Below are 72089 nucleotides of genomic sequence, written 5' to 3'. Positions count from 1 at the left end.
ATAGATCTAAAGTATGGATACCATCAACTTTGGGTCTAAGAAAAAGATGTCCCCAAAATTACTTTCCAAACTCGTTACGAGCCTTATGAATTCGTGGTAATGGCTTTCAGACTAACGAATGTGCCTGCATCATTTATGGACCTGAAGAACAGAGTCTGTCGGCCCTATCTTGATAACTTCATGATTGTGTTTATTAATGATATACTTGTTTATTCATGAAGTAAAGAACAACACAACCAACATTTGCGGCAGGTTTTGGAAACGCTCATAGCGGAGAAGCTGTACATAAAATTCTCCAAGTGCGAGTTTTGGATTCGCAGAGTGGATTTTCTGGGTCACGTGGTCAGTAAAAAAGGAATACATGTGGACCCATCCAAGATCAAATAAATTGAGGGCTAGGCAACCCCGAGAATCCCGACGGAGATCAAGCAATTCTTAGGTCTCGCAGGTTACTACTGGAGGTTCATACAGAATTTCTCCAAAATTGCCAAGCAATTCACCACTCTAACCCAGAAGGGTGTACCCTTCACCTGGGAGACGAAACAAGAGGCTGCTTTTCAAACCCTGAAACAAGCCCTCTGTAGTGCTTCGGTGTTGTCTCTTCCAGAAGGAACGGAAGATTTTGTGGTATACTGCGACGCTTCTAATCAAGGGTTATTTTGTGTACCTATGCAGAACGGGAAGGTTATAGCCAATGCATCCAAACAACTGAAGACCCATGAAGTGAACTATACCATACACGATATTGAGTTGGGAGTTGTGGTCTTCATTCTAAAGATTTAGAGGCACTACCTCTACGAGATGAAGTGCACCATCTTCACAGACCACAAAAGGCTCCAACATATTATAAACCAAAAAGAGTTTAACATGAGGCAGTGGCAATGGGTCGAGCTGCTAAATGATTATGAAAGTGAAATCCGTTACCATACAGGAAAAGACAACGTAATGGCTGACGCCCTAATCCGGAAGGAATACTCGGGTCGCCGAGTAGGAACACTAACGATGACCATACATTCTCACTTGTCTTCGCAAATCAAGGAGGCTCAGCTGGAAGCCTTAAATCCAGAAAAAAAAAATGCAAATGAAGCATTACATGGGATGGATAAGGACCTAACCATCAAAGAGGATGGAGCCTACAACCTTATGGATCGGATGTGGATGCCAATGTTCGGCGGATTCTTGGACGTGGTTATGAACGAAGCACACAAAACAAGGTACTCCGTCCATCCGGGCTCAGACAAAATGTACTTGGACCTTAGACAACATTATTGGTGGCCGAATATGAAAGATGAAATTGCTACCTATGTGGGCAAGTGCCTAACTTGCACCACAATTAAGGTAGAGTATTAGAAGCCATAAGGTCTACTACAACAAACCCAAATACCCGAGTGGAAATGGGAGAGAATAATAATCGATTTTATCACCAATTTGCCTAAGACGGCTGACAGACTGGATGCCATTTGGGTGATTGTCGATCGGTTGACCAAATCCGTGCATTTCCTACCAATAAAGGAAACATATAGGATGGAAAAAGCTGACTCGGATCTACATAAAGGAGGTTGTGACATTACATGGCATGTCGATATCTATTATCTCTGACAGAAATAGTAGATTCACATCTCGGTTTTGGCAGTCAATCCAGAGATCGTTGAGAACTCAGCTTGAGATGAGCATTGCCTACGATCCCCAAACGAATGGTCAAAGTGAAAGGACCATCCAAACCTCTGAAGATATGCTCAGGGACTGTGTGATAGATTTTGGCAAAGCATGGGATACCCATTGGCCATTGATTGAGTTTTCGTACAACAATCACTATCACACAAGTATCAAGGTCGATCCCTTTGAGGCCCTATATGGACGAAAATGTAGATCACCTCTATGTTCGGCAGGGGTGGGAGGCACTCAATTGGCAAAGGGACTGGTACCCAACAAGACTCAGAGCGATCTAGAAATCATCAGGGAAATCACTAAGAAGATTGTCCAGATTAGTGAACAATTAAAGGCGTCCAGGGATAGACAAAGGAGCTACGTGGATAAAAGAAGAAAACCTTTGGAATTTCACGTTATGAATCGCGTACTGCTAAAGGCTTCTCCTGGAAGGGGATGATACACATCCCATTGGTTGTTAGATCATTGTTGTATATAAACCTGGTGTATTCACTTGGTACTCATGGAGTTAATTGCAATAGTTCCTTTATATTTGATGAAAAGATCCTTTAAGAAAACCCTTATTTCTTATAATAAAAATAGTAACCATAGTTGTTCCTTCTATTGTCACTTAGTTTATACTAGCTATATATAATCTAATATCGAATAGATAGTTAATTGTGTGAATCTTCCCTAATCCCACAACCAAACAAGGAATAGGAAATGAGGCGGAAGACACACATCTAACTATCTATCGGGCATTAATTATATATAACCCTGATGTATAAACTAAGGTATTATAGAATTAATCACCTAAGGTCCTTTAACTTATATTGGTTTAATAAAATAGATTATACCCTTTACTGGTAAGTTTCTAGTTTTGTATACCAAAAGTTCATATTTGAAAAGTATGTTTTGCACCAGAAAACAGTGCATTGAATTAGTGTCTTATAACCTGACCCATACCTGGTACCCCTTATGATGACTTAATGTATACGGAACATATATATATATATATATATATATATATATATATATATATATATATATATATATATATATATATATATATATATATATATAACTAAGATCGAATGGATAATAGGCTGGGTGAATCTGCTCTAAGCCCACAACCAAACGAGGAACATGAAATGAAGTGGAAAGCACACATCCTATTACCTATCGGATCCTATTAATATATATTCCTTGATGTATACATTAAGGAGTCATAAGGTTAGCATTATGGTCCCTTTCTACTGAATGTACTAGACTCGACTGCTCTGTTTGTCGTTTGAAAAGATGTAAGCTTTCCCTAGTTTATAACTATCTTGACTCAAAAATAGTTTGCATTAACTTTCAAGTGGAACTGTCACTTTATGAAAGTAATGGGAAAATGAAAGTACTTAGTTGTCTTTTGAATTGACATCCTGGTGTATTGATTTCCTTAAAACATGTTTGTTTTATTAAGGTTATAATGTGAAGGCTAGTACCCATACTATACGCTCTCCCTGTCAAGAGATTCTGGGAACCAAACATGACTTCAGCAAACCAGTTGCTAGGCCGTGTAATCCACATTAAAGTTATGTGATCATGTATACCTAATTTAACTATCACCTTTTGTTTAGAATAATGAGTTAGAGAGTCATTGGTATAATTAGATCCTGTAGTTTTTCCATGTTATAGCATCTTGTATGAACTGAACCCCTAAACTATACCCCTTATAGTTTACTAGTATTTTACTTGCACTGTTATTGAAAATACTCATTTATCTACTAAGTTATGCTTGTATTTTAAAAACGCAGTTTTGTTAAATTATAAAGTAACATAACTTTAAAATAGTTTTTGAAATATTTTGATCACTTATAAAAGACATAAGCAATCTTTTGAAAGATGTTTATAACAAACATTTAAACAATTATCATTGTGTTCAACTAGTATCCCCCCCCCCCCCTAAAAGCATTTAAAAAAGTTTAAAAGATTCATTACGGGATATGAACTCACCTGATGTGGGTGATTCAAACGAATATGCGCGTAAGGATGAGAAGTTCCACGAATGAAGTCACGAGACACAAACGAGTCCTAAATGACATATAATGGCATATATTGGCATGAATATAGTGTTTAGAAGCAACCACATGCAAGGAAACACCTTTAGGGACTAGGAAACACTTGGACCAAGTGTTAGAATCACATGTGATTCATCTAAGGGGAGTGTACGGCCACAAAGAGGAGTTTACGACCACACAAGGGTGTTTATGGCCCTAGAGTTTACGGTCAGGGAGTTTATAGTCAGGGAGTTTACGGTCAGAGTGTTCACGGCCAAGGTGTTCACGACCAGGGGTTTACGGCCACAAGAGTTTACAGTCGTAAACTCTTGGGAATCATCCACTAATTGTTTGATCTAGGTATTTAGGCTAATGATTCTGCTAGATAGCAAGTGTATGGAAGGAATACTCATAATTTAGAAGCCTTAGAAGGTGTTTTCGGCCACCAAGAACAAGTGTGTGTTCTTGGTGTTATTGGTGAAAGATGAAGATTTGAAGATCTAGACAAAAAGGGGTGTTTTCATGGATGAATCAAAGAATGATACATGCTTAAGAAGGATAACAACAACTAGAGGGAAGAAAACTTACGTTTTTAGAGTATTTGGATGATGAACTTGATGATGCTTGAGAGAATTTGAGGAGATTTTGGCCAAGGAAAGAAAAGAATGAAGAAATGAAGTGACCTCATATATATAGGAGGGGTTTATGGCCATGGTTGAATTTACGGCCGTAAACTCTATGTTTACGGTCTTAAACTCCACATGATGGAGTTTATGACTTGAATGTTGTACAGTGAATCTAGCAGGTACTTCCTAACACTCATTCCTTGAATGTATAAGGCTAGAACACTCGGACAGTCCCTTATCAAGGCTAAAAGGTAGCAGAAATGAGTCTGACTATCGTTTGACTGTACTTATAAAGCAAAAAAAAATTTGGGTTGTCACATTCACGCCCTGACAAAAAAGGTTCAGGGTGCATGATATTGCCATATTTATACACGTTTTTAGGCAATATTTTAAGACATTTTAACTAATATTTTGGTTAATTGCAAAGATATGTAATACTTATTGAACGAAATTATATTTTGCAGCCAATAAAGACACTCTTGAAGAATATAAACCAAAATTGACAATGATTGGAATTTTGGAGGATTGAAGCTTAAAAGAAAAAAATTCCAAAGAAAAGCCAAGATCACGACGTGGCAACTCAAGGCCACGACGTGAAGAGGGAATTCTATAAGATTACTATGCGGGAAGTCAAAATCCTTGCCCGATACAGATTTTTACTATGGTCACAATGTAAGACCCTATTTTCATGTTGTAAGCCATGTCTTTTACAAAAATATATAAACTCCTTTGCATTACCGATTAGAGGAGCTTTTAGGAGGAGAGATGGTGTCAGATATCTAATTTTAGAGGTCAAAGAAGTGCATAAAACATATCTTTGAATGAGAAATTGCTTGAAGATTAAAAAATTGAAGAACAATTCATCACATTGGTTTCATTTACTTTAGTGATGTCGATTTCTTTTGAACTTGTGTTTTTGTTTTCAGTCATGAGTAACTAAGCTCACTTGCTTTCATTTAGTTAGATGAAACCTTGCATCTATGGCTTAGTTTATTAATGGATTTTATAAGTTGGTTTTCTGCTTCTTTTTTATTATCATTATCTAGCATGCTAAAGTATGTGACTTTGTTGCTAAAATTCAAGTTAAGTGTAACTTAGTGACCATTAAATTACATGAACTTGATTACCTAGTTATTTAGTAACCATTAAATTACTAGAGCTAGAAGTGATCACATCTAGATCAAGTAATAAAAGTAAAAAAATTTAGTTGTGCCGGATGTGACATCCCCAAAATCTCGGCCAGAAAAGACCGATTTTCATTTATGCTTTTAAAATAATTTCAGAGTAAATCCTTTTGATTTGAAAGAGTTGCGGAATTTTTTCCCAAAAACAAAGTATGATAAAATAATATTTACCAAAGCATTTAATAAAAGAAATGTATTTTCATTATATAATCAAAACTCGGGATGTCAGGTTTCGATACAGACCATAAAGCATAAACGATAACATTACAAGTCATTCAACAAATATATACATATACAGACTTGTAAACAAAACAACTTGATGGTTTATCCATCTTATGCCCTTGCGCCACTTCCTGTAATACAAATAAAACTAAGTGGGCCGAGCTTGGGAGCATGGTGAGCATATAGGGTTTTCAACCCACAATAAATAATTATATTTAATTTCACCAACCAACAATAACCCAATTACCCATTCCCGTTATTCTCACTTTACGTCCCTAAAACAACTAACACAAGGGACCTAGTCTTAGAATATTTCATCGGGACGACAACACATGCATTCGGGGGTTTCCTGATAATATATGTCAAATAAGGAAACCATGAGGGGGATGGAGTACAGCGAATGAACACCCAAGTTCATTAACACCTACAGGTGGCGAACCTGCTAGCGTTCCACAGGACTGTCTAGAAAAGTATGTGGTCGTCATCTAAACTCCGCTAGATGACTGAATCAAAAACAACATTGAGGCCTCTCATCTGTTTATCACACGTCAACTATCTACCCATGTTCTACCCGACATATTAGTAGATAAAAATATATATTTTTATACATAGTTTAAAACCTATATAGCATTCTCATTCAATACATATTCCAAAACAACAGATGAGACACATACACATAACACGTATTTCATAGAGAATAAATCGTATCTATGAGATAGAAGAAAGTGAATATACATTCACGCATATAACAACAAAATATACACATAACACATATTTCGTATAAAATACTTCATAATTATGCGTTAGAAGAAAGTAACCACACACTCACTTGATCAGAAGATGATCGGACAGTACTACGACTTGTAGAAGTAGTATTCTTCGGCAGATCTGGAAGATCTTCACAAAAATTGAACTCCTCGCGGGCAGAGCTTCAGCTCCGGAATCGCACTTCTCGGGATCTTCGGGGCTTCGGGATTTTCTTCGGGGCTCGGGAATGATACCGAGGCTTCGGGATAACTCTTGCACGAAACGATGCAAAAACGCGAGAAAAATGGAAGAAATGAGCAAAGAAGTCGGTTGCCCTCGACACCCTTTTATAGGGGCTGGAAGTTCGAATTACGCTGGGCGTAACATGAGATTACACTGGGCGTAATGACGATAGGGTCGCTGACTCCCCCCATGGATAATATCGGTTAATATATATTTAAATTAAATATCGAAAATATTTAATAAACTTCAAAAATTCATATCTTCCTCATACGAACTCCGTTTTCGAGGTTCTTTATATCCACGCGTAGGTGAGACTACGATCTACAACTTTCGTTTAGACTCCGTTAGCTAATTTTGAATTTATTTTTAATATTTATTTTTATTAGGCCGGGACAGGAAAACTCCGTTATAAAATCATAACTTCTTCATCCGACGTCCGTTTTCGCCTACCCTTTCATCGTTTCACTACAATTAACGAGATCTTCAATTCTCGTTTAGATTGTTTCGGCTAAAAACCGTTCAGTCTCAAATCGAGTATTCGGGCTGCATACTGCTAAGTCAAAACTTCGAAAAATCATAATTTCCTCATACGAAATCAGATTTGAGCGTTCTTTTTATGCACGTTGTCGGTTTAACGAACTCTATGACTTTCGTTTAGATCACTAAGGCTAAATATCTCTCTAACATAAATTTCACTTTTTACGTCATTCAGCGTTGTCGGTTCTGTCACGAAACTTCGACAGGTCATAACTTCTTCGTTATAACTCGGATTTCGGCATTCTTTATATCTTTAGAATCCTTGTACCGGCCACTACATCTTTATGCAAAGATATTGGGATTATCCCACACTTCAAATTTGACGCTTATTTTATTCTTAATTCATTAAATTATAATAATTAAGAAAATAAACACATAATTCACATAATACTCAAATATTTCATCATTAATACTTCAAAAAGAGTTACAAGGGTTAACCTAGACTATTACATCAATGATAATGCCTAGCTTGAAAATGCAGGCGTGAACATAATTGTGACAATAATTATGTTCGCTTAGACAAATCTTACATAGTCCATCTATAATTAATAACTAATTCTGTCTTTTGCTTGTGTATGACCATATATGGTAGTTCATGAATTGGTGAAAATATTAGTAAATTTGGACTTGAATTGCTAATTACAGAATAATTAGTAAGCAACTTTATTAATCAATAATTATTAACTAACCATAGAGAAGAGGTGGATTCGAACTAGACGAAAGTGTTTTTACTATATTGATCTTAAAACCGTTAGTTAAGTACTTCAGTTTTTCTGAACATGAAAAACAGATAAACCCTTTTTAACTTTTGCTTGTTTTTAGATTAATCTTTTAGTAGTTAGGTTAGTAAATTAAATTTGTTCCTTGAGTTCGATACCCGACTATGTATGCCATATTATTTGTGAGTAGGTCCATTGCCTTAGACGTAATAGTTAGTTAGATAGTTAGTAAAACTAATAGGTGAAATATTACAAAACATCAGCGTACTGACCTTCTAGTCCTCCGGACAAGAACAGGTGAAGAAGCAGCCCTCCACGTCAAAAATCCACCTTGTAGCCACAGTTGGGTCCTTGATCCCATTGAACTCTAGGGGCTTCGTATTGCTCAAGTCTCGGTACTGGAATGACCCTCTCCCTTAAACCCCTACAGTAACAACAGTTGCGGTAGCTGCAGCAGCATCAGCCTCAGTTATAGCGGCGTATCACTCGTCAAAAAGCTCAATCATCGTTGTCTTAATAAACCCAAAAAAAAAAAACCTTTGGGATAGCACCGCAAACAACCGCAGTCACCTCAGTGGAGATCAACTCCCAAATCTCATTATCAGTCAATCCTAGCTTTATTAGGCCGCCCGCTCATGATCCTGAACGCATCCTGTACACCGTACTGAAAATGAACCAAAATGCATCAGAAATGCCACAATTCATACTAGAACAATCACTACGGAAAGACTTAGACCATCGGGGTTTGTGACTTCCTTGCTACGCGTACCGGTCATCTGTTTCCAGTAGTACATGCCATACTACCTTCCACACCTACCCACATTAATATCAATGGGTCGTCACGGACCACCCGATCGCAAGACCCAACATCTAGGATACACATACATCATATAAATTTCCCAAGGAGGGCTCTTAGTGCAACAACAAATGTATGATTAACTAATCCAGACTTGAACTGTGATCTTAATTCCATAAAATCGATTGATAACCAAATCGCACTTGAAAAAGGTAATATTCTTTTCGACGATTCCTATATTTTCTTGCAATATCTATTTCCCAAAAATTAAAAGAGTTCCATGAAGTTATAGATACATACAGATGCATACATATGTGAAAATTCTTACCTGGAGTGTTAAATCCTTAGATCCATCAACATTGAAGATAAAAAAAAAAGTCATCATTCCCTTGAAGTCTATATCCATAGAAATATATCGCCCCCCGATAAATGATACCAACTAATGAAGATAGAAGATCACTGATTACAATTAGTTCCTATATGTGTTCAAACATTATCACAAATGAAAAAATATGTATCATGCCACAAAAACATAAAAAGCTAAGAATTGCACTAGCAACCATAAACACGATTGTAGTTGTAGTTATACAAAAGCATTGTAGCAACCCTATCGGCTTCTTAGATTCCAAACTATACAAAGAAAGTGTAAAATGGTAAATCCCTTTAATAACAACAATGAGACACATAACAACTTAAATTGTTGTCCATTATGTCGATCGAATAGTGGGGATGCATGGTTTCCTAGAATGAAACGTCAGTTAGATGTGGGGATGCAATGTAGTCACTAGTCTGATGTGGGGGTTGTATTTTTAGTGGAATCATTGTCCTCCTAAAGGAGTAGAGGATTGGAGGTTGGAAGGCGAAGTGAGAATTTAATTTTATGCTTTGGTGTCTGATTAGGGCAAAGTACAAAAAAGGAAATTAGAAAACCTGTATCTAGGAGGGGATATGACCATAGCAACGATAGCAACGATAATCAAATAAGAAATAGCCAAATACAAGTTAAAAGGAAATTAGAAAACATGTACCAAATTGCTATCAGGCATCCAGGAGGCTACATAGCAACGATAATCAAATAAGAAATAGCCAAATACAAGTTAAAATAAAATAAAGGAAAAAAATAAGGAAAATTGTTTTCAGCAATCTTTGTTTCATTCTTCAAGTCGAACTCTAGTTTCACAGTTCACATAGGGCATACACTTCACAAATCGCCAATCAGCTCCCGCCTGGTGCCTACTGCCACAATGTCGTTGTTTGTCAAACGTCGACAACCTCCCCTCTGCCACCGCTTGCGGTAGCTCCAGCTCTACCCCTCTGATAGTCCTCTCTCCTTAGCGGCTCAGCCCTTCAATTCACAACAAATTATTTATTTATTTCCTTATTGTTTATACGACCTGACCTGGACCCATAGCTAGTTTTTTATCAGTTTCACTTAAATAGTGAACAACATAGTTTTACGTTCTAAACTCACCACTAATGTATGAGATAAAGGTCGAATTCATGTACATGTCAAAACATATGAGATGGTTCCATGTTCTCACCAAAGAAGGAGCGGGAAGGTAGGTCATTTCGTGCAGCAAAACCATAATTGAAATTGTCTCATCAAACAAGACATGAGGAGAGAGAATGAATTTGCGAGATAATAGGTCTAGACATAGATACCCATGATTACTGGATGGGTAGACAAGGAAAACATATGGACTTGTGCAGGTGAGAGTTTATGTGGAGTGGGGATCCGGATGTATAGGTAGCAAAGACATCCGAAAACACATACGAAGACAGGAGTAAGTGGGGTGACCGGAAGAAAGTGAATAATTAATATGGAAGGCTTTGTCGTAACACACTTCGTCGGTTGCATTGATCTTGTGCAAAGCAAATGAAAGGGCACTTTTCTTAACGTCCCGTTAGGGCCTTAGGGGACATTGTTTGTGAATAGTAATCTTGGTGCTGTCAACCCACATATTTGGAACCATGGGTAAAACTTTTATCACCATACGTGTAGATCACAATTTAATTATTATCATGAAGTGACTAAACTATTATTTATTCCAATAGCTAATAATAATAACAAACCCATACCAGTTATTGCTTGAAATTATACTTTTACTATAAGGTATATTGCAGTTTTTAAAGAAACCAATAAAAATTTTCCAAGTTGAACACAACAGTGTTTGTCTAATTATCTTTTGTAGGATTAGATACTTGTCATTATCAATGATATTACGAAAATTATTAAACCATATCTATCAATACTTGTTTAGAAAGATTGTCTTATAATCCCCATATACAATTAATCCACTATCAAGCTGTGTCTGTCGTGAAATCCCACTTGCAACATAAACGAAAGTCGAAAAGCATCTAAACTCTAAAATGGCTTTCTCGCAATCATTACCAGCTAGCCATGAGAGTGTTCAAGAGCTTGCAAAAGAAGTCACACTCATCGTCCCTCACCAGTATGTACAGGAACATCTAGAACCCACCTTTGTCCCTAACAACTGTTCTTCAACTTTGCCCTCTATCCCAGTCATCGACATGAATGATTTGATCAGGGTAGGATCCGATATGGATCTTAAACTAGAACATCTGCGCTCTGTATGCCACGAATGGGGCATCTTTCAGGTTAAGTATTGCTTAAGTTGTAGCTCAAACTTATGATGGCCATGGCCTTGTATATATTATATATATAGTGTGACTGGAAGTTTGAATTGTTTTGTAGTTGGTGAATCATGGTGTTGACAAATCGTTGGTGGAAAAAATGAAAAACCAGTTGGTGGAATTTTTCAATACTCCAATGGAAGAGAAGCTGAGGTATAAGTTGAAGGGAGGCGAGTATGAAGGGTATGGCCAAACCATACTCCATGCTCAAGGTCAGAAAATGGACTGGGCTGATCGTTTTTATATGATCACCAATCCTCTTCATAGGAGAAAATCCAACTTACTTCCACAGTTCCCTCCATTACTAAGGTCTCTCTCTCTCTCTCTCTCTCTCTCTCTCTCTCTCTCTCTCTCTCTCTCTCTCTCTCTCTCTCTCTCTCTCTCTCTCTCTCTCTCTCTCTCTCTCTCTCTCTCTCTCTCTCTCTCTCTCACACACACACACACACACACACACACACACACACACACACACACACACACACACACACACACACACACACACACACACACACACACACACACACACACATCATAGATCTTAATTAACTCGTACCTTAAATCGTGTATCCAAATATAATCCGTTATATTTTAGCTGTATAACAAATATATGTGTCGGCTGTGGCTCTAGGCAAGAGTAAAACGTTTTTAGTTAACCATCATACCTGATGATCACATGACAGTTGCATGGCCAAAAGTTATACTCATGTAACGCTATTAACATTGTTTCATGGTAAAAACACGTTTCTTTAAGCGTATTGATCACGAAAATATATGCTTTTACAATATCATGATGAAAATTTATGACTTTTCAAGAACTTAATTTCTTTATATCAACAGAGATACACTCGAGGAATATATGCTAGAACTTCAAAAACTTGGTATGACGTTGTTCAGTTTAATCGGACAAGCTGTAGACATTGAAAAGGGAGAAATGTTAGAAATTTTTGAAGATGGAATGCAATCAGTGAGGATGACCTACTATCCACCATGCCCACAACCAGATTTGGTTGTAGGTCTTACCCCTCACTCAGATGCTGCTGGAATTACGATTCTTCTTCAAGTAAACAACGTTGAAGGTTTGCAAGTTAAGAAAGATGGCATATGGATCCCAGTCAATTTCCTTCCAGATGCTTTCGTTGTGAATGTCGGTGATATTCTTGAGGTTAGCTCTTCTTTATATACACTGCAATCAATTCATTTTTTATTTTTCCTTTTTTCATGTCATTTTGCTTTCACGTCAAAACCTAAAATGAAGTCGAGAATGATAAGTTAGAAAGAGAAATAAAGGTGTATTATTTTTTATGTCAATTTTGAAACGTGGGTATGTATGAAATTGACAATCACATTTGTTTAATTAGGAAACATCTTAAATGTCGTCAATTATTGGAGAATCTGTCTAGGGTATGATTGTCGTTTTGTGTTCATATAAAAAGAACTTTATCTATACGCTGATTAGATCATTAATTAACAACTTTTATGGTCTAATTGTCGTATTTGATCATACAAAACCTAAAAAAATCTTAATCTTAGAAACATTTATTTTATATTATTTATAATTCGTGGTAACAGGGTTAGAAAATTAATTAAATCTTTTAAGTAAAAACTTAAAATTATTAATTAATAATTTTAAATAACTTATTAATTAAAAGATATTTTTTAATTATATATAAAATTATAATCGTTGATTCAAATAAATACGTAAAATATATCATCTTATAATTTGTATAAATTTTATTTTATTATAATTTGTATAAATTTTATTTTATTTTTATTCTAATATTATTAATTTAATGTAATTAAAATGTGATTTGAATTTTGAATTTGAAATTTGAAATGAAGAATCAGTAGATTGACAAGTATCATGATATTAATTACAAGTGTCAATAGATTGACAAGTATCATGATATTAATTACAATATCTAATATGGTGACACATGGCAAAAGAACTATTCCTTTATTAGTATAGGGAGATAGGGAGATTATTGATACTTATGTTACAATATTGTATTCATTCGAAATATAGATGCATTGAATGTCGATGTTTTCTGGTTTAAGAAAAGTAGTCAATGCTTGATGGGAATAATATGCAGATATTGAGCAATGGTATATACAACAGTATTGAGCATAGGGCAGTTGTCAATGCCATAAAAGAGAGGATGTCTTTAGCCATGTTCTTTAATCCAAAGTTGGAAGCAGATGTTGGACCCTCAAAGAGCCTCATAAGAAACACAGGAAACCCACCCTTGTATAAAACACTCGTAATGGAACAGTATCTTAAAGACTTTTTCTCGCGTAAGCTCAATGGAAAGACTTTTCTCAAGAAGATGAAGATAAAAGATAGAGATCGAACTTAAATGATCTCAAATCTTTGAATGATCATATATATAATTTGTTGGATACATAAGCTCAAATAGTTTGTAAAATATTAAAAATAATAGTTACAGAAGCCATGTTGTATGTTGTTGTATGTTGTTGTATGTGGTTATATACATCTTGTGGACATGGTCACCAGTTCAGCGAACAACATGATCTTCAAGAGACACTCGTCCCAACATGGAAACATGATCTTCAAGGCCCAGCCAAATTAAGGTAAGTATCACCACGATCTTGGAAAATTAATTTTAACTAATTTCAAAAATGATAGTTTCTTTTTTTATTTTTGAACACGAGTTTCAAACTCTAAACATTAGTAAATTAAAATGGACAAATGGGTATATATTTGTGTTCTTCTACATCATACATTCATTCCTTCGTTTAAGAGATTTAAGATGAATGAGGAGTTGTATGCTAAAGTGAGGTGATTGGAAGAAGTTAACAAAATGTTTTAATGTGTTTTATTTATCTAACATGTGTGAGAGAATGAAAAGAAAGTGGATCATAAGTACAAAGGCTTATAAGTTTTGTAAGTCTTATGGCACAAATGCTCTCTCTTGCACGTGTAGAGGGTAGGTGTCAATGCTAACTGAATTAGGTTAAGTTCAATGCACTTGTGTGCGAGTAACGCCTTATGTGTACGAATGCACCTACTACTGGTTAACCAAAATTTTTACATAACCTTCAACCATAAAATTTTGGTTTTCACTACTTGAAAAACAATAACTTTCACTGCTACAAAAATGCTCATGTTCCTACCCAATTGTAACAATTGGTAAAATTAGGTCGGTGTTTAGTGTTTGGCAGTCAGACTCAGACCATTATGAATCGATAAGTGTAAAAGACCAAAATTGTGTAATTTTATGTTTATAATATATACTGAACACATTATAGCCATAATTACCTTCAAAACGGCTCAAACTACTCGACAAACCGACTATCGTTAAAGATCAAATCAAAAATCACAAAAATTAATTTTATTTGTGAAGTTAAAAATAAATATTTGCATACAGTATGCTCAAGACCAATTTATGTCAAATTGAATAGATTATGCTCTTAAGACTTTGTGGATATAAAAACATCAGAAACGGAGATCGTATGCTGAAGTTACGACTGTTTTAAGAAACCAAATCAATATATATATATATATATATATATATATATATATATATATATATATATTGATTTTCTTAATAAACGAAAACCGAATTAATCCGTTGAAGTACTTGCACACCTCATATGGGAATTCCGAGAACATTTTTGGACTCAGGAATAGGTCTAACATTTGGTTTTATAATCACAATATTTTTAACCCTTAGATTATTTAAAGTCGCAAAAAATGTCAAATCAGATTTAATTAATCGTGAAATTTTAAATGGATTTTCCCGAAGTTCTACATATCAGATTTTGGATTCGTCTGAGTTTTTGAAATACTCATACCCGAGGCTATCATTTGTCAACCTCGGAAAAATTATTAGATATCAGGAATCTGCCACACAAATCGAGGAATCCATTTTGAGGCAAAATTAATTTCACAAGTATGACATCACTTGTCTTGTACCTCTATACGTGCATGCAAGACTCCAATACCAGCCATGAACAGTCTATATGCTTAATTATGTGCACTTCCCCAAATGAATTTCTTTTCCCTCTCAATGAAACATTAGTATGCTAGGATTATTGAGGGGCTTTAGCATTGCTTACACTTCTAGCTAAAATAGTACATGTGTGATTAAAAAAAGGGCATGACATTTCTCAATCACAGTACACTTACGGGAGAGCGTAAATGTCCAACCATGTGTGTTTATCATTCACAGATGAGCAGCCTCAAAAATCAGTCAAACATTCTCCATGTTCTTTTTTTATGCTTCGTGATCTACCAAACAACACCCCACAGGATGTTATCTTTCTTTTTCTGTGAAATCTAATAGGCATCACCCCTTTTCTGTTGATCGAAGCAAGCCAAACATCCCCCCCCCCCCCCCCGGGGTCACTCTTGTCTCCAGCTTCTCGATCCCCTTACATTTTGCTTCCGGATAGAATAACGGACAGCCAAGGGCCGACGAAGCAGCCCTTGCTACCACACAATGTCGGTGACAGCTTTGCTGCCACCCCTATTTTCTACCTCCTTCGATCAGCCAAGCACCCGTGGTGCTCCTCCTTTTCACCAACTTCCCATCCACCCCGAACACCTCCTTCACCGTCGCTAGTCGTTGTTGCTATTGCTCCTTCATTTTCCTATTGTAGGCAACGAGAAAGAAACCCAAGAGGGCTCATAGAAGATAAGATGCTTCCCTTCTGCTTCCTCACCCTTGCATATCCCTTCCAAGGAAGAAAAAGTGATGGATTAGTAACTGCTTGAGCAGCCTTGCTGCTTCATTCATCTCCTTCCTCAAACCAATCAAGCATCGGTAGCATTTGTTTGTTTGTCTACAATCGATTTCGTGTTTCTTATATGGATCTACCAAGGAATCGAGACCCAAGCATATCAGTTGTAAGGAGGTGTTTGGATAGGGAAAAAGATGGTATTTATTTCTTATTATTTATTCCCACCACAATAAGCTAAGTTTAATTGTTTTGATAAAATCCTTAAAAATCAGTTTATTATGTTAAGAATAAGCTAAATAAGCTAGTTTTAATAACCATTTCCCCTCTTGTTTATTGCTTATTGCTTATTCCCACCACAAATAAGCTAATAAGCGAATCCAAACACCCCTAAATGTTGATCGAATCCATTTCCACCATTTTTCTTCCTGCCTTCGTTTATTCCTTCTTTTCTCGATCTGATAAGGAAAGAGCCCCAAATTCTTTTTGTTTGAACCATTCAACATAACCAAACCTTTGTTTGTGTTAAATGATCAAAACAATCCCTCAAATAATTTGGATTATTTAAAACAACCCACTTGTTTAAGTATTTATAAATTAGGCCTCATTTTTTAAGGTTATAACCAAATCAACCCCGTATTATGTTAATAAGACCAAAATAGCCTCCATTTGTCTAGATTAATAAAAAAAATAGTCCCTTTTGGTTAATAAAATTACAAAAAAAATACCAGTGGTTAGTTTTAAACTCAAAAAGTGTAAAGTTGTGGTTTATCACAACAAGCTTCACAAAAACAAACCAAATATGAAATCATGCAACGAGGATAAGTCTTTATGGCCCCATTTTAAGCTTTATTAATCTTTAGGGGGAGATACATACATGTCTTGCATGTTATTATGAAACTTTATTATTATAATGTGCTAAATACTTGATATTACACTTATAACTTGTTATTACCAAATCTTTCATCGATATTACAACAACATACAAATTATTGATGGATTTTATATGTAACAAAAAAAATATTTTTGGCATAAAAATATAAACCCTAAGTTCACATTCACTTTAAAGGATCTATATTCTCACTATGATTTGCAAACAACTATTGAATATCAAAAACCCTAGGACTACATTTTTATTTTTGAAATTACTAAAAGGTTATTAGAAAATACATACCTTTATTAATTTTAGCAAATAAACTAGTAATCCTTCCTTGTTGGTCTTCAGAAAGCAAGCACCAGAAGTCACGAGCCTCTAATGGCTCACACCTAAACCCTAGCGAATTGGAGACTAAAGATAAGAGAGGAGGAGGAAGGGAATTTCGGAATTCTCTTAGGAATTATGATGGCCGGAAATATGAACCCTTCTAAGGGTTTATTTAGGTAACTAGAGGAGCTAGGATAAGGCAGGTTTCCTTTGATAACTTTTATCCCTTGTTTTGCTCCCTAAGGATTCTTGTGCTTCCTTAATGCCCAAGGAAAACCTTAATAACCATCTAGAAACTATTTACCCTTATGAGAGATTTTATAATCGGTCAATGTTTAACTTTTGAACATTGTCACCTTTAATCCTTCCACTTTTAATTAATTCAATTAATTCCAATTATTTGTTAATTAAACAATATTATTTCTAATTAATATATCATTTTCATAATATAATAATAAATTATTTATTTTTGATTTCTAAATAATTTATTAATAATATAATAGATTAATAAATTAATATCTCTCCCTCCAAAAAGCATTCCAGTCAATTGCTAGGTTTAAGGGCAGCCCAAAAAGACTTTGCTAATCAATCAAGATTATACTAATTTAGTTCTTGGTTTGGACATCTAATCCAACAATTATAAGTTGACATGCACCATAAACTAATTACCAAATCATTTTATGTACATTAAATATGGTGAAATATATTTATATGAAATCATTAAACTTAAATATGAATATATGTTTCTTGGACATCATTCTTATGCTAAAGCCTATATGATTGATATTTTTGTTGCTCAAAAACTAAGTGTTAGACTTCAAATACTCTCTAATATGATAGTTTACGAGAATCATGATCAATAAACCTAATTTGTAAAAGACTTAAATAAAGTAAGGTCAAAATGTAAATACACTAAAGTGGTGGACTAGTTTTTATATAAAATCAATATTTTATAAAAATAGAGTTTATAATAATTTCTGCAAACATCTTATAAATATATGTTAGCTTCTATGAAAATATGATAGTTTTTATATAAAATTTATACTTTATATAAAAAGAAAATTTACAAAAAAATCTGCAACATTTTATAAAAATATGTTAGTTTTTATAAAAATATGATGATTATTATATAAAATTGATATTTTATATGAAAAGTAAGTTTACAAAAAAGTTTTGCAACATTTTATAAATATATGTTAATCTCTCGTAAGTTTTTACACTTGTCATTTTGTGGTATTTTTGAATAAATGTTTATCCAATTTGTTATTTTTTCATTTTTTTTATCTTTCTTAAGTAACACATCATATTTACACCTTAATTAATAATTGCCTTATTTGAAAATAACCAATAAATTACAATATTACAACTCATATAATATTTAATATGTTTCTTTTTAAAATCAAATTTTAAACTTCAAATTTAAATAAATTTATGTTTAAACCTTCATATTTTATTTTATTTTATCCATACGGGTCTCACAACTAGTATATATATATATATATATATATATATATATATATATATATATATATATATATATATATATATATATATATATATATATATATATATATATATATATATATATATATATATGGTTAGGTTCATGTGAGACGGCCTAATTTTGTAAGACCGTGAGACGCATTTTTTTTTTTTTTTTTTTTTTTTAGTTAATTCAAGTTCCGAAAATTTTAAAATTATTTTTAGATTGGTCTCACGGTCTCATATAATTAAAATGGTCTCAAATGAATCTGAAATATATATATATATATATATATATATATATATATATATATATATATATATATATATATATATTTGTAAAATTATGTACCTTATAAATATATAATAAAAGTGTAGTCACGAATAAAATAGGAAATTGAGTATTAGCATTTTTCAAACTGTTATATATATACTTACTTACAGGGCCGGTCCAGACGGTGGGCAACCCAGGCCACCGTCCAAGGCCCACGATTCCAGGGGCCCAAAATTTATGGCTGTGTAGTTTATATATATATATATATATATATATATATATATATATATATATATATATATATATATATATATATATATATATATATATATATTATTACCCAAATGATTTTTAGAACGTAAAGTTGGTTGAAAGTTAGATTAGCTCAAAATATAAACAATTTAATTTGTTTTTTTTTTCTAATTGAAAACATCTATATTGAAGAGTAATGATATTTTTTTGAATATTTATTATATTTGTATTTGAAGGGCATTTTTTTTTTCTTTTCACCTCGGGCCCCATATATGTTTGGATCGGCCCTACTTACTTATGACGAAAAAAGAGTTATAAAACTTTGTTAAAAGTTTGAGACTTAAATGATGACAAAATCCTAAGTTTATATCCTTTCTTGAATGTTTCGAATGGATTAATCAATAAAACTATCATAGTAGCATGCGACTGAAGCATATGCATAAAATCCAAAATTTACCGATTTAAGGTCATTCTATATGAGAACTACTTCATCACTAAGAACTCAAAACTTAGTACAATCCCTCTTTGCTAAACGTTGATCCGGATGGAATGTGGAACACATTGGTATACAATTAGGCATGACAATTGGGTTGGGTTCGGGTTGGCAGGTCACAGGTTGACGGGTCAGAAAACATAAACTCAACCCAACCCATTTAACATATGGGTTGACGGGTTGGCGGGTCACGGGTTGGTGGGTTGGAAACCTCAACCCAACCCAACTTATATAACCCATTAAAGTATATGGGTTCACGGGTTTACAAGTTAAAGGGTCAAACCCAACCCATATAACTCATTTAATAAATAAGCAACACATTTTAAAAAATGAGGTTTTTTCAACATAAATTCATAAAATGATTAAAGTAATTAACATAAAAAAAAGGTTTTCAACGTAAACTCATAAAGTCGATAACAACCAAATAAAAATGAAAAATGAAAACATTCATAGAAAGTAGGTGTGTTCTTCGTTCGTGACTCGTGAAAATAACGACATGTATATTTTCTTTTTCTGATTAACGAACCGCAAATGCAGATTAGTCACATACGAATACAGAAGGAATACAATGATACGGAATATTATGAATACAAATGGAAATCAAATTTCATTAATAATTAAATATGATTTTTGTTAAATGTAATATATATATATATATATATATATATATATATATATATATATATATATATACGGGTTGGCGGGTTAATCCGCGGACCCAAACAGATAACTCAACCCAACCCATGAAATAAACGGGTTGGTGGGTTGAAGGGTTGACGAGTTGGCGAGTCAAAAATCTCAACCCAAACCCGTCTATTTTCGGGTTGGGTCAGTGTCGGGTTACGGGTTGGGACGAGAGTTGTCACCCCTAGTATACCTCTATATGGGTTGATAGGCCCGTTTGCGGTTGCTAGTTACAACCATCGTCTGACAAGTCAAAACAGGCGTAATTGTTCAGTCACTTTATTATTTCACAACGTCAATGAAGCGTTAGTGATGGTCACAACACATCTCCTCACAGTGCTACTCTACAAAGGCTTGCACGTCTGCAGTTCGGTTATAGGCTCATATTAGAACCCATAAATTTAATCTAGAATTCCTACCACTAAAACAAAACTTTTGAATGAAACGGTTACGTGTTAAAACATTATTTTATATAATACATATTTTATAAGGTTTTGGTGCACCTTGAAGGAAGAATAAGGTTTTGGTGCAAGGATCATGTGACATCCCCAAAATCTCGGCCAGAAAAGACCGATTTTCATTTATGCTTTTAAAATAATTCCAGAGTAAATCCTTTTGATTTGAAAGAGTTACGGAATTTGTTCCCAAAAACAAAACATGATAAAACAATGTTTACCAAAGCATTTCATAAAAGAAATGTATTTTCATTATATAATCAAAACTTGGGGTGTCATGTTCCGATACAGACCAATAAGCATAAACGATAACATTACAAGTCATTCAACAAATATATACATATACAGACTTGTAAACAAAACAACTTGATGGTTTATCCATCTTACGCCCTTGTGCCACTTCCTGTAATACAAATAAAACTGAGTGGGTCAGGCTTGGAAGCCTGGTGAGCATATAGGGTTTTCAACCCAAAATAAATAATTAAATTAATTATTATCAACCAATAATAACCCAATTACCCATTCCCGTTATTCTCACTTTATGTCCCTAAAATAACTAACACAAGGGACCTAGTCTAAGAATATTTCATCGGGGTGACAACACATGCTTCGGGGGTTCCTCAGCAATATAAGTCAAATAAGGCAACCATGAGGGGGATGGAATACAGCGAATGAACACCCAAGTTCATTAACACCTACAGGTTATGAGCCTGCTAGCGTTCCACTGGACTGTCTAGAAAAGTCTGTGGTCGTCATCTAAATTCCGCTAGATGACTGGATCAAAACAACATCGAGGCCTCTCGTCTATTTATTACACACCAACTATCTACCCATGTTCTACCAAACATATTAGTAGATAAAACATACATTTTTATACATAGTTTCAAAACCTGTATAGCATGCTAAATCAATACATTTCCACATAACAGATGAGGCACACACACATAACACGTATTTCATATAGAAATAATCAGATCTGTAAGATAGAAGAAAGTGAATATACATTCACACACATAACAACAAAATATACACATAACACGTATCTCGTATAAAATACTTCATAATTATGCGTTAGAAGAAAGTAACAACACATTCACACATATAAACAACAATATACTTAATACACTCAAATCATACTTGTATTATTATCGTGTTTATGAAAGGTAGTATACACTCACTTGATCAGAAGATGATCGGACAGCACTACGACTTGCAAAAGTAGTAATCCTCAGCAGATCTGGAAAATCTCTACAAAAATCGAACTTCTCGCGGGCAGAGCTTTGGCTCGGAAACCGCACTTCTCGGGATCTTTGGGATCTCGGGACTTGCTTCGGGACTCGGGAATATTACCGGGGCTTCGGGGTATTTCTGGCATGCAAAACGATGCAAAACGGGAGAGAGAAGGGAGAAAAATGGCAAAAGATCCGGCTGCCCTCTCATCCTATTTATAGGAGGCTGGAAGCCTCAATTACGCGGGGCGTACAACAGTATGCGGGGCGTACTGCTCCGAGTTCGTAAGCACATGCGTCATCCGAAGTCCTCGAGTGTGAGTGTCGACAGCCTTCGTCGTACGCAGGGCGTACTCCAGATGAGTATGTACGTTAGGAGAAATAACTTTATATGTTTATTATGTGCAGATTGCTTAGGTGCTTTAGGGTCTTGCTGATGCTGGAAATTATTTGACGAATGCAATAGGGTAGTACATAGTTAAGACTGAATAGCATGAGAATGTTTGATTAATCCTTATTGCGTGTTCTTTTCTAATGAAGGCCTTATGTTAGATACATCTATTCGAGTGACTATTTTATTACGATTATGTACGACCTACATTTATGGAGTGGTTTTTGGTATCGACAGCGACCTTTCCGGTACGTATGAGGGGGAATCCCCAAGAGAGCCTAAGAAGTACTATTATGTGTTATACTTGTGGTACCTATGATTCTTGAGGAAAGTACGGATAGGTGTGGAAGGTAGTATTGGGCTCGTATTAATGAAAGCATGAGATTTGTACTTGAATCAAGGAAAGTCACGGAAATTCTAAGAAGCTTATAGTGTGATTGATTATCATGGTTCTATTTTTTGTTCTGTACGCAAGTTTATCACGTCATAGATGTAACATTTATTATTCAATTGATTTACATTTTGACCCTTAGTATGAAATTTTGTTTGCAAAGTTGGTCCTTTGGCACTTAAATGAGAAACACGAGTTGTATGCGTATGATGGGCATAAGTGGTGGATGTTTAAACCCTAATTTTTAGGGTTTGAGCCCTATTTAAGCATCATTAACTCCCAAGACCTTTTCCCTCATCAACCTCCATTGCCCACTTCGTCCTTTACAAACCCTAAACTCTATTTGTGGTGTTTTGAGCTCATTTTTGGTGTTTGGTGTCCACTTTTGAAGGAAGGAAGCCATTGGAAAGCAAGGAAGGAACTCTAAGATTTGTAGATATGAGTTTTACACTCCTTCAGCAACCTCCAGAAGGTATAAAGTTCTGAACTTGCTGGTTATCTCATTAGATATTGCTAGATGTGGATTTTTGTGCTTATTAGTCCCATAATATTGTTCTATTTGGGTATGAGCTACTCTAGACCAAATAAGTTGTCCTTATGGACGTTTTAGAGTGTCTTGAGTTATAAAAATGGGATCTTGATCGTTCACATCCCTCCATGTATCCATTTTAGTGACTTTCAACCTTAGGATAAGTCTTAATAGCCATGCAAAGTCATAAAGTTGGAAACTATATGATTTAGGACGTTATTTAGGATTGGATCTGGGTTTTGGACGAAAGGACTTAATAGATTAAGCACTTAATAGAGGAGAAAAAGTGGAAGCTAAGTAAGTTGGTCATACTTGAGGGTACGTTGCATGTACCTGGTCAAGACCCCGTAACCTGACCAAATGAAAGCACTACGCAGGGCGTAATAGCTGAGTACGCTAAGCGTACTCGGCCTGAGTTGACTCGATTGACTTTTTACCTTTGACCTTGACCGGGATTATGACCAAGTTTTGACCTAGGGGTATTTTGGGTATTTTGAGGTGTGAATTGACTCTAGGTCATTGTTTTCTATATAGGTGACCAGTAGAGTTGACATTTGGAGCAACGTACTTCTCTACTATCTTTTCAGACATGGAGAGTGCTCTGCAGACAAGTTGCTGCCTGGGGGTTGAGGGTGACGTTTGAAGCTTGTCTTCTGAGAGATCAGGCTCGTGGTTGGTGGGAGGAGGTTGGTCATGTGCTGGGAGAAGAGGCAGTTGAGGCCATGTCTGGCCTGATTTTGTTACTAGATTCAGATCGAAGTTTGCAGCTACTATTAAGGTGCAACAATTGGCAAGGGAGTTCCAGGACCTTCTTCGAACGACGGAGACTATGGAAAAGATCATTGTTATGTTCAGAGAGAATGATTCACTGGCTCCACAATATGTTGCAGATGAGGAGAAGAAAAAAACGAGATACCATGATATATTTAGGGATGATATCAGGGAGTTTGTTAGAATTATGGGATGCGGGACCTTGGAGGACATGATTGACAAAGCTCGGGAGCGAGATATTAAGTTGGAGCTTTCGATATTCTGCTCGAAAGCTTGACGAAGAAGCGTAAGCAAAAAGCATATTTTAGGAAAGAGGTCCAGGTCGAAGTGCAACCCAACACAGGTTCAAACAGTTGAAGGTCCAGCAAAGAGACCGAATACTTTTGACTCTCGATCTAGAGGCCAACAGGGTCGTGACCGATGTGTCAAGTTTGGGAGGGCAGATGAGGGGAGTTATGGGAGTTTCTCCAATTATAGCCAGACTGGGCATTACAACATAGATTTCATACGGGGAGCACTGATATGCTTCCACTGCAACCAGACGGGCCACAAGAAGGCCGATTGCCCGCAATTATCTAGAGGGGTTGCGAGGGCACCCACTCCATCTAAATTGAGGATTATTGATGGTCGTGAGGGGAAGAAAGAGGTTCTCATGGTGAAGAGCAGAGCTTTTCAGTTGACGGTAGAGGAGGCCCAAGCAGCACCATACGTCGTCACTGGTATGTATCCCTTTTATATCATTCATGTCTCCGTTATTTATGCTTATATTGTATATCCTTATGATTAGGGATGCTTTTAGTCAATGGTGTGATCATTCATATTCTTTTCAATTCGGGGGCTATCCAATCTTTTATGTCTCTTATGCTTAGCAAGAATTTCGGTGACGCTCCAGGAGCATTGGATTACCCATTAGAGGTTGACATTGTTGATGATCATAGAGTAAGTGTTACCTATTCCTCTACGAGGAACAAAGATTATCATAGACATGGATTGCTTGAGTTAGAATGGGGTTGTTATTGATTGAGAGCACCAGTTGGTGAGAGTTAGAACCCCAAGCGGGGGAAAACTAGTTATTGATGACGATGGTGCTTTGCTTGGACCTGCTATTTGCTCAGCTGTGAGGGTTTGAAGGTATCTTCAGTAAGGATGCTTTGTATTTTTGGCGTATATTATGGATACTCAGGTTGTAGAGAATAATATTGTAGATGATGTACCTATCGTTCGATATTTCCATATGTATTTCCTGAGGATTTGTTGGGAATGCCTCCTGAGAGGCAAGTAGAGTTTCAGATTGATTTGTTACCGGGTGTGGCTCGGATAGACAAGGCGTCGTATCGTATAGCTCCTTCAGAAATGTGGGATTTGTCCACACAGTTGCAGAAGCTATTTGTCACACCCCCAAACCAGAATTGCGGAAACATTCGGGGGTGGATGACTTCACGTAGTATCACAACGATTGAATATTGTAAAGAAAGTAACACAACCATCATATATATAACAATGAAAACGTGTATTGTTGTGTATTACATGTTATCAAAAGAATATTACAATATGATGAATAAATGTTTAATAATAAAATCATCCTTTGTGTTCCTTCTTCCAAAAGCTGGTAGTTTACCTGTATCACTGATTCCCTGAGAAATACAAGTGGTTTTGAAAAGTGTCAACAATTAAGTTGGTGAGTTCATGAGTGCTCCGAGTTGAAAAAGTATATTCCTTTTGGTAGTCAATTGGTAAACGAGGTTTTTAGAAAATCCAATATTTTCTTGTAAAATGAAAAAGGTTCCAAAGCTGGAAATGTATTAGTAACTTTTATAAACAACAAAGACAATAATTTAGTATGAAATTTATAATGTAAGAAAACTGCGATGCACATATGAATCTCGTAAATCAATCTTGTTTTATACTTTTTATGTGAGTTTTATAACCATACTATTGACACTGACGGCCTGTAACAACATTCTTCAAGTGTTGCAGTGTTATGACATTTGTCACCCCAGACCTGCCGGTCTAACTATAGCTAGTAGTTTAGGTGCGGGATTGTCAATCCCGTATAGATCTATACACAAGTATCACGCTCTCCCTCCAAGAGATTATGGTATATAATATAGGACTTGAAATGCATACAAAATGTACGTTGAAGTTTAAGTATCTCACATTACCTAGTATAAGTAGATTTACAATGAAATGACCTTACTCCTTTTGAAAGTGTTTCGTTTTTCAAATTGTATAAAAAATGTAGGATTGACTTGCTAACTATACCCATTATAGTTTTTCAGATAGTATGTTCCATTTCGTAGACATAATTTAGTGATATAATCGCCCTTGTATACGTAAGATGTTCGTATCGATATTCGAAGTTAGAAATTTCATTTATGTTTAGAAAACGATATTTTTAACGTGTAATGTACTTGTATTTCCCCCCCCCCCCTAAAACATGTAAAAGAATTGAAAAGTAGGGGTATGAACTCACTCGTTAAGTTTGAAGAGAGGGGCTAGAGTTGAGCAGAGTTTCGATCGTGGTTAGTTGCGTCGTCGGGCTCTTCGGGAACTTCTGCAACGTAAATCTTTCGTCGGGGCTCGAGTGCGGAAACCGAGGTGAGAAAAGGGTCTCTGGAGCTGGGAGAATGTCTGAGAAATGGTGAAGGTGTGCCAAAACTCGAGCCTTATGCCCTCTATTTATAGGGCTGAAAACCCCCGTACGCGGCGCGTACTGCCGGAGTACGCGGGGCGTAGTCAGTACGCGGGGCGTACTTCGGTTACGCGGGGCGTAATAAGGCGTCATGGCTTACGACTCCTGGCTAGCTAGGCGTAGCTTGGGCGGGCCGATGGGACTCGACCCTGGGTCTAGTACGCGGGGCGTACTCCCAGATTACGCGGGGCGTAATCCCTGCTTCCAACTTCTAAATTCCGTAACTTTCGCGTACGAGCTCCGTTTTTCGCGGTCTTTATATCCACGCGTAGGTGAGATTATGCTCTACAACTTTCATTTAGACTCCGTCGGCTAGTTTTGACTTTATTTTTAATGATATAATTTTAATAGGCCGGGCCTCCTAAAGTTCGTTAAAATTTCATAGGTTCTTTATTCGACGTCGGTTTTCGTTTGTTTTTTTATTGTTTTATTACCACCGAGGAGATCTTCAACTTCCGTTTAGGTGGCGATAGCTAAATAATACTCGATCTTCAATCCGAGTTTTTAGCCCTTTACTACTGTTACGAAACTTTGAAAATTCGTAACTTCTTCATACGAGGTCCAAATTGGGCGATCTTTTTATGCACGCTCATCTTTCAACGAGATCTACGACTTTTGTTTAGATACTTTAAGGCTAAAATGTATTTTATTGAGATTTCACTTTTTTACATCAAATTATGTTTTAACGTCGTGTCGTAATTATACGAGTGGTTATAATTTCTTCAATATAACTCGGTTTTGAGTGTTCTTTATGTTTTTGGAAACCCGGGCATGATATCTAATATTCGATGCATCCCAACTTAGATACCTGAACACTTTATTTTCGAGGTTAATTTCGTTGTTTTTAGCTTTCGAGTGTTTACAATGCTTTTGGGAAAAATAGGGTTGTCACATCATCCCCCTGTTAAGGGAATTTCGTCCCGAAATTTAATCTAAGATCAATATTACAAATTAGGAAAAAGATGCGGGTACTTTTGTTTCATTTGATCCTCTCGTTCCCAGGTGTATTCAGGTCCTCGCTTGGCGTTCCAGCGGACCTTTACGATAGGTATGCAGCTTTGTTTAGTCCTTTTGACTTCCCGATCCATGATCTCTACCGGTTCCTCTACAAATTGGAGGTTTTCGTTTATTGCGATTTCGTCTAGAGGGACGACAAGGGTCTCGTCGGATAAGCATTTCCTTAGGTTTGATACATGAAAGGTAGGGTGTACGTTGTGGAGTTCCTGAGGTAGTCTAAGTTTGTAAGCCACTGGACCGATCCTCGCAAGGATCTCGAATGGTCCGATGTATCTGGGGTTCAGTTTCCCACGTTTTCCGAAGCGTATCAATCCTTTCCAAGGCGAGACTTTTAGTAGGACACGGTCTCCAACTTGGAATTCCAAGGGTTTTCGTCTCTTATCTGCATAACTTTTTTGTCTATCCCTTGATGCCTTTAGACGTTCTCGGATTTGAACAATCTTCTCCGTAGTTTCCCGTATGATTTCTGGCCCAGTAAGTGTGTTGTCAGTTGCTTGTCCTTTTGCTAGTTGGGTGTCTCCCACTTCGGCCCAGCATAAAGGTGACCTGCACTTGCGGCCATAGAGGGCTTCGAACGGGGCAGCTTTGATACTGGTGTGGTAGCTATTGTTGTACGAGAACTCGACCAAGGGTAGATGTGTGTCCCATGCTTTGCCGAAATCGATTACGCAGGCTCTCAGCATGTCTTCTAGGGTTTGTATGGTTCTCTCGCTCTGGCCGTCGGTTTGAGGGTGATAGGCGGTACTCATGTCTAGTCTTGTCCCCAAAGCTCTTTGTAGCGACTGCCAGAATCTTGAGGTGAATCTACTATCTCGGTCCGAGATAATGGATACGGGCACACCGTGCAGTCGTACAATTTCCCTAAGGTACGTCCTTTTTAACTTCTCCAATTTATCCGTCACTTTGATCGGTAGGAAATGCGCTGATTTAGTTAACCTGTCGACAATTACCCAAATGGTGTCGAGTCCGTTTGTCGTTTTGGGTAACTTGGTTATGAAATCCATAGTTATCCGCTCTCACTTCCATTCGGGTATTTCTGGTTGTTGTAATAAACCTGAAGGCTTTTGGTATTCTATTTTGACCTTAGCGCACGTCAGACATTTACTCACGTAGGTAGCAATTTCGGCTTTCATGTTCGGCCACCAGTACAACTTCTTGAGGTCGAGATACATCTTGTCGGAGCCGGGGTGTATGGAGTATCGTGTTTTATGGGCTTCGTCCATGACGATTTCTCTGAATCCACCAAACTTTGGTGTCCATATTCGATCCATGAAGTAACGAACTCCGTCGTTCTTGGTTTCAAGATTCTTATCCATTCCCCTTAGGGTTTCTCCTGCCACATTTTCAGCTTTCAAGGCTTCTATTTGGGCTTCCTTGATTTGCGTGGACAGGTGGGAATGGATCGTCATAGTTAGGGACTTCACTCGGCGACCTGAGTATTCCTTCCTACTGAGTGCATCCGCCACTACATTAGCCTTTCCGGGGTGATATCGAATTTCGCATTCGTAATCACTTAGTAGCTCTACCCACCGTCTTTGTCTCATGTTGAGTTCTTTCTGGTTGAGAATATGTTGAAGGCTTTTATGGTCAGTGAAGATCGTGCATTTTGTGCCGTAGAGGTAGTGTCTCCATATCTTCAGAGCGAAAACGACTGCTCCTAGCTCAAGATCGTGCGTTGTGTAGTTCACTTCATGCGTCTTTAGTTGTCTTGAGGCATAGGCGATGACCTTCCCTCGTTGCATCAGGACACACCCGAGTCCTTGGTTTGATGCATCACAATAGACCACGAAGTCCTCCGTCCCTTCTGGCAGGGTTAGGATGGGCGCACTACATAATGCTCGTTTTAGTGTTTGAAATGCGGCATCTTGTTTTTCTCCCCAGTCGAAGGTCACATTTTTCTGAGTTAGTGTGGTGAGTGGCTTGGCAATCTTGGAAAAATTCTGTATGAACCTTCGGTAATACCCGGCGAGTCCTAAAAATTGTCGGATCTCTGTAGGGGTTCTTGGAATCGTCCAATTCTCTATTGCTTTGATCTTCGAGGGGTCCACGTGTATTCCTTCCTTACTTACTACGTGTCCTAGAAAATCCACCTCTCGAATCCAAAATTCGCACTTGGAAAATTTTGCGTAAAGTTTCTCTGCCCTTAATGTTTCCAGAACTTGGCGGAGATGTTGGCTGTGTTCTTCCTGGTTTCTAGAATAGATGAGTATATCATCTATGAACACGATCACAAATTTGTCCAGGAAGGGGCGACATACTCGGTTCATCAAATCCATGAACACTGCTGGAGCGTTGGTCAATCCGAAGGGCATCACTACAAACTCGTAGTGACCATATCGTGTTCGGAAAGCCGTTTTGGGGATGTCTCCTTCTAGTACACGTAGCTGGTGATAACCGGATCTTAGGTCGATTTTCGAGAAGTAGCTCGCTCCTTGTAGTTGGTCAAAAAGATCGTCTATACGTGGAAGGGGATATCGGTTCTTGATTGTCAGTTTGTTCAGTTCTCGATAATCGATGCACATGCGAAAAGATCCGTCCTTCTTTTTCACGAACAGGACGGGTGCACCCCATGGTGAGAAACTTGGCCTAATGAATCCCTTGCTCAATAGCTTGTTCAATTGACTGGACAGTTCCTGCATCTCGGCTGGAGCTAAACGGTACGGTGACTTTGCTACTGGGGTGGCTCCGGGAATCAAGTCGATTCTGAATTCGACTTGACGTTCTGGTGGGATTCCTGGGAGATCTTCTGGGAAAATGTCTGGGAAGTTGCAGACTTCTGGAATATCTTTAATGTTCTTTGGTTCTTTCTTCTGGTCTACTACGTGGGCTAGAAAGGCATGGTATTCCTTGCGAAGATATTTTCGTGCTTTAATACAGGAGATGATTTGTAATTTTGCACTAGGTTTGTCTCCATATATGATGAGATTTTCACCGTTGGGAAGATTGAGACGAACGGCCTTTTCATGGCAAAGAATGTCGGCATGGTGAAGACTCAGCCAGTCCATACCGATGATTATATCAAAACTTCTTATCGAAATGGGCATAAGGTCGATTGGAAATAAATGTTCGTTTAAATTTAATGTGCACCCTACGTACATATCACTTGTGCTTTCTGTTTTTCCATTAGCCATTTCTACAGTGAATATTTTATTAAGTGGTTGGGGTCTCTGGTTAAGTAGATGTTTGAATTTATGGCTCACAAAACTTCTCTCCGCACCGCAATCAAATAGTATGCATGCATAAATGTTGTTGAGGAGAAACGTACCCGTAACTACTGTTGGATCAGTTATTGCTTCATTTTGACCTATCGCCAGCACTCTCCTAATACCACCAACATTCCTTGTCTTGGGGCAGTCCCTCTTGAAATGCCCGGTTTCTCCACATCCATAACAGGCTTGACTTACCCCAGTACCAGGAACTTGAGTGAATGGCCGCGCTGGTGCCTTACAGAAACGGGCTGTGTGCCCTTTCCTGTCACAGTTCTTACAGTACATTTCGCGGCAATTACCGTGGTGATGGTAGTTGCATTTGCTGCACTTTGGCAAGTTCCCTGCATATTGTTTTGTTGGCGTCGAAGTTGTAGGAGTTGTGCTGGGAGTAGTAGCAGCATGAACCGCCACCATTTGTCTCTTTGAAGGTTCTTGCGAGGTTAGTCCCTTCCTCTTGTTCCAATACTTCTTCTTGTTGTTGTTATTGTTGTCATTGTTCCCTTTGGTTGGTTCAGTTGCGATAGTCGTGACTCCTTGGCAGACGCCATGATCCACAAGCGATTGCGCCAGTTCTTTGGCACTGTCGAAGGTCATGGGCTTTGAAGCTAGCACACTTCCTCGCAGTTGGGGTGATAATCCCCAGATGTATCTCTCCACTTTTTGGCTTTCTAGAATTAACATCCCAGGACAAAGCGTTATCAAATCGCTGAACCTATTGGTGTAGCCTGCGATGTCCGATCCTTTCATCGAAAGGTTCCACAATTCTTGTTCCAGCTTCTGAATTTCGCCCCTTGGGCAGTATTCCCGTAGGAGCATTCGCTTCAAATTCTCCCAACCCATGAAGTTTGCCACCACCAGGGTTAGTGTCTTGACGTGGCCGTTCCACCATGTCAAGGCGCGTTCAGAGAATGTACAGGCAGCAAATTTTACTTTGCTTTCTTCCGGGCATGCGCAAATTTCAAATACGGCTTCCGTCTTCTCTATCCATTGGGACAGAGCCAACACTCCTCCAGTTCCATAAAAGGGAATAGGTTTTCCATTAGTGAAGTCTTTGTAAGTGCAGACTCCAGTACGGCCTTGGCTTGGGCCGTTGGTAAAGCTATTTATTCCACCTCCCGACCCATTGTTGCTCATTTGAGCCATCGTCGCGGTTACAGCGGCCGTTACAGCAGTTTGGAACATAGCTGCATCCATAGTTGGAGGAGGTGGTGGAGGTGGTGCTGGAGTTGAGTTTCTGCGTGTTGTTCTATGAGGAGGCATGTTCTGGTAGAGAAAATAAGAATGAATACTATAAGTTTCTAGTGTTTTGACAATCGTGTAATTGAGGGTTAGTCGTATCTTGTAATTTGTTTTGACTTTAGTTTTTTTTTTGTTTCAAATTAGATATAACAATTTAATTAATTTCGAGAGGTATATAAAGAGGCACTGCATATATATATATCACACCTAAGGTGTGTTTCATTAGGCTTCTAGGAAAATTTGACCTATTTAAGAGGTCTCCGTTTTACAGATACAAAAGAAAATAAGAGAAAAACTTTATCCGCGGTCCTAGTCTATATCAAAATTTGTTGGAGCTTGAACAAACTCTACTTGTGGCGTTTGGAGCTGGATTCGGCATCTGACCGTTTGACTCCCATCAGTCGCCTCTCAATTTCCGCTTGTTGTTCTTTCATCTCTCTTATATCATCTAGAGCTGTTATCATTTGGTTCTGTAGTGTCCCCGTGTAGATTTGGAGATTCTCATGTAGTCCTTCCAAACGGCTGATGTCGGAGGCGTTACCTTGGGTAGCAGCATTGATCTCTCGAATTCTGGTTGCTTGTTGGTCTGCCTGGTAGTTTTGGTTAGCTATAGCGTTCACGACAACGGGAAGTGCTCGATCAGCTGAGCCTCCTCCACTAACGTTGTAAAAATCCCGACACATGCCAAATGGAGGACGCACGCCTTGCTGATGGCTCCAGTAGTAGAGGTGGCTCCCCCAGATGGGAATGGGTCCCGGTTGATGTGGCCTGATCACTGGAGGATGGGGGATGGGAGGGTCAATTACTTCTGGTTCGGAATCTGTTCCGCTAGAAATTTCCACGATCTCCTCGTCGACTTCGTATTCCTCTCCGACTTCGATTTCAAATTCTTCTTCAACTTCTTCTTCGATTTCCTCTTCGATTTCCTCTGGGTCTTCCTCCGGGTCCTCTTCTATCCAGCCGCCGTTACCTTGATTTAGGTAGTAGGGGTCTCCTGGTAAAGGAAATCCGGCCATTTGTCTGTACTGGGATAGAGGTATGAGATTTTTATAAGAAAAGAATTTCTAATTAACGAATTCCTAAGCCTATTTATATCTTTACTGAGCTCAATGTTTTATCGTTTTAATAATAGACTTATATTATTTCAATTTAGCGAATTTAGATTTTATAAGCTTTTGGCTTGTTGACTACTACGACCATTCCTCGACGTATATTGGTCAAATCCAGGATAAATATAGTTGATCAGGCTATGTTTTATTCTTGATTTGATTACATACCCCAAGGCTCGATCGTGGTATTGCAACTTGCCATACTACTTTTTAGAAAAACTTGTCATGACGCGAGACTGATACGTGCGGTAAAAATGTATATATTTAAAAGAAAATATATTTCTATGAAAATGTTGTTATCAGAGGGTTTTTGGTTCCCGTTGTATTTATAGTTTGTATATCTTATGTGGTTTGATATACTTAGTTCACTATAAACAATGCTCTGATACCAATCTGTCACACCCCCAAACCAGAATGGCGGAAACATTCGGGGGTGGATGACTTCACGTAGTATCACAACGATTGAATATTGTAAAGAAAGTAACACAACCATCATATATATAACAATGAAAACGTGTATTGTTGCGTATTACATGTTATCAAAAGAATATTACAATATGATGAATAAATGTTTAATAATAAAATCATCCTTTGTGTTCCTTCTTCCAAAAGCTGGTAGTTTACCTGTATCATTGATTCCCTGAGAAATACAAGTGGTTTTGAAAAGTATCAACAATTAAGTTGGTGAGTTCATGAGTGCTCCGAGTTGAAAAAGTATATTCCTTTTGGTAGTAAATTGGTAAACGAGGTTTTTAGAAAATCCAATATTTTCTTGTAAAATGAAAAAGGTTCCAAAGCTGGAAATGTATTAGTAACTTTTATAAACAACAAAGACAATAATTTAGTATGAAATTTATAATGTAAGAAAACTGCGATGCACATATGAATCTCGTAAATCAATCTTGTTTTATACTTTTTATGTGAGTTTTATAACCATACTATTGACACTGACGGCCTGTAACAACATTCTTCAAGTGTTGCAGTGTTATGACATTTGTCACCCCAGACCTGCCGGTCTAACTATAGCTAGTAGTTTAGGTGCGGGATTGTCAATCCCGTATAGATCTATACACAAGTATCACGCTCTCCCTCCAAGAGATTATGGTATATAATATAGGACTTGAAATGCATACAAAATGTACGTTGAAGTTTAAGTATCTCACATTACCTAGTATAAGTAGATTTACAATGAAATGACCTTACTCCTTTTGAAAGTGTTTCGTTTTTCAAATTGTATAAAAAATGTAGGATTGACTTGCTAACTATACCCATTATAGTTTTTCAGATAGTATGTTCCATTTCGTAGACATAATTTAGTGATATAATCGCCCTTGTATACGTAAGATGTTCGTATCGATATTCGAAGTTAGAAATTTCATTTATGTTTAGAAAACGATATTTTTAACGTGTAATGTACTTGTATTTCCCCCCCCCCCCCTAAAACATGTAAAAGAATTGAAAAGTAGGGGTATGAACTCACTCGTTAAGTTTGAAGAGAGGGGCTAGAGTTGAGCAGAGTTTCGATCGTGGTTAGTTGCGTCGTCGGGCTCTTCGGGAACTTCTGCAACGTAAATCTTTCGTCGGGGCTCGAGTGCGGAAACCGAGGTGAGAAAAGGGTCTCTGGAGCTGGGAGAATGTCTGAGAAATGGTGAAGGTGTGCCAAAACTCGAGCCTTATGCCCTCTATTTATAGGGCTGAAAACCCCCGTACGCGGCGCGTACTGCCGGAGTACGCGGGGCGTAGTCAGTACGCGGGGCGTACTTCGGTTACGCGGGGCGTAATAAGGCGTCATGGCTTACGACTCCTGGCTAGCTAGGCGTAGCTTGGGCGGGCCGATGGGACTCGACCCTGGGTCTAGTACGCGGGGCGTACTCCCAGATTACGCGGGGCGTAATCCCTGCTTCCAACTTCTAAATTCCGTAACTTTCGCGTACGAGCTCCGTTTTTCGCGGTCTTTATATCCACGCGTAGGTGAGATTATGCTCTACAACTTTCATTTAGACTCCGTCGGCTAGTTTTGACTTTATTTTTAATGATATAATTTTAATAGGCCGGGCCTCCTAAAGTTCGTTAAAATTTCATAGGTTCTTTATTCGACGTCGGTTTTCGTTTGTCTTTTTATTGTTTTATTACCACCGAGGAGATCTTCAACTTCCGTTTAGGTGGCGATAGCTAAATAATACTCGATCTTCAATCCGAGTTTTTAGCCCTTTACTACTGTTACGAAACTTTGAAAATTCGTAACTTCTTCATACGAGGTCCAAATTGGGCGATCTTTTTATGCACGCTCATCTTTCAACGAGATCTACGACTTTTGTTTAGATACTTTAAGGCTAAAATGTATTTTATTGAGATTTCACTTTTTTACATCAAATTATGTTTTAACGTCGTGTCGTAATTATACGAGTGGTTATAATTTCTTCAATATAACTCGGTTTTGAGTGTTCTTTATGTTTTTGGAAACCCGGGCATGATATCTAATATTCGATGCATCCCAACTTAGATACCTGAACACTTTATTTTCGAGGTTAATTTCGTTGTTTTTAGCTTTCGAGTGTTTACAATGCTTTTGGGAAAAATAGGGTTGTCACACTATTGGATAATGGATTTTTTTAGTTCGAGTAGTTCGTAATGGAGAGCATTGTTCCTTTTTGTTAAGAGGAAGGACGGTTCACACACTATGTGTATTAATTACCGGGAGATGAACAAGTTAATGGTAAAGAACCGTTATCCACTTCCGAGGATTGACGATTTATTTGATCAACTTCATGGTGCATCTTGGTTCTCTAAGAATGATTTGATGTCGGTATATCATCATATGAGAGTCAGTGATGAGGATGTTCAGAAGACGGCCTTCATAACTCGTTATGGTGATTTCGAGTTTGTGGTGATGCCATTTGGGCTCACCAATGCATCGACATCGTTCATGGATCTCATGAACCAGGTGTGCAATCCAATGTTGGACCGATCTGTAACTGTATTTATTGATTATATTTTGTTCTATTCTAAGACCAAGGAGAAGCATGAGGAGCACTTGTGAGCGGTCTAGAGACTTTGCGTAAGGAGAGACTTTATGCAAGTTCTCCAAATGTGATTTTTGGTTGCGCAAGGTGCAGTTCTTGGGTCACCTCATCAACCAGGACAATATCTTGGTCAATCTAGGAGATCGAGGCCATGATGCAGTGGGAGGTCCCGAGGTCTCCATCTGATATTCGGCGCTTCCTGGGTTTGGTGAGGTATTATCGAAGATTCATCCACGATTTCTCTAATACCGTTGTTCCTTTGAACCAATTGACGAAGCAGAATATTACTTTTTGGTGGGGGCCTAAGCAACAGACGGTATTTGAGATCTTGAGGCAGAGACTTTGCGAGGCTCCGATAGTGACCCTTCTCAAGGATGTAGATGGTTTTGTAATATGTTGTGATGCTTCTATCATGGGTTTGGGGTAGTGCTTATGCATAGAGGTCATGTGATCACTTACACCTCAAGGCAGTTGAAGCCTCATGAGGCGAATTATCCTACTCGTGACCTGGAGCTTGGTGGATTAAGGTGTCTAAGGTCCTAACTAAATTGGTATAATGTTGATGAATTAAAGTAAAGTCCTTTTTGGGTCTCCCTCATAACTAGGAAATATCTTGGATTGATCAAAGGAGATAGATAAATGATTTATTAATATATTATATGATTAACATATTAGTTTGAAATAGTAATAATTGATAAAGAATTAATCAAAATTAATTTGGAATTAACTATATGTTAATAAGAATTAATTCAAGGTACAAGGGCTAAGCTACAATTGTTTAATAGTTGAACAAAAGAGAGGGTCTAGGACCTCCTTATGATATGGATGGTTTTGGTGCTCTTGATAGAGATTTTGGAAGCCCCCAATTCATAAAAGAAAACTAGATTTGAAAAAAAAAATATTTTAAGTTCAAATCTAGGGTTTCTAGGATAATCAGCAGCTATATAAAGGGCATAACCACTCGCTTTTTCTTCCTAACCATTAACACAAGAGAATTCTGGAAATTCACATCCTCTCCCCTTTCTCCTTCAATCCTAAAGTTTTTTGAATTTTGGGTGTGACGCATTAGCGGTTGCCATACTTTTGGATCTTGTTTGTCAAGGATACTAGACAGGGTTTCTAACTGGCTAAATTGAACTTAAGCTAAAGGCATGTAGTTCTATTCATGAATTTGATTCATAGGGTTTTATAGTTTTTGTTTCATAAGTATGTTTCTATTAATAGTGAAAAGACATAGATCCAATTTAGGTTGCATGTACCCTTATGTGTTAAATAAAATTTCGCATGTAAAAATTGATTATAAAATAAAAACCCTAACAGTGGTATTAGTGTCATGTTTTTTCAATTGATAATGCATAAAAGATGAAAGCAGAAAAACAAAAAACAAAACAAAAAACAAAACAAAAAAACAAAAAACGACAATCGCTTTTGGACATAACGAGGGCAGCCATCTGCCACGTCGTAGGAACTGCCTGGAATCTGAACTTTGGGATTTTCTTGCCACGTTGTGAGACCTTCTTGCCACAACTTCACTCTCTTGTCTATCCTCTCAAAAGACAAGCTCATTGGTCCCAACTACATGGATTGGTTGCTCAATTTGAAGATGACATTGAGATATGAGAACAAAGAGTATGTTCTCGACACTCCAGTCTTAGAAATTGACAAAGAATATGTTACTCATGAAGAACTAGTTGATTATAATCAGCATGTTGACGACGCTACAACAGTTGCTTGCATTATGATTTTACCCATGGAACCTGAGCTCCAAAATACCTATGAAGAGGCCCTATGACATGAACCAGGCTCTTTCTAAAATGTTTCTCAAGAAATATAGACAAGAGCGTTATGAATTCGTCAAGGCCCTTACGGTGTGCAAGTTGAAATATGGGGAATTTGTGTGTGCTCATGTGCAGATTATGCAGAGACACGTAAAAAGATTGGAAAAAGATCAATGTGAAATTTTACAAGGAGCTTGCTATTGACATGGTTCTCAACTCATTGCCAGTAGTTATGATCAGTTCATTCTGACTTAACATTTAAACAATACTAAGACTATATTGATTAAGCTTTACAATCTATTGCAAACAGTTAAATCAGGAATGAAGAAGTCTCACTCCAACAATGTTGCAGCTGCCCCGGTCATGGCTATCCAACAAGCCAAGGGTAAGAACGGAAAGGTTCATTCACAACCCAATTAGAAAGGGAATGCCTACATTGGAGAGTCCAATGGGTTAAAGGGAAAGCCCAACTTCAAGACTCCTCCTATTGCGGATCTGAAAGAAGTTGTGTGCTTTCATTGTGACCAGAAAGGTCATTAGAGAAGAAGTTGCCCCAAGTATCTACAAGAAGTGAGAGAAGCTAAGGGCAAGGTGTCTGGTTCTTCTGGTATGTACTCTATCCAAATCAATAACACTCGTATTTCAAATTCTTGGGGTCCTTGATACGATATGTGGTTTCCAGGAGATGTCTTAGTGAGTTTGAACCACTAAATCGACATTATAAAGGTCTTCATTTATTTTTTGTACAAATCAAACTTCTAAACCACAATAACATCTCCTGAAAGGGTAACTATGCCCTTTTCTCTGACTTATAAGTGAGTTTATACCATTGAACCGACCTTAATTTATTTGTTGTACAAATTGAGCTTTAAACCACAATAACATTTCTTAAATCAATCAATTTGTTGATATTGCAACAAAATTATAAATATAATGACATAATTGAGAAAAAAAACTCAATGTCAAAATCGAAATTTTGTTATATATAATGACTTCCTTGCAATTTGAAAGTCGGTGTCAAAATCAAAAATTTGATAAACTTAATGACTTTACTACAATTCGGAAAAAGTGGTTACCGGGAGAATAATTGAGAACCGGTCATTTGGTTGATATTGCAAAAAAAAAATTAAAATATAATAACATAATTGAAAAAAAATAATAATTCGGTGTCCAAATCGAAATTTATATTAATATAGTGACTTTTCTGCTATTTGCCAATATAAAATCTATTTATGGTTCGTTTTAGCGAAAATGAGATGAACAAAACATAGGAAATTTTTGGTGTCTTCATGTACATGAAGAAATTTTTTAATCCTTTTAGGTTAAGTTGATTTAAATATTTAAGTCTAATCTTTTTTTTTACCCGGATAACGATTGTAATGTAACCAGTCCATGACCAGGTTTGAGGTTACAGTATAAACTGTAACTTAGTCATAGAGCAAGTTTTATGATGTCCTATAAAGAAGGGCAATGCATGTCGAATCCAGTTTTAATTGGTCCATTCGAACCCATTTTATAAAGATGGTGATCAAGTAATCAAACTGGAACTAAAAAATCAATCTAACTAAACTAAAAACCCAAATTGACATCTAACACTTCGATCCCATGATCAAACCATAAACCGAATGAATACAGCATTCATGTAAATCTTTGAGAAATGTTGCCCACATCATGTCGTGTATTTATTTTTGGCACCTCTATCAAGTTTCTTTGCATCCTCCTGAATGTGATATCACACACAATTATTAGTCAAAATCAAATGACTTAATTACATGGATTAAAAACACACACACACACACTTACATGGAATATGAACCCTATGACATCATTGTAATCAAGAAATTCCTTCCATTGCCTCCCAATACTCATCTGCAAACAAGCCCACAACATTTTTACATTTATATATCTAAACTTTGTCAAATTCGTATCAAAATTACATTACAATGGTTTATGAAATTGAATCAAGAACAGTCTAAAAAGTACCTGAGCAGCCTCATTGGCAGCATTCTTGGTCCAGAGAGCTATCTTTTCTTGCCTTGATCTAACATTTACAACTGCACCACATATCTCATCTCCATGATCAAACTGTTCTCCGATCATTGCTAGCAACTTTCATGTAAGAAAGATGTTAGAGAAAACATAATAACATGAATTCATATGAGTATGTATATCTGTGTGGAATACCGTATAGAGCCAACATGTGTCGGATTTTGACTTGGGAAAAGTCATGGTCCACTTTCCACCAGGAGCACAAACGGGATCCTCCCATTTAGGCTCGATTCTGTTTTTGAAACAATGGAGATCTGCTCCTGCAGCCAATCTGCTTGGTTTATGTAAATTGTTGTAAAGGCTGCATGGATAACAAGCATCAGATTAAAAATGGAACAGATTAGAGAATTGCATCTGCAGATTCATCTTGTAAACATGATTGGATTCAATAAGATAACCACAATTCACCGAGTTTCTTTATTATACAATAATCTAAACAGAAAACCTGTCGAATATAGTCTAATTCACCGAGTTTCGTCTGACTTAATTACGAATTGATTTTCATTTAACATTTTGGAAACCGGACCAAAGTATTATAATGATTGAGAAAAAGAGAGAAATCGACATGTTAGAACCTATTTGATTCACGTTAATATAATGAAGAAAGCGTATTTTAGAAACAGAGATCAGAATTCTGAATTCAGAAACATAAACATAAACATACCTCCAGAATTCTGAATTCAGAAACGTAAACATAAACATACCTCCAGAATTCTTCAACAGTGGAGAAAGTGTAGATTGGACGGATCGAACTACCCCAAGCGACCTGCTTAGACTTCGCAGAAGGATTATCGAACCAAAATGTCCATGAATGCTCAAGCGGATGGCGTTTGGTTATGTCCTTGCCAGGTCTCGGAGACGTATCCCCACCACCGCCATTCTCTCCGCCTTCTTTCCGCCGTTCTTCTTCTTCTCCGTCCGATCGAACACCCCTGTGTTTACTCGCATCATTCGTCTTTTGCTCCTCCGATTTCTCTACCTCTTCCACCATCTCTCTCTCTCTTTCTCTCTCTAATCAGAAACAATAACTGAAATTTCTCTCTCTAATCAGAAATAATAACTGAATCTGTTTATGGATTGAAATTCGGTTAAGCTTATTGGGCTGGACCCGGTGTCTACTCAAACTCAAGCCCAAATCAAACCTTGCTTTTATTTTTAATAAACAATTTCAGTCTTTTATCTAAAAATCGTTGTAAAAAAATTTTGTGAGAAAAAAACAGTGATAAGTTGTTTTATTATTTAATAAGCATTACTTTATTTGCCCATATTTTCCAGATAAAGACCAAGATTGTAGGAATTTTGAGTGATGTAACGAAGAACTATCTAGCAGATAAAGAAGAATGAAAATGAAGGAAATAATATATTAGTGTTCAAACAAAAAAAAAAACAAAGCAAAACTGTTTTATCATAAAATACATAAAGCATGTTACATAATTCAACTATTCAAGGGTAGACTTCCAATGCTTCTGGTACATCCGCTTTATAATAAACATCAAACTTCTCCATATTGTAACTTGGAATTAATTTCACAGCATTGTTGGCCAATAAAATTTGCCTCTATAGTTGGGGTCAGCACATGTGCATTTTTAATTCTTTTCCACTAACTTGATGGAACAACAATAGCAATAATACCTCCATATTTAATTAGTTGTTTTTTAAACATATTATAAGTTAATGTGAAATATTTTAGTATCACAAATAAAAAACTAATAATTAGTTAAATAAATGGAAAATATATAAATTTAGAATATAATCAATGAGTAAAAATAAATTATAATAAAAAAAATAGAAGAGGTTAAATGTCTAAAGATTTATAGTGGTTAATATAAATACACAAAAAATAATCCATTCCAATGGTATTAAATGACTAAGCTATGAATCAATAATAATAAGCTCTAAAATAAGTTTTCATTGGAGATTCTCTTAATTACATGAAAATCTTTTCTTATCTCTCATCCAGTCATCCTTAAACTATTTTTTTAATAAAATATATAAAATAAATAAAAGCCAATTAATAGAACATAAAACAATCACTTAACTAAAAAAACATTCCTTAATAGAGAAAAAACTAGAAAACTAAATACAATTTTTTTAAAATAACGAGAGCCAAAAAAAATTAAAATATGTATATACAAAAATAAAAACATAAAAACATTTCAGTCTCAATTATATAGAACTATATCTTCGTTTTTCATGATTTGTGTTCTTTTTTGTTGTTTCGCCTCCATGATGTACTTCTTCTCCTTAAACCCGACTTTTTCCACGGCTTTAATCCAATTGGAATAAGGTTATGAAAACTTGTTTGATAGAAAGAAAGTTATGAAAGTTGGTGTAACAAAATAATACAAGGAATATGATAAAATACTAGGTATCATCTATCAATTAAAAAAAAAAAAAAAAAAAAAAAAAAAATTCTAGTCTACAATACATTTTCTTTTAAACACGCGCATTTGGTTCTATGTACTTGATATATCTCATTCAAGATGAATTTAAAAAAATACCTACATATCACGTTAGAAAATCAACAACATTACACATTTTCCAGCTTTGCAAATATACCACCTGTGCAATATATATTATATATAATATTATATTTTCACTACAGGAACACCACCTAAACAACCCATTCCTTCTCAGACAAAAGAATTCGTCATTTACACTCCTATTCCCTTTTTTCACTTGAGAAACACTCACACAAACGCACAAAAATATCCACATTTTCGGTGTTTGCAACAATAAAATTCCTAACATTTTTGGGTCAAAAGATCTCTCCATCTTCTAACTCATCATCATCATCATCATCATCAATGTATTCATATCCATAATAATACTCTTCTTTCAATCTCAGCCCAAGTTTCTCCAGTGGGTTTTTAATCCCTGATATTTCACATAGCTTCTCAAGCTCCCTTAGAACTGTTAGGTTGTCATCCATGGTTACTGTTCTTTCCATCTGAACACAAAAATGAAATGTAACCAATAAAGATATAAAATGACCATTTTGCCCTTATACATTCCAATACACAAAATGCTAAAAAAAAGATCAGTAGATGAAAACAAACCTTCTCTACTCTTTCCCTTTCTTTATCGCGTTTCATTTGCAAATCGGATTTTGCACTTTCCAGTATGGCTTCTTTAGCAGCTCTAGCAGCTCTGATTCTTGATTCAATATTTGACTTTTCTGTAGACAACAAAACATCAATACAATTACACATGATGTGCAAAAGACATAAATGCCCTTCCCATTCTCATCATCAACATCTAATTATTTGCTTTTACTAAAGGGTATTGTAGATAATTAGGACTTGATAGGAAAAATCTCATTTCCTTAACTTTCTCTATTGATTTGTTCTTTCTACATTAAGCCAAAAGAAGCAGCACCTAAAGGGTATTATTGTAATATCACCTTCAAGTTTTTGTCTCTCGGTTGCTTCCTTTGTCCATTGTGGTTTTACACAATCGTCCTTGGCCTACACGATATTTAATACTCGCATCAAAACCTTATAATAATAACAATATGAGTATTCAGTATCAGTAACAGTTTACCTTTTCCAAACTCAAACACAAAGAACCTTTCAAGGATCTTTTCAACTCCATTAAAGTATCATCCCCAAATGAATTAAAAACACTCTCAATCTTCTCTTTCCTTGAATAAATCAAACCATATTTCCTTAAAAAACCACGCAAAGGTCCAGTGATTTCACCTCTCAAAGCCACCATTAACTCCTTCTTAATCCTCATCTTTTCCTCATAAGTCATCAAAGTCTTCCCCTCTGAACAACTTGAAGCCTTACTTATTATATCTTCATTTTTCTTTACTTTTACACCAACATTAACATGAACACCTTGCTTTTTAACCGGTTTACAAATCTTGACCTTTTCTCCACCATTTTTGATTGGTTTCATCAACTTGGGCCCAACAGATTTCCAAATTTTATTGAACAGATCGTTCATCTCTTTTGCCATCAAATGAACAGAGTTTTTGGGTGGATTATATCGCATGGCATTTGAGAAAGTAAGTCTGATATCATTAGCAAATGATTCAGGGAAAGAATAGATATTGTGTTCTAATTTGTTATGAATTGTGCCCAAATCCATAGGATGAGAGATTATCGAGAAATAATCAGGGATACCGAGTTCAACAGGGTCCACGGGTTGATTGAAAACGGGTCCGAATTTATGGGTCATCAATGTTTTGAGAATCTTTAAGCACTCAATCTTGACACCATGATCCATTTTCTGCTTTTTTTGTTGTTGACTCTCCAATATTTCAGGTGGATCTTGTCTTTTCTTGGAGCCCGGTAAGAGGATCTTCACCATTTTTACAACTCTGAACACATCAAGGTTGCCTTTCAACAAACATTTGAAGATAGAAAGATTCAATATAAGTAATAAGTAGATAAACCCTAATAACAAGTACCCATGAAAGGTAATGAATGGGTGAACTCTATACAGAACTTTCTTTTGTTCTTGAGAAAATAAACATTGGATGTATCAGAATCATCTAGCACTAATTCAAAACCCATGAACGTAAGCAAAATTGAATTGATGATTTCAATTATATAACACAAAACTAATCACTTCAATTGAGAAATATAGTTCGTGAAACGCTGAGAATAAACCCCTAAATATCGTTCCAAAAGAGATAAGAATCGAGGCAATTAACTTTTAGGATTCGCTATCTTTAAACCCTAGCAGCAAAACCCATAACGATATAACTCTAAATTGCGTTCATGAATTTAGAAAGGGTAAAAAGAATTAAAACCCTAAATATCGTTCCAAAACAGGTAAAAATAGAAGCAAATAACTTCTACGATTCGTTATCGTTAAACCCTAACAGAGAAACCCATAAATATTGAACTCTAAAACGAATTTCGTATTCAGAGAGATTAAAAACTATCAAACCCTAAATAGAGAACGCCACCATAATTGATTCCAAAGTGCAGAAAACCTGATTCGTTAAAATCTTGATATGATCGAATAACAAAAATCGATAATCCCGATTTCCAACTATAATTCCACAACTAATTGAATAAAAACATATCAAATTATTAGGTTTAAGCAATCAAAATAGTCACCTGAAAGCAGCCGGCGAGTTCTTCTTTCAATTGGAGCCGAAAAGTGGCGACCAGGGGGAGTAGTGGTGACGAAAGGAAAATCCTGTCTACGTTTGTTAGATGATCCGGGTCGGGTGATTAATAAGACAAAGTAGAAAGTTACATAACTTCTCCCTAAACTATTTAATAACTTACTTTTTAATCCATTATCTACCTTTCTTTCATTCTTATCCAAATCAAACAATACTTTCACCATTATCTATTTTTTAGTATTCATCTACTTTCCTAGCATTTTTTCCCCAAATTTAATACTTTATTATCAAAATCATATTTTTTTCTCTTTTTTTTTAAATAACAAGACCCATGATCATATATGTGAGAGTTTTAGCCTGAAGCATCAAGCATAGCATGGGTTTGATGATCTTTATTTTTTGTCACTTTGTATTTACAACACTTGGTTGATGGAGTTTATGAATGGAGTTATGGAAGAATACTAATTAATATTTAAGTAGGTGTTACTTGTTAGTATAAATCAAGATATGTGAGAGTTTTAGCCAAACCCATATTAATGTGATACCAAAAAAACGGAAACTTTCATGCATAAGATATTAAAATAAAACCTAAATTAAGCATAAAGCAAAGTGGTATTTAGTTGGTGTTAGTTACGATTCTAAATATGTTAAATAAACTTTTGCTTGTTTACATGTTTTGGCCTTTAAGTTTAGTGAAAATGATACAAAGGCCCTTTAACGTTGCCAAATTTTCAATTTTACTACGACTTAGTTTTTTCTTTTTTTTTTCTTTTTTTCTTTTTTGCGTAATAGTGTGGAATTCACAGTTTTTTCAAAGTTGTCATTTATCAGGTTACCTCTTTCTTACCTATTTGTCATGTCACGTGTAGCCACATTGGTTGATGACTGTACCTATCATATTCGAACTGTAGTATGCCACTCAACTTGAGTTTGTGAATTTGGCTACTCGAAAATATCAAAAAAAAAATGGAAATTGAATTATAACTTTTATAAGTTGTGTTTAGTTAAGATTTTGTTTTAGAATAAACCAAATAATTTATAAATATAAATAATTAGCAAAATACTGAAAATGGTAACAAAATATAAGTATGTAACAATATATGATTTTAAAGTAAATTGTTCGTTTAAGTCGGAAATAACTAATTAATTAAGATAATAAAAAATATTAATATACAAACCTAACGAACAAGGAATTCATTATGAAGATTGAAATGCAATTTAATCTATTCAAAAAATTGTTGCTTTAATTATGTAATCTACATGTCTCAACATCTAAATTTTTTCCTTCATTATGAATTGAAGTTTAAAATGGAATGATCATGTTATAATTTACAGCCTTAACATTTTTTATTCAATATATATATATATATATATATATATATATATATATATATATATATATATATATATATATATATATATATATATATATATATATATATATATCACCTCAAAATTGTTTGGGGTGGACCAAGGCTTACTCTTGTACAATATAGCTACACCTCTCCTAACTATTGGTAATAGTGTTACAACCAAAACAAACCATGATTTTGTAATTAGTAATATATGTTTATGTATATAATATATATCCGTATACGTAGTTATTGTATCTTTCAATATAAATATGCTATATGTACATTGTCGTATTATTAATGTATTAAATATGTCTTTAATATAAAAAGTCATATTAAATACGTATTTTTCATGTATGTTTGTGTGTGTATATATAATTTAAATTGTATTTTGACATTATATAAAAATATTTATTTGTACATAGAAATACATATATCTATGTGTTGTTATGCATAAAAACATAATTATTTAAATATATTTTTATATACCAATAAAGCTCAGCCCAGCTGGGAAAGAGGTGTTGGGTTTATAACCATTGAGGGGCAAGGTGGGGAGTTCGACTCTCATTGGTGGCCACTCATGGGGAATTTTCCTTTGGAATCCCATTAAAAAGGGTGAGGGTTTACCCTGTAAAGGAGCTTGAACCCGGGCTTCCGCTGTAAAAGGTGGAAGAGCTTCCGCTTGGTATATACCGTTCCAAAAAAAAAATACATTTTTATATAATTATTTGTGTATAAATATGTATTTTAATATTTAAACACATACTTATTATGATTATATCGCTTTATAGGCAAAATTATATATATATACACACACATAAAGACCGAACACATGAACTTGCGTAGAGAGTAGATACTAACTTTGTCTTAGAATATGATATAAAGGTACAAGTTTTATAATGTAATTAAACAAAAAATAATCGATATAAATAATGATATAATTTCTTAGTTATTTGAAATAAAAAAATAGAACAACTAAATTGTGCTTTCTACATTAAATAAAATAAAAACGTTTACATATATGATATACCTTAAAGATTCAAAGTCAAATCTCAATTAATGTCCGTACATAAAAAGAAAAAGGCACAAAACGCAAAGCAGAAATGCATTGCATTCTCTCACAAAAAGCAATTTCAATATAAGCCAAATAAAAACGTAACACAAAAATAAGTGTAATCACATCTACATTCCATAACGCAAAAAAACAAATGTGTGTAACAAATCATTGCTCTAGACTAGTAACAAAATTCCAGAACATAATAATAACAAAAAACATAAACCTCATTACATTCCCTTAACTTTCTTGTTCCCTGCATTTGATTTCTGAGACTTTCGTTTCTTAGAAGACTTTTTCGAAACTTGTTGTTCATCAGAATAAACAACCATAGAAGAGTCTTGAAGTTTTGGTTTAGGGTTCTCCACAACACCTGTTTCTGGTTCAATGAGTGACATTCCATTCAACGTGTAATCCAAAAGGTATGTGCTTCTTTCTAATCTCTCTATCCTGCTGTAATGCCTTTGGGAATATGGGATCAACCCTTCTACCACTTCCCCAACACCTTTCATCTTCAATAAAAATCAAACATATTATTAGATTTCCACATATTGTCTTTTCACTTTTTTATAATTAAAAAAAAAAAAAAAAAAAAAAAAGAATTCTACCTCAACTATCTCTGTGGGGGGAAGAATTGTGAAAAGGTGAAGAAGAACAAACTGAGCAATGTGACATAGCTTTGGCTTTGTATTCCATTCCCGAATGTATTCCAATAACTGTCTGTGTTCTTCCATTCCAATAACACCAAGAGCTTTCTTCACCTCATCTTTCGCATCTTCCCTCCTTCAAAATCTTTTTATTTCAGAATCTTTTTGATATAATCATAAAATAATAATAATAATAATAATAATAACCTGCAAAGCTGTGCAAATAACTCGAATAGTTTATGTGGTCTACGAAGCTCAAAGGCAAGATGAATTGCTTTGGTGTAATTAGCATCCAACACTGCATTTTCTAGCTCTTGACCTTTTAATACATCTTCCTCCTAAATTTTACTCAAAGTCATAACATGAATGGCATTTATGTAAATAAAGAAGAAAACTTGTCAGTTGTTGTCACCTCTTTCCTGAATGCATCCTCTTTATCAGCAACAGTGGAATCATGCCACAAATTGATTACAGCATCACTGCCACCTGTCACCAACATTTCTGTCTTCTTCCCAACACTCAATGCCCACACCTTTTCATTACATTAAATATTAATTTCCCAAACTGTTCAAAAAAAAATAATAATAAAATAAAATAATTATAACCTTGTCCTCATGTTGATCATAAGTTGCAACACATTCATTTGTCTTAACAGTCCACAGCTTTAACAAACCATCAGCACCTACAAAACACAATATATTAATATAACAATATAATAAAAGAAAATAATTAGGATGACGTCATCTTTACCACAAGAAACAATCTGGGCCCCACGAGAAATAAACTGGACTTTGAACACACTTGATGTGTGTCCTTCAAATGTTTTTAAACATGATCCATCTGAAATGGCCCAAATCTTTATTGTCTTGTCTCCAGATCCTGTTATAACACACTGATCAACTGGAGAAAATTCCACAGACCATATTCCTCTTTTGTGCCCTTTTAAAACAATGCCAGGTGTCAAGTCTGGAAGCTTCCAGATGCGAGCTGTTCGATCCTGATCATATATAAAAAAATGAAAATGAAAATCAATTACATTTAAGTCATAAATCATAATAAAAGAATAAACAATTCTGATGTTTAATAAACTTACCTGGGAACCACTACAAACAAGGCTGTCATTCGGTGCAATAGCAAGGGCATTAATGTCTTTATGATGGGCTGCAGTGACTGATTTAGTTTTTAAACTAAATGCTTCGTTTACATCATCTGAAAGGTCATCTAAACTCCATACCTTTAAGGTAAGGTCACTAAACAAAACAAAAAAATAATATAAATACTACAAACATTTTTGAGAAAAATGTAAATGGGAAGAAAAAAAAGATTGTGATTTTATTACCTACTACCACTGACAAAAAAAGATTGTGACTTTTTTGCAAAAGAAACAGCTCCAATGCCACCCATGTGACCTCTTCCAATTCCAATGCAACAATGGCTGTTGGAATCCCATAATCTTACCTGTAAGTTTAGGGTTTAATGAAATTCAAAACTTGTAATAAACAAATAAATGAAAGTAATCTTTGCATTTTAAAGAAGAGAGCTCACTGTGTTATCTTTGCTTCCTGTTACAATGAGTGTTCTTCCAGATGTAGTTGTACACGTGTCAAGACATAGCACAATGTCTGTGTGTCCTGACAATACATAAGAACATGACATGGAGGAAAGATCATACACTCTTACCTGAAAGTAAACACCAAAATCATGACACAAATTCAAGAATCAAATCCAAAATTTGTGATTAATGAAGGTATATAGGTCAAAGAATAGTAATCTTACCTGTTCAACACTTGTAGCAACAGCAAGAAACTGTTCTTCAACACCCAAAAACTTCATGTCCACAATCTCCTCATTATATCCCACAAGTCTTTTGTCAAGATTTAAATGAAAAGTTCCTTCAGGGGTTTCAGTTGGTGAATAGAAGAGAAATTCTTGATCAGCAGTGCTACATAATAACCCTTGATTAGATGGCAACATCACTGCAGATGTGAAGCCCCTTTTTGCTTCCTCTTCATCTTCTTTGGTTACAGAAACATCTGAAGATGATTGTTGAAACAGGCAGACTGCACTGTTTGTTTCAAATAAAATTATTGATATTATAACTTTGAATCTGGTTTAGTTGAACATTTGTTAACAAGAAATTTAATAAAAAAACTCCTAACCCATGAGAATTCCATATCCTAACAAGTCCATGTTCACCAACTGTGAGATATTGAAATGCATGAGAATCACCAGTTTTCTTTCCTCTCAGACATGAAAGAAAAGGAGATGCAGTGCCAATAACACATACAGCTTCAATTGCTTCATTTGTAGGTATACTCATCTTGCAACTGTAGTCATGTAGGTCCCACATGTTTACAACCTAAAGTTTTTCATATGTCAGATTGTGAATAAGGAATAGAAACACCAACTTACTAGAACACAATCATCAACTAATAGTTAACACATGCCTGATCTCTGCCACCACTCAACAAAGTCCATCCATCTTCTGTTATTGCAATGGAAGTCACTGTTGATCGATGTCTCTCTAAGGTTGCAACACATTTCTTGAGTGTAAGATCCCAAACTCTTACAGTTGTATCATCACTTGCAGAAAAAAGCTAAAAGTGCAACAAAGAATGAAAGAGTTACTTCTTTTGATCAATGAAAACAGAGCATACATAATATGGTTCTGAATTATAGAAACTTACAAGCAATCGATTGGGGTCAGGATGAAAAACAACACTGGTCACAACTCCTTTATGACCCTTGAAGAAATGTGTGCAGAATCCACTAACATCCCATACCTGAACTTTACCATCTGCTCCAGCAGTTGCCAGTAATCCACCAGAAGCATGACATGTCATGCCCATTACTGGACCTTGATGTCCCTGCAAAACTCCATTCATAAAAACACTGGAATAACCAAATGATGAAAGATGAAAGTGGAAATGTAAAAATTATAAACTAACCTTCCAGGAACGTAGGCATTTAAGGGAGGAAAGGTCCCAAACCCTAATTTGCCGACTGTGGCTGGCAGAAAAGAGGAACTTGTCATCAGGGCTAAGAGTAAGAGCTGTAACAGGCTCTGAATCACCTTCAATGGTGGATTTAATGGAAGCATTGGAGGAATCGACTATGGTGATGGTGTCATTGCAGGCACAAGCAATGAAAGATCCATCGGAAGAGACTGTGTAAGGTCCGCCTGAGTAAAATTGTTGTAATGACTGAACACAACGATAGTTCTTTTTCAATGCTACTGAAGTCATTCTTTTGCTTCCTTCGGGTTATCAGCTAAGAAGAGATGTTTTTTACTGAAAAATCGATAGAACTGGTAATGGCTTGTTGAAGGCGGCGACGAGGAGAAGCAAGGAAGACGGCGAGGATAAGCAAGGAAGGCGGAGATGAGAAGCTAGGAAGACGGCGGCGAGGAGAAGCAAGAACGACGGTGAAGTGAGTTCTTGTGTTAGTTGCAGAGGTAAAGCGGCGGGAGTAGGAAGGAAGAGTTGTGGAAGACGAAAACCTGCTTACTTGAATGCTATTGTTAAATGGGCCGGGTTTTCATGATCCAATGTCCATTATTACCACCATTTTTTTTTATGGAATATAGAGATATAAAAGCCCTTAAACAGATATAGAAGCCCTTAAAAAGACTAGTAATCATAAGAAGAGATGTGAATATTGCATAAGATAAAAATAATAATAATAATTCAAAAACAAAACGCAATAAACATTCGGTTACCAATTTCAAAACCAAAATCTTCGTTACACAGAGTTGAAGCTTTTCGTTATAGGCATTCAAAAAAAAAAAAAAGATAATGATTTGAAAGGGTAACGAACTTTCGATTTTTGTCACATTTATTCACTAAACTTTTTTTCGTTATATTGCCATTGAACTATTGAAACTGTTCACATTTTACCCTTATGATCGGTTGTTACCGGTCATAAGGGTAAAATGTGAATACTTTCAATAGTTTATTGACAAATAGATAATGAAAAAAAAAGTTTAGTGACTAAATGTGAACAAAATCGAAAGTTTGTTTCCCTCTAAAAAGTTCAATGACTAAATGTGAACAAACTTCCTATTGTATTATGTTTTAGCAAAATTATTTATTTTTGTTTAATTGTAGCAACATTTGTTGATGAAGAAATCTATGAAATAAAAAAAAAAAAAAAATAAAAAAAAAAAAAAAAACAACAACAACAAAATGTAACATTCAGATTCCCGGGTATCATCATTTAAGTATTTTTCTTTTGAGTTATGAAGAGAGATTCGACGAGTTAACGCCTCAACTCGTCGAGTAAGGTCGCGACTGATGACTTAGATTAATGAATGGACTCGACGAGTCCGCGCTGTTGGCAGAAACCTAAATCTTTGGGCTCGAGCCATATTTAAAGGTACTTATGGTCTTCAATTGCGACTACCTTTCCCATAAGTGAGAACCCTAGCAAGCTTGAGTGTGTAGAGTGAGAGGAAGAGCTATCTTGAGCTTTTTGGTGTGATAGATTTGGACCCTTCTAAGTTCAGAGAGCCGTTAATATGAAGATTTAGTAGAGTAAACCTTGGGGTTCAAAGTTAGGAAACATTTATGGTATATATAATTACTTTTATCTTACACATAGTAAAGTATTTTATATAAATTACGTGCTATGTGTTCATATTATTTGAATACTTGTTGTCTATGCTGGATGAACGATTTTATACATGTTTTAAAAGATTTAAACGGTATATTTATTTTATATCTACAAATATGTTGCGGATGAAACATGGGTAGATGAAATAGTTGGTGTGTGATGAAATAAAATGATGAGAGATAGGTGATGATAGAAAGGTGGTGATAAATAGGTAAATAGATCATGATGAATATCTGATGTAGGATGAAAGGATATACAATAACCTTAACCAGCAATGTGACGATGTAGTCATCTACCAGAGTATAGATGGCGACCACAAACTATTATAGACAACTCAGTGGAAACACCAGCAGACCCATAACCTGTAGGTGATGAATTACGAGTTCAGACGATGTTGTAACTACGTATTTTTGTTATGATACTCTAACCTCTTACTATGAATTACGAGTTCAGACGATGTTGTAACTACATATTCATGGGATGTCACAAATTTCGCATGCCAAACCAATGGTCATAATTCACATCAGTGAAAATGGTTCATTTTTTTGTAAAACCAAAATCAGATTGGAAATTTTGATTTTTTATTTTGGAAAATGTCAAACCATTGGTTTTTTATTTCGGTTTTGGTTTTTTGTTTTTTTTTAAAATATATTTTCAGGGTTTTGTTTTTTTTTTTTTTATTATTTCATAGATTTCTTCATCAACAAATGTTGCTACAATTTAACAAAAATAAATAATTTGTTAAAACATAATACAAGAGGAGGTTTGTTCACATTTATTCATTGAACTTTTTAGAGGGAAATGAACTTTCGATTTTGTTCATATTTAGTCACTAAACTTTTTTTCGTTATCTATTTGTCATTGAACTATTGAAACTGTTCACATTTTACCCTTATGATCGGCAACAGCCGGTCATAAGGGTAAAATGTGAACAGTTTCAATAGTTCAATAGCAAATAGATAACGAAAAAAAGTTTAGTGACTAAATGTGACAAAAGTCGAAAGTTCGTTACCCTTTTAAGTCATTATCCCAAAAAAAAAAAAACTGTATTTTAAAATTATTTTCTTTCTCAAATGTTTTAATTTAAGTCCAAGAAACATTAAAAAAAAATTGATTGTACATCAAGTTCAATCAAAAAAATTACTATTTAAAATACTATTTTTCAAATATTGTTTTGTTTGTTATTCTTGTTTCTTTAAGACGAGAGGGTGTAGAAGGGATGTTTCCTTCACTTTTTGTGGGCCTCACCACTCTTTCTTTTACTTTTCTTTCCCTCAATTAAAACCTAAAGAATAGGTGGGATGCTTCTCTCACTATTTTTTTATATTTTTTTAAAATATATTTCATACATATCTTATACTTATTTTGTAAAGAATAAAAAACCATGAATTTTAATATATTTTTTATATTTTTTGATAGATATGTAATTTTAAATAAATAAATAAATAAAAATTGTCCAATAGCATGAAGAGAGAGAGTGCGTCACTTCCTCCCCCACCTCTTTCCCGTGGGATGTTTCCCTCACCCAAGGAGTAGGGGTGAACAAACCCGAACCAAGAAACTGAGAAACCGACGAAACCGAAACCGAATCAAAACCGACGGTGTGAGTTTTAAATTTGTAAAAACCGACTTCCGGGTTCGGTTTCGGTTTTGCCCTTAGAAACCGACCCAACAACCCGAGAAACCGACCCCTCTTTAAAACCGAGAAACTGACCCAGCAAACCCGACGCTTTTTACTGATTATTTTATATATATATATATATATATATATATATATATATATATATATATATATATTAAAAAAATAAAAATAAATAAAAGAAGCTTAGGTGTTTTTTTAATTATTTAACTAATTGTTACATTTCTGGAAAATGGGTTCAAACCGAAAACCCATGGGTTTAAACCCAGAAACTGTAAGTGTATGTGTTGAACCCAAGAAACCGAGAAACCGCCCAAACCGATATCAGAAATTGAGAAACCAAACCGATCAGAAACCGATCTTATTGGGTTCTGAAAACCAGAAACCGATCATTTACGGGTTGGGTTGGGTTGGGGTCCAAAACCGACCCATGCACAGCCCTACCAAGGAGTGGTGTTCAAGAGTGAGGGAAGCTTCCCTCACCCCTTTCCCGCTCCCACTCGCAGCCTAAAATATTTTGTTATAACCTCGCGCTACCTTTATTATAACCTCATTCCCTGGTAGTAGAGTCAAGTGTGAGTATGTGTTTATTGTTTAGTTAACAAATGTTTAAACATGGTTGATTATCTTGTTAATTTGATTTTGATTTTTTTAATTATAAGTTTTAACAGGATATGGCAAGATATGGTGGGGTCTAAGAATTGATTGGTTGGATTAACGTAAGATACAATGCTCTAAAAGGCGCGTCATGACGTGAGGCGTGGCTTCGCCGTTACGAAAAACCTTATAACGTTGGTGTTAGGCGTGGCGTGTGGCAAGACGCGATATGGTGCGCCATGGCGCGTTATGGCGTGTTATGGTGCGTGTTTTTTCGTTTGAGACAGAGTTTTTTGCTATTTGTTATGTCTTTTCTAATCGGTGATACAAGTATTTTGGTTTTTCTTAACTTTTTGTTATTAGTTATTGAACTAATATTGCTATAAGTAGTTATATTTAATATAAATTTATATTTATGTGGTAATATAATTTTAAATTAATACAAAATTCACGCCTTACATCACGCCTTGAAAAAACGTCATGGCTCGCCATGGCTCGTTAAGCTTGAAATTTGGCCTTGCCGCCACGTCACGCCTCACGCCATTTAGAACTTTGGTAAGACACACGTATAAGATTGTAAATTGCGGCGTCGGACATCGTCGGATGGACTCCCCTGTGTTCATCATTATTAAAACAAGTTGTATTAAAAAATACTAATTCAAAACTAAATAGATATATGCATAGATTTTCATATTTATTATTTAAAAAAATATATTTTTGGCAAAGATATTAAAGAATAGGATTATCATTATAATCAAACAAATTTCATCGAATAACAAATATTTTGCAAAAAATAAAATTTTAAATGATTTGACAATATTTTAATTAATCAAAAAACACGTCTTACATAAAATAAAGTTTAGATCATTTGACAATAACTGAACTAAGTATTGATACACTTTACAAAAGGGAAACTTTTGATTATTTTCAAATATATTCAATTAAAATTACATAACAAATATTGACCATATCTACAAATATAAATTTATTATCAAATGATCTGTTGTTCAGCATAGACAAAAAAAAATATAAATTTCTTCATATAGCTCAAATCGTTATCAAACCTTTATTTAGAATTGGCATTGATGTTCCAGTTTTACTAATCCTAATAGATAAAATACATAAATAGTTTCAAAATTCAAATATAGTTATGGTTAAAACTAATATTGCTAATAAACCAATTAACTTTAATTGTTATCCTATTTTTTGTAGGGTTATTTGACAAAAGAAAAAAAAATTTCCATCTATTTCTTGCCTCCTGCAATCGCACCTATGTTGCCGATGTTGCAGTCACAACCCTTTTTTTCAGCTATCGCCACGCCGCATTCTCTGACCTAGCATCTATGGCGTCACTATGCGCATCTCTGGCGCCACTGTCTCACAATAGTTCTCCATGCCTCTTCATATATATATATATATATATATATATATATATATATATATATATATATATATATATATATATATATATATATATATATATATATATATATATATATATATATATTCTTTTGGTGGTTGTCGAGGCCAACACAAATAATAACCCTAAATATTACACACTAAAATAGTGTATAGTGGTAAAGGGATTGAATCCACGGAGATTGGTTCAATTTATAACTCTATGAAAAAAATCTCTTTGTAAAAATACTTGTAAAATGATAATAAATATAAAATGGGGGGGGGGGGGGGGTGGTGTTTTGAAACACTTGAAACAAACTAGAATTAAATATGATTTAAATAGACAAATGCAACAAAAATAAGAGTTTGATGTAAAATCAACAAAGGAGAGAAGGTTGACTTAAAGTTTCCTCACTTTGACTTTTGATGAACATATCATTAGAATCCAATGGTGCAATACTTTGATTTAAATCCTTAATTTGGCTATAGTAATCCAAGGAGCTTGAGATTACCTAGACTTTTCTTAATTGTTGAAATGGCTAGAGAAGCTCATAACAATTTCCTTAGTCAAAGTCACTAATTCCAAATAGCATGTAATTAGTGAAAGTCAACTAGCATTAAGAATCAAAAAGTCACCAAATCCAAGAGGGGTCAAATGCTTTCCCCACCATGTTGGAGGAAATGTTTTTATGATTGTGTGAAGCAAAAACAACACAAAAATCATTTGTTGCTTGCTAATTTGAGGATCCTTTACTTAATCAAGAAATTAGCCAACTAATCACCACAAACACATTTAAACTCATGAACTAAAACATACAAGTAATGATAAGATGTTAAAACACAAAACATTCCCATAAAGATTCAAGAACATGTTCATGGATTCTTCAACATTCAACAAAAGTTCAAAGGATTAACCAAAAGTCAACCAAGATTAGCTTAGCCAAGCATGGCTAAACCCAAAGAAACAAAGTTAGAGAAATTTGTACCAAACATTAAGCAAGAATCAAGAGGTAAAAATATGATGTTCTTCAAGGGTTCTTGGCCTTCAAAAGTCTTCAAAACTCCAGAGAGAATCTCCAAAAATCGGATGTCTAAGAGTATGCAAAAGATGGGCACCAACCTTCCTCATATAGCTCAAAAGAAGAATTTCTGAAACTGCCCCTGCAGGAGGTTGCGCGACCCGCGTGCTCTTGCGCGGGTGGGTTGCGCGGGTGGTCCCTGGATGTAGCATCTTTGAGGTTTTGGGCCTCCATAGCTTAGCCCAATTGGCCCAGATCGAATCCAATCACCTCCTAGCCCATTTTCTTCAAGTTTTTCTTCATTTTAAGCCCAATTTGACCTCTCCAAATCCTCCAAAGCTCGCGAACTCGCCCGATTAATAATTTACGTACGCTTGAATATTCCCCCGCATCTTGTAAATTTAAAGTTTATTTCTCTCCAAGTCTTCAAATAATCATCAAGATCACTCCATGCATCATCTCCACTACCCATCAAGCCCAACGTCATTTTTGTCTACCAAATCTCATCGCCTCCTATACGTCCCGAACACTCCCGCTCCGCTAGACCCGAAAACCTGCAATTATGCTCACAAGATTCGAGAGTACCCGAAATAGTCATAAAATAACAAAAAGGAAAATATGCATGGAAATTATCTAAATTATGAATGAAATATGCTAAAATAAACTATAAAAAGAAGTAAACAAAACTAACTATCAATTTCTTTGGTTTTTCCTTATATATCTTCGTTTTTGCTGAAATCAATGATGAAGTAATCAATTTCCCCTTATATTGATGTTTCATCTTTTATACTGATTTTTACTGTCATGTTTTGTTCAATATATCAGTATCAGTTGGTTTATTCATACAAAATTACAATGTTGGCATTGTAAGACTAAGAGGAGTGGGGGTCGCCATTGGGCTCGCTACGCTCGCCAACGATCAATGAACACCGCCCCCTAGCTCTCGCTAGGGGGTCGCTACTAGAGTCTCATTACAATTTTGGCAAGAAGAGAGAGAGGATGGGGGTTGAATTTAATTGGTGTTTGTGTCGAGATTCTCCTTTAGAAATGCCACCATCGTCATTTGTTTCTTAAATCTGATCACTGCTCTGTTCTTGATTCATTGCTTTCTATATTCTCTCACCTCCAATGGACCCGATTCAAGTTTACTTCTTTCCATTTGATTGCTCAAAACCCCCAATTTTGTTTCCAGTTTCTATGTTTTTGATTTTGGGGTTGTGGTCATATGATGTAGTTTAGACAAATCCCTACGATTATCCTCAAATCATGATTCCATCTAATGGGTGTGTTAATATTAGATAATCTTGAATAAAAACGAAAGATTAAATTTATTTTCCATTATGTGATTTTTTTTAGGAAATGCAAAATAGGTTAGAGAAATTGAGAGAAAAGGTCATGAAGAAGTATAATTGTTCAAGAAAAAGATGTGAAACAATCTATTGTGAGGGGTGTTTTAGGCTTTTTGTGGATCCGACGAGAGAGAAGAGATGGATGCGAGGGGCTATTGCCTTCCCAATCGTCGGAAAACCTACACCTCCAGTGGAGGTTCTTAACTGAAAACGAAGAAGGGGAAGGAAAAAAGGAGCATATCAGCACAATGTATTTACGGGGTGTTTATTTGCTTTAATTAACAGGAAAAACAGAAGAAAAAAGGAGAGATTGTTGCCTCCATTGCTCACCGGAAGTAGCCACCACCTCCGCTAGTTCTTGACAGGAATGAAGATGAAGAAGAGGGGGTGTGTAGGTAATTGATTTTCTTTTTTCATTCCTTCACCAGTAAATCTGATTCCATCTTTTACAGGAATCTTTTGAATGGTTTTGGGTTGCTTGGAAGACTCACTTAATCTATATGTATACACTTTAGGTATTTGTACAATAATTGGTAATTTTAATCATTTTTTTAAAATTATATTTAAAGTGTTTGTATTTATAAAAATAAATTTTATTTAATATTAATTGATTTTGTATTAAAAAATATAATTTAATTAAATTTGAAAATGAAAAAAAAAATAGAATGGTAAGAATGTTACCACTTCCTTCCAAATTCTAAGAATAAAGTACTAAGATAGAAAGATGATTTGACATACAAAAAGATGATATGACAAGGTGCTAGGAGTGTTACCACTCCCCTAACCTAAGTAATTGGTTTCATTTTGGGCATTTGGTTGAGTTTGTAGTCTTGAGATATATTAAAAAGTGGTCATGTTGCATATGTGTAACAATGTAAAGTTGTTTTGATCGTGTATCATTAGAACCAAATCACAAGTTTAAAATCTTTATTGATTCATTTTTGCACTACATATGAGTATGATTAATCTTGTCATATGTTATCTTGAAACTCTTTCTATTGATTACCTGAGATTTTTGTTGGTGTGTTGTGATGATTACTTTATAGGTTAACATGGTGATAATTCCTACAACAACATGACAAATGTGTATTTTACCTGGACACGTGACGACAACCGTTGAGTTTAAACCATGCATTCTTTCACTTTATGAAGGGAATGATGTTAAACCCCACCCCCTTTCATAAATAATGAGTTGTTTACCAGGTTGATGTGTTGTAATGATTATATAACAATGTGATATGAAGATACTTCATAAAGTTGAGGATCTTGCTAACAATTAATTAATTTTTATAGGTTACAAAATGATTAATTTTCACATGGTGATATTAGACGAGGATGAATTTTGTTTAGGTTGTGCAACATGGTCACACTATTGTAACAAGAAATAACATTATATTTATAGTTATTAGACTATTATAACATTATACTTCCTACTAAAAATTTGAAAGTAAAAATTGTTAAAGTTTTCAAAGTATGGTGTGTTAATAAGGAAAATGTTGAAAGTATAATGTCATAATTGGAAAAATAATAAAGAATGGTAAATTGTCATTTTTATCATTTAACACAACAATTCAGAGATTTCAAGTAAACATCATCTTAAAAATTCAGATTTTAAAATTTCAAACCATTTTAGATTCAAATATTTTAAAATTTTGGATATTGTCAAACAACCTCTAACTATCTTGTTCTTTTACTTCTAAGATACTTTCTAGAAAATAATAATTTAAGTACAAAAACCGAATCATAAATAAAAAATAATCAACAAAAACCGTGAACAAAACATTGAATCCAAACATAAAACAAACGGGTTAATTTCATTTTTTTTCAAAAACCAAAAGGATGTGATTCGGTTTTGGTTTCTAGTATTTGCAAAATCGAAAAAAACCGCATGAACCCGATTCTGTAAAATTTGCTAAATAAATATTATTTAATATGAAGTATTAAAAAGTTGTACGAGGTCTTAACACAAATAATAGTTCCGTTGGTTAAGACGCTTCAAATTCGAACCAAATGTTTGGCTTCTATATTACAAAACATATTTTTCTTAATTATTTGAACTTGCTTTAATTCCATTATTTTGATTTAGTAGTTTTTTAGTTTTTAACTTCTAAGAACATATTCTAGGCCATGATTTTTTTTAACTTATGTTCCTTATTTTCAATTTCCTTATTTATAACTGTTTTAATTTGTGTTTACTATATCTTTCAACTGATTGTATATCATTTGGCAACGATGCTAAACAACCCATTTCATAATCGCATCACATAACTTTCTTTTGGGAACCGTTTATTTAAACGTGGGTTACTTATGGGATGTGTTTGGAAGAATCAATACATTTTTTCAAAATTTGATGGATTGGTGGGTGTTTTTTTAATAAGAAAATCTTCAAAAATAAACAAACCAATGCAATCGTCTAATTCCATAATTCCATTAACATCTTTTTGTAAAAAAAACAAACACATCCTTGATAATTATCCTCAGTAGATAGTCTCAATGATAGGCATTTGTTTTTTTTAATATTTAGAAAATTAATATCAAGTTAAAATCTCTCAATGATAGGATACTATTAAGTTAATACAATCATACATTCACATTCGGGATAATATGGAGGACCATTATGATAATTCCTATAACCCAAGGGGGTGTAAGTGATAATACGACGTCTTCACTTCAAGTAGCCCAGTAATATTCCCGCCATCTTCCCTCCCCAAATTGGGGATAAATCGTTTCCCCTTCAGATACCAATTTAGGGTTATACTAGCAGTGAACGATTGGTGCTTTTTAGCAGGAAGTACAATGGGGATCCAGGGGCTTTTACCTCTACTGAAATCGGTTATGGCTCCGATTCACATAAAGGATCTCGAGGGCTGTTCAGTTGCTGTAGACACATACTCCTGGCTTCATAAAGGAGCCCTTTCTTGCAGTATGGACCTCTGCAAATCCCAACCTACTTCCAAGTAACCCTCTTTCTTGCGTTCGTTTTTGTTGTTCCCAGTACATTTCTTATGATGGGTTCTATTTATTTTGTTTCTTAGCCTGTCATGTCGAATTCCAAGGGGATAACAAGGGTTTTTGCAAGCAACATCAACTTGTTAAGAATTTTCATTTTCATTTTATATTATTTTAATTGTTTACTTGTATATGCAAATGGCGACCATCGATTTTAAAAGGCTAGATTGTTGTTATTTGCGTGCGTCTTTCATGATTTCATGGCTTTCAGTTTGTTTTAATGGCCTTTTCAAACACTGATGTTAATGTATCAGTGTTTTGGCCTTTTGGGCACGAAAAATTAGCTGTAGAATTCTATTCAGGCTTATTTTCTTAATGCCTTAATTTTATTTTCTTTAATATCAGATGCATGTGGTTGCTCATAAGAAATGAAACATGAACCATGACAGTTTGCTTTTGGTCTTTATCATATAATCGAAGATGTTCACTATATGAAGCTTTTTTGTATCATAGAAGTGAGTTTAGCATTTGATTGCAACTTCTCCAACAATTTTCCAATCAAAAACATAGAAAGTACATTTGTTTTTTTCTTTTTGGTTGTTTAATTTGATTCACTTGGTAGATTCCCATACAACTTCTATGTTCTTGCTCTTTTAGGCATGTTGATTATTGTATGCATCGAGTGAATTTGTTGAGGCATTATGGTGTTAAACCTATTTTAGTGTTTGATGGAGGTCATTTACCAATGAAGAATGAACAAGAAATTAAGCGTGCTAGGTACACTTTTTCCCTAAATAAAAATCAGCTAATTTCATATGTATATATTTTTTTAATTTTTTATTTTGTCGAACAGGTCAAGAAAGGAAAATCTTGCACGTGCTATTGAGCATGAATCATGTGGAAATACATCAGCAGCTTATGAATGCTATCAAAAAGCTGTGGATATATCACCTACAATTGCATATGAACTCATTCAGGTAATTGAACACATTAAATAAGTGATTAATTCTATAAGATCAACTAAATGTGATCATCTTGTAGGTGTTGAAACAAGAACAAATTTCATACGTTGTGGCTCCTTATGAGGCTGATGCCCAAATGACATTTTTAGCCCTGAGCAAGCATGTTGATGCTGTCATTACTGAAGACTCAGACTTAATACCATTTGGTTGCCCAAGAGTAAGTTCATAATCTTTTAACAATTCTCTTTTAGGCTTATTTGTTACACAAGATCAGACAACCTTTCTAGGGCTATTTTCGTCTTTTTAATGAGGATGAGGAGGGCATTCACACTTTTTTTTTTGAACTTTTCACCCTCAGATTATCTACAAGATGGACAAATTTGGACAAGGTGTTGAATTTCAGTACTCAAGATTACAGCATACAAAAGATTTAAATTTGTCAGGTTTTACAAAACAAATGATTCTTGAAATGTGCGTTCTTAGTGGTTGTGATTATTTACAATCTTTACAAGGAATGGGCTTGAAAAAAGCCCATGCATTAATAAAGAAATTCAAAACCCATGAAAAGGTGAATCCTTTTTTCATTTTTATTCTATCTTTCCAACACCCTTTTTCCTATTTCAAAGTGTCTATTAATCCTTTTCAATCTTTTTTCTATTTAAAACATTCTAAACTTGTATTACCAATTTGAAGGTGATTAAGCATTTGAAGTTTAGTGGCATTGTTGTTCCACCTCTCTATGAAGAATCTTTTCGGAGGGCAATATTGACTTTTTTACATCAACGAGTGTATGATCCAATAACAGAAGATATTGTTCATTTATCTGATTTACCTGATAACATTGATGAAGATTTGGATTTTTTAGGGCCATATCCTTATCTTGCTATATTTTCATATGAAATCTACTTAAGGTTTAAGATAAATCATAAATACAACCACACTTATTACAATATCCACTTTAAGATGCTATTTCTTCTTTTCTTTTTTATGGAATATAAGGGCAAAAATGTCATTTACTTGTTCCTTGACCTAACAACACATCGATACCTAAAAATCTAGCAAAAGGAATAGCAAGTGGAGATATTGATCCTTTCACCAAGTTGTCAATCCAGGTATACTTTCAATTTCTTAATTATCAGGACATTATACTTTTTATTTATTTGTTTAATTCTATAATAATAAACAAATCAATAAAAGTACATTGCTATTTTTTAATTTTACAGGGAGAGTGTGTTAAAGTTAAACCTGTACACATTCTTGATAAAACATATGATCTAAAAAGCTTCAAATCTGGAGATACAGTAAAAAAGCTCGACTTACCTGCACAGAAAAATCTTGTAACCAATTACTTTTGTATCCTAAAATTATAGCTTTTTAAATATTATTTATTTCTTTCAAGTTTAAAATGCATATTTATAGTTTTCTAGGGTTTATTTATTATTGTTCATATATCCTTAACATTTTAAAGGTTTTGCAACTCTGGAAGCAAAGAGGAAATTCATGGCTCCTCGAATTTCACCAAAACATCCAAATGAAATTCCTCAAATGGATAAAGCTGAAGAAATTGTAAGTGAAAAATGAAAATATTATTTACTTTTTTTTTTTTTTAAATTTACTTGTAGCATTATGAGATGAATTCTTTTCTTTCTTTTAGGTTGATAAGATCCCTGCAAGAAAGACTTTGGAATCACTATCTCATGGTTAGAAAAAAGAAAAAAAAACTCCATTTGTTGAATAATTTCTTCAGTAAAAATGAGGTTTTTCCGATTAATCACTAAGTTCTTACAAATTTACCCTTTGTAGACAACATGAGAAAGGTACAACACTCGAAGCATCCAATACATCCTTGTATAGCTTCACAAAAGGAGTTGGAATCTAATTCTTCCATTGATGGAATTGAGGGAAAAACTAGGGTGCAGAAGAAACCTATCATTGTTAGAAGCTCTTATTTTCAGCACAAAAACTTCGAAGAAAATAATCAAGAAAACACGAAAATGAATGTTTCAAACGGTGATGATGAAGATGACGTGGCAGTTGCAAGCAAGAACACTTGTTCAGATGGTGTACACGTGTCTGTTTTCCATGCATCTGAGGTCAAGACAAGGGTAGAAAACAGGAAGATGATCACAAGTCGTTATTTTAGTCAAAAGAATCAGGAAAACACGAATGAAACGTCAACCATTAAAAGGAAGTTTTCAATTTCTGAAGATAGTGTTCAGAAAGTAAGTATATTGTCTTCGATTATGCGTAATTTATATTGAATTTCACCTTTGATTAATGTATTTATGCAAAATGTTTCATCTTTTATTTTTCAATTTTGAGCTCTAGGGTTTCTAATTATTTGTATACAGGAAAACCCGAACCAAAAATTCATGAGGCCAAGTCCATCATATGCTAATCAAGGTATATATTTTATAATTTATATATATTGTCATTTATATTATAGTTAATATATTATGAGTGTTTAATTTAATTTGCCGATTCTATTTTATTTTTTGTCACAGGTGATAATGAATATGATGATAAAATTGAAGTAAGAAGAGATGAAGAAGAGAAATTCGGATGTAATATTTCTCATTTGGGAAAATATTCAGAAATAGCAGAAAAATCAATGGATAAATTCATTTCGGTGATATCGTCATTTAAATGCACGTCATCTGGGTCACGTGCTAGTGGGCTACGAGCTCCTCTTAAGGACATGAGAAACACGTGCTCAAAAAACTCATCTTCATATTCAATTGATGATATATCCAAATTTGCGTATAAATCATCAACCAAACCATTACCCTAAATAATGCAATAACATTGTTTCACTTTGACATGATTATTAACACATTTATCATTGTATTATTTACTGATAAAAATGTTCCAATTTTTTTTTTTTTTTTTCAGGTTTTTTGTTTTTGTATTTGTCAATGAAATGTGAAAAAATTAGAGCAAGTTATTGCAATTTTGGTCTTGAAAGGTTTTTCCTTTGCATATTTGGTTCTTATCGGATGTTCTTGTATTGTAATGTTTTTCATTTGTCTATTTTTCATGTTAGTTGATAATTTTTGGTTCATAAGTTTAGGTGCTTTTTGCATATTGATTTAGAAAGTAGTCATTTTATTTGGAATGGACCAACAATGTTAGAAAACCAATTTGCAACAGAACTTTTATGGACCAAAAATAAAATAAAAACAATGTTCATGGACCAATTGTTATTTGCTCGAAGTTGTAGTAAATTACATCTTTGGTATCAGTAAAGAGTAGTCGATATTTACAAATTTAGTATTAAAAAGTTTATTTGGTCTTAAATCATGTTTTTATGGTGTTTTGGTCTGTGGTCCAAATAAAATAATTTTTAGTTTCAGAGTTTCGCCATTCATGATAGAGATAAAAACCTCAAATAGTGACAAAAACATTATAAAAAACCCTAAATAATGACTAAATTTGGAAGATTAAATTTTTTGATAAAAAAACAGCTAACTTTAGCGATCACAAATGTAATTTACTCAAAATATTATAATCGACTAGTAAGGTAGTTGGAATCTTGGGATTACAACTTGAATACAGGATATAACTCTGAAAAAAATAAAACCAAATTTTAGTCATATTATCTAATTAATATGCTAATATATAAATAATTTTATTAAGGTATATTCTAGTTCAGCTGGTTTACACACAATCCAGATTCTAGTCTCCGAAGATAACTTTCTACTCAAACTTACATTTAAAGGCCCTCATTTATGCTCTATGCTTCATAATATATCCAACCCAACCACTTGGGTTGTGGTGATTTGGTAAGGCATGTGGAAGATATGGTGGGTAACCTATTGACCCATATTCAAATCCTGACACTACTAAGCCCTTGTGGTCATGGAGGTTCGCCTGCAGTGACTCCAAGGCATGAGGCAAAGCCTCATGTTTGCAGCGGAGGATTAGTCGGTGCGCGAAAGCTGGCCCGAAAACCCTCGTTAGGGAAGTTCCCTTTCCAAAAAAAAAAAAAATATATCCAACCCTCCATTTTTTACTAAATCAGTCTCCATAAGTTACACGCTTAGCCCCAAACTCTTACGAATTCATATTTGTCTTCTTTTAATTAATTTAATGCATTTAGGGTTATATTTTTACTTTTTGCACCGACCATATCTAAATGCACCATTTTGTCGTATTATATATAATGTTCATTTAACATTACATTTTTTATTATTATTTTAGAACAACAAATACACGTACATTTTATTTTACTATTAAACAATATATTTTGTCCAAAACAAAACTTGGACTCATAAATATGATTGAGAAACACCTTTCACATACCGTTAATCTACAAACCTTTTGGTATTGTATTTTTTACTTGGTAGAAAAACAAACTTCAATACACATAATTCTAACTTTTTTATTAGTTTTGAGTAATTTATATCTTCTTAAATATAAAAGACAAATTGTAACATAATATGAAATGGTTGATTGCAAAAAGATGCTAATACTTTCACGCTTTACCAATTCATACAAAATACCTTCTTAAAAAAAATCCTTCTTAATATATATATATATATATATATATATATATATATATATATATATATATATATATATATATCCTGTAAGAAATTTTTTTTGGTAGTAGGTAAGAAGTTTTTTCTACATACTTTTTTAACGAACAAAAAAATGAATCAATAGATGAATCAAAAATAACATGATGCACCAAAAAAAAAAAATCTCAAAAAAACACACCGATGATTCATTTATACAATGATTTCGTTGTTATTCACTAATATTGTCATAAAAGTGAATTTTTTCTTAATTTACTTAAAAATGAATCATGAAGATGTTTTTTTGGGAATTTTTTCTTGTAAATCATCTTACCTTTGAATCATTTAATGATTCATTTTGTATGTTTGCTAAAAAAATATATAGAAAAAAAACTTCTTACTTTCCTACCAAAATTTTCCTTCTTATTTGATCTTGAGTGTATATATATATATATATATATATATATATATATACACACACACACACACATAGAGAGAGAGAGAGAGAGAGAGGAAGTTAATGTAATAATGGCTAAATTTCAATTCAGAAAACCTTAACAATTTATGTTCTGTATAATATAGCATGTTAAAACACTATATGAAAAAAAAACTGTTTTGTACGAATATACAAATCATTTCCTATAGTTTAAATGTTTAATGATTAAAATTGTGCTTATATCCCATATGATAAAAGTTTATTAAAGTGTGTTCTTCGGCAAGAAAACTTCATTACCATAAACTACAACCTATAATAACTGTTTACAACTATGCGATTTCTTCGTTCTTTAAACATTTAATGTAATAAACTACTACTTTTACTATTTTTTTTTGGGAAGAGATGGTGTTGACCAATTTGAAGGTTAATGGAAAATAACTTTTTCAACATAAAAGAAACAATTTTCTTGGAACCTTCGAGTTTCAATAAGTCCCTCTTTTGAAATAAACTAAACTAAAATAATAAATATATAATTTTAAGTCTAGAAAGTTTCATATTAGTATACATCAGAGATGAGATGTCAAATTGTCAACAAAAAATGTCATATATGTTTCGGGTTGCAAAATGTCTTGGACGATAACACAATATAAGTTGATTGTTTTAGATAAAAAAAAAATATTACATTTTCTATGTTACTATTTACTAGAGTAATGCAAGTAATTTAATATCTAGCACAAATTTATCCTATTTCTTTTACCATTTTATTTTAGGTTGTTTGGCGTCTAGTCTTATCCCAAAGGCCCTTTATCTTTCCATAGATTAGATGGTGAAGTCTCGTCTCGAATTATATTATTTTTTTCTATTAGTAAAATTTTAATGGAGGTACTTTTCTCTTTTATAAAAATCCTGATAAAAATATCTTATAAGCTCTATAATTATCCTTTACACGATATTTCCAAATATGATTTGAGATGTTTATGAACTTTTTGAGTAGAACATATAATTATTTTGCCTAAAATTTTGCCACAAAGAATATATAGAAATGAAAATGACTTATTTGGCCAAAAGACACATGTTATGTGACCACAACCCACATGTTGGTGGCTTGGACCACTTTCAATTATTAATGTGTAGGAATTTGTTAGCAACTACTTTTAGCCACAGAAATCATATAGTAACATCAACCATAAGCTTAATTAACTATAGGTGTCTTTTTAAATGGTTGTAAATCCATATAAATAAGATAATTTTAAGTAATAAGATGTCATAATCCCAATCTCCTAACATAAAGTCATGCTTAAACAATTCCAAAATTTGCAGCGTCGATTACAATGGACAGTTCTATAGCATATCGTCTTAAGAGATAATATTTGTTAAACAATTGCATTATTATATGATTATATCATATGTATGAGTTACGTACGCAAATGAGAAATGTAATCACGCAAAGCAACAAGAACAAGGCTATGCTTTGTGGGCATGTATTATATCAATTCATCTTACATATTGTTGTTATACAAGATGTTTTCTTGGACAATAGTGATAATAATATGATATGATATAAAAGTACTAGTATTATTACGTATGTTTGATGATAGAATATTATATTCTCTCTAAGTAACAAATTATTATACATATCTAATTTGAAAGTGGAAACGAACACTAGAGTTTTGCATTTGAGATTTTTGCCACAAACATTTGAGATTTTGGCAATGTAGTCATTTACTTTATGGGTGAGTTTTGCTTTTGAGATTTTGGCCACAAACATTTGAGATTTTGTCAGATTTAGTCCCTTATTTTGTGGGTTTCAAACTTTAGCCACAACAGTGTTATATATATATATATATATATATATATATATATATATATATAGTAACGGTCCCGTAGAGTTTTTGGATTTCAAACTTTAGCCACAATAGTTTTTTATATTTGTAGTTTTTGTCCCTATAACTTTCATTTATTGGCCTGTTTTGTCCTTATATTTTTTGGTTTCACACTTTGGCCACATAACTTTTGTATGTTGTAGGTTACACCCTACACATCAAATACAAAATAAAAAATTAATATAACGAATCCTTAAAAAATATTTTATATCTAATTTTACATATTTAAAGTTTTTGATAAGAAAAACAAATTAAGCAGTTGAAAATAATTATAATAAAAAAAGAATTAAAAAAAATATAGTGATTCACAAGTTTACAACTCTTTAATTAGTTGTGAAACCAAATTCAATGAAAACAAGATATAATATGTTAAATAGATGTGGGTCAAATGGCATACCCAAACATATTTTATAAGAGGATAATGACTTAAAAGGGTAATATATTTTTCGATTTGTACACATTTGGTTAATGAGTTTTTTCGTCCACATTTACCCCCTAAACTTGTTAAACTGTACACATTCAATCCTTATGACCGGTTACTCTAGGTTAGTCGGGGAAAAATGACTTAATAGAGTAACATATTTCTCATTTTGTACACATTTAATCATTAATATTTTTGTACACATTTAGTCCTAAATATTTTTTGTTTCAAAATAAATCATTTTTGTTTTTGTATCCATTTCGTACTTATAAATGATTTCTTTAGGTTTTCTCACGACATCATTCATAAGTATTGAATGAGTACAAAAACAAAAACTACTTATTTTGCAACAAAAAAAAAAAATTAAGGACTAAATGTCACACCCCCAAACCGGAACGGCGGAAACGTTCGGGGGCGGATGACTTCATGTGGTAACGTAACAAATGAATACATAGTAAAGAAAGCAATACAACCATCATATATATAATTGAAAGTTTACATTGTTTAAAAGAGTACATGTTCAAAACCAATTACAATATGATGTCAAAATATGAAATTGAACTAGTGCCGCAACGTTCCTTCTTCAAAAGCTGTTTAGTACCTGTAATTACTGAGTCCTTGGGACATACAAGTAGTTTTGAAAGAGTAGATCAACATTTAAGCTGGTAAGTTTCCACTACTAGAAGATAGCCCTTTAATGACGCGCAAACAATGACACTCGTTGATAGAGGACGCGCATTTGAGCGTGCCCTAAAAAATAATGTCAGTTTTGCAAAATTTGAAGGATAGAAGACACGCATTTGTGCGAGCCCTATAAATAGTGTCCAACAAAAAAAATTAAAAACACAGAGGGCACCTATCATAAAAGTGTGTGTTGTCTAAAACTGTCGCTTTATATTTTTTTTTAGGAACGCGCATTCTCCAATTTCTTAATTGCCAGGGGGAATGAAATCCAAAAAATCAAAAACCCCGCCTTGATACTCTCGTCCTTCTTTTCTTCGTATGTTGTAAAATCCTCTTCAATCAAAAGAAACCCTAAAGGCATTGTGTGTAAAAGATCGATAATTTCATACTTGAAGTTCCTAAAATCTTCATCGATCAAAAGAAACCCTAAAACCCCGCCTCATACTTGAAGTTCCTATAAGCACTTTTGTTATCTTGTTATGTGCTGCAATAGTCTAATTCCTCAACGACGTTGAGGAGGGGTTATTTCCGTTGGTTTGTACTCTATCCCATCGTTTCCGTAATCTGCCAAACATTAGACTAAGTCCAGTGCATTATTCAACTCAAGATCCATCTGTGTTGGGTTGGACTGGTAGTAGAGAGGCAAAGATATCTAGGCCCACAACCGAGAACGAGAAGATCCACATCGTGTTACCCAACTTAAACCCTAATCAACGTTTCTATGGGTTTCCTTCATCAAAACCGTCTCAAGTCCTTCAACGGGATCAAGGGGTACACTCGCATAATAGAACAGAATGGAAAGAGAGACGCAAAAAATGAATTACTTGGGTTTACACGGAGATCTCTTCTAGAGGTAAAATACTGAAATTCGAGTTATTCATACTTTCTTTTCTCAACAATGGATGAATTCCTTGGTTGTATCACTCATATGTTGTTCCAGAATTAACATCAACCGAGAAGACGACCATACGATCTGTACTGATCAGCCATGTGTGAACTTGAAAATTTGTGATGAGAGACATTTATACATGGTTTGGCTCAAAACATTGGGTGAGATCGTACACAACAGGGACAAACCAGCGATGCGTGTTGTAT

The 72089-nt window shown here is 34.7% G+C and overlaps 5 protein-coding genes across 6 annotated transcripts; 2 read left to right on the top strand and 3 right to left on the bottom strand.

The window, feature by feature from the left end:
* Positions 1 to 11045: 11045 nt before the first annotated feature.
* Positions 11046 to 14007, top strand: LOC145005673 (oxoglutarate-dependent flavonoid 7-O-demethylase 1-like). The gene is made up of 4 exons (XM_078964790.1): positions 11046 to 11385; positions 11483 to 11730; positions 12259 to 12583; positions 13512 to 14007. The coding sequence occupies exons 1-4, from the start codon at positions 11137 to 11139 to the stop codon at positions 13773 to 13775; spliced, it is 1086 nt and encodes a 361-aa protein (XP_078820916.1). The 5' UTR covers positions 11046 to 11136; the 3' UTR covers positions 13776 to 14007.
* Positions 14008 to 39923: 25916 nt separating this feature from the next.
* LOC145003738 (eukaryotic translation initiation factor 4E-1-like) lies at positions 39924 to 41415 on the bottom strand. Its single transcript, XM_078962640.1, has 5 exons — positions 41095 to 41415; positions 40526 to 40691; positions 40325 to 40450; positions 40145 to 40210; positions 39924 to 40061 (listed from the first exon to the last, which is right to left on the bottom strand). The coding sequence occupies exons 1-5, from the start codon at positions 41379 to 41381 to the stop codon at positions 40011 to 40013; spliced, it is 696 nt and encodes a 231-aa protein (XP_078818766.1). The 5' UTR covers positions 41382 to 41415; the 3' UTR covers positions 39924 to 40010.
* Positions 41416 to 42936: 1521 nt separating this feature from the next.
* Positions 42937 to 45571, bottom strand: LOC145005978 (DNA-binding bromodomain-containing protein). 2 transcript variants are annotated; one of them, XM_078965076.1, is made up of 5 exons: positions 45466 to 45571; positions 43934 to 44717; positions 43794 to 43857; positions 43450 to 43568; positions 42937 to 43340 (listed from the first exon to the last, which is right to left on the bottom strand). In XM_078965076.1, exons 2-5 carry the CDS (start codon positions 44705 to 44707, stop codon positions 43149 to 43151), a joined length of 1149 nt encoding a protein of 382 aa, XP_078821202.1. In that variant the 5' UTR covers positions 44708 to 44717; positions 45466 to 45571; the 3' UTR covers positions 42937 to 43148. The 2 variants fall into 2 exon arrangements, with proteins under 2 accessions (XP_078821202.1, XP_078821200.1); XM_078965074.1 differs by having other exon boundaries at positions 43934 to 44736; positions 45466 to 45565.
* Positions 45572 to 47995: 2424 nt separating this feature from the next.
* TOZ (Transducin family protein / WD-40 repeat family protein) lies at positions 47996 to 52017 on the bottom strand. Its single transcript, XM_078964049.1, has 14 exons — positions 51478 to 52017; positions 51217 to 51396; positions 50977 to 51126; positions 50689 to 50888; positions 50306 to 50594; positions 50075 to 50209; positions 49869 to 49987; positions 49623 to 49779; positions 49280 to 49526; positions 49135 to 49211; positions 48942 to 49061; positions 48737 to 48867; positions 48491 to 48665; positions 47996 to 48394 (listed from the first exon to the last, which is right to left on the bottom strand). Exons 1-14 carry the CDS (start codon positions 51772 to 51774, stop codon positions 48113 to 48115), a joined length of 2559 nt encoding a protein of 852 aa, XP_078820175.1. The 5' UTR covers positions 51775 to 52017; the 3' UTR covers positions 47996 to 48112.
* Positions 52018 to 61846: 9829 nt separating this feature from the next.
* LOC145003794 (5'-3' exonuclease family protein) lies at positions 61847 to 66043 on the top strand. Its single transcript, XM_078962707.1, has 13 exons — positions 61847 to 62099; positions 62749 to 62868; positions 62945 to 63068; positions 63133 to 63270; positions 63412 to 63621; positions 63747 to 63924; positions 64095 to 64165; positions 64277 to 64406; positions 64522 to 64619; positions 64708 to 64753; positions 64857 to 65275; positions 65405 to 65456; positions 65558 to 66043. The coding sequence occupies exons 1-13, from the start codon at positions 61939 to 61941 to the stop codon at positions 65842 to 65844; spliced, it is 2034 nt and encodes a 677-aa protein (XP_078818833.1). The 5' UTR covers positions 61847 to 61938; the 3' UTR covers positions 65845 to 66043.
* Positions 66044 to 72089: the final 6046 nt, after the last annotated feature.

The sequence above is a fragment of the Lactuca saligna genome, chromosome 7 (assembly GCF_052625555.1).
Source record: "Lactuca saligna cultivar CGN05327 chromosome 7, ASM5262555v1, whole genome shotgun sequence".
NCBI lineage: Eukaryota > Viridiplantae > Streptophyta > Magnoliopsida > Asterales > Asteraceae > Lactuca > Lactuca saligna.
The sequence above is the reverse complement of the archived record's forward strand: the minus strand, read 5'-3'. Positions and strand labels throughout refer to the sequence as shown.

What these genes read in the sequence shown, in the direction of transcription:
- LOC145005673 (XM_078964790.1), top strand. Translation starts at nt 11,137, where the DNA reads ATGGCTTTCTCGCAATCATTACCAGCTAGCCATGAGAGTGTTCAAGAG. An exon ending in ACGAATGGGGCATCTTTCAG is followed by an intron (nt 11,386 to 11,482) that starts GTTAAGTATTGC and finishes ATTGTTTTGTAG; the next exon opens with TTGGTGAATCATGGTGTTGA. An exon ending in CAGTTCCCTCCATTACTAAG is followed by an intron (nt 11,731 to 12,258) that starts GTCTCTCTCTCT and finishes TTATATCAACAG; the next exon opens with AGATACACTCGAGGAATATA.
- LOC145003794 (XM_078962707.1), top strand. Translation starts at nt 61,939, where the DNA reads ATGGGGATCCAGGGGCTTTTACCTCTACTGAAATCGGTTATGGCTCCG. An exon ending in CAAGAAATTAAGCGTGCTAG is followed by an intron (nt 62,869 to 62,944) that starts GTACACTTTTTC and finishes TTTGTCGAACAG; the next exon opens with GTCAAGAAAGGAAAATCTTG. An exon ending in CTGAAGATAGTGTTCAGAAA is followed by an intron (nt 65,276 to 65,404) that starts GTAAGTATATTG and finishes ATTTGTATACAG; the next exon opens with GAAAACCCGAACCAAAAATT.
- LOC145003738 (XM_078962640.1), bottom strand. Translation starts at nt 41,381, where the DNA reads ATGGTGGAAGAGGTAGAGAAATCGGAGGAGCAAAAGACGAATGATGCG. An exon ending in ACTGTTGAAGAATTCTGGAG is followed by an intron (nt 40,692 to 41,094) that starts GTATGTTTATGT and finishes TTATCCATGCAG; the next exon opens with CCTTTACAACAATTTACATA. An exon ending in CTGCCAATGAGGCTGCTCAG is followed by an intron (nt 40,211 to 40,324) that starts GTACTTTTTAGA and finishes GCTTGTTTGCAG; the next exon opens with ATGAGTATTGGGAGGCAATG.
- TOZ (XM_078964049.1), bottom strand. Translation starts at nt 51,774, where the DNA reads ATGACTTCAGTAGCATTGAAAAAGAACTATCGTTGTGTTCAGTCATTA. An exon ending in AGGATATGGAATTCTCATGG is followed by an intron (nt 50,595 to 50,688) that starts GTTAGGAGTTTT and finishes TGAAACAAACAG; the next exon opens with TGCAGTCTGCCTGTTTCAAC. An exon ending in GGCCCAGATTGTTTCTTGTG is followed by an intron (nt 49,212 to 49,279) that starts GTAAAGATGACG and finishes TGTGTTTTGTAG; the next exon opens with GTGCTGATGGTTTGTTAAAG.
- LOC145005978 (XM_078965076.1), bottom strand. Translation starts at nt 44,707, where the DNA reads ATGGTGAAGATCCTCTTACCGGGCTCCAAGAAAAGACAAGATCCACCT. An exon ending in TGTGTTTGAGTTTGGAAAAG is followed by an intron (nt 43,858 to 43,933) that starts GTAAACTGTTAC and finishes AATATCGTGTAG; the next exon opens with GCCAAGGACGATTGTGTAAA. An exon ending in CGAGAGACAAAAACTTGAAG is followed by an intron (nt 43,569 to 43,793) that starts GTGATATTACAA and finishes TGTTGTCTACAG; the next exon opens with AAAAGTCAAATATTGAATCA.